General features: G+C 39.8%; 1 protein-coding gene across 2 annotated transcripts; it reads left to right on the top strand.

The window, feature by feature from the left end:
- Positions 1 to 12,025: 12,025 nt before the first annotated feature.
- On the top strand, positions 12,026 to 46,722 carry LOC132273535 (uncharacterized). Of its 2 annotated transcripts, none has more exons than XM_059774493.1 (9): positions 12,026 to 12,082; positions 12,277 to 12,399; positions 14,899 to 14,979; positions 15,154 to 15,242; positions 15,333 to 15,407; positions 35,059 to 35,117; positions 35,197 to 35,250; positions 45,237 to 45,446; positions 46,271 to 46,722. In XM_059774493.1, exons 2-9 carry the CDS (start codon positions 12,277 to 12,279, stop codon positions 46,330 to 46,332), a joined length of 753 nt encoding a protein of 250 aa, XP_059630476.1. In that variant the 5' UTR covers positions 12,026 to 12,082; the 3' UTR covers positions 46,333 to 46,722. The 2 variants fall into 2 exon arrangements, with proteins under 2 accessions (XP_059630476.1, XP_059630475.1); XM_059774492.1 differs by having other exon boundaries at positions 12,034 to 12,077.
- The last annotated feature ends 25,367 nt before the right edge of the window (positions 46,723 to 72,089 follow it).

Consider the following 72,089-nt stretch of genomic DNA (forward strand, 5'->3'; position numbering starts at 1 on the left):
TGATTGGAAGAATTTCCCGCAACTTGTCAACATTCTCCTTACCTTTGTCCGGTGGTTCACCCTCAAAATGTTGAGGTAACTCCGGTGAAGAAATGGAAGGAGATAGACATTCCCAAGATAGAGATGGGTTTGGTGCTACCCATAAAGGAGAGGAAAATGGTGATGGAATATCAAGTAAGGAGTTAACTTTCCGAATGGATTTTTCCTCATCAAAATCCTTAAATCAGAGTGGACCAAGCAAGCTTGTAGGGGATCCTCCGTTGAAGGAGGTGGAATTGGATTTTCAATGAGTTCATCAGCAATAGTGATTGCAAAACACTCACTCTCATCCAGAGAAAGATGCACAGCATTGAAAATATTGAGCTTAACATTCATATTCCCAAAAGAGATATCCATCAATCCAGTTCTACAGTTAATAGAAGCATTAGCTGTAGCTAGAAAAGGACGTCCGAGAATTATGGGAATGTGTTTTCTTGGGTCATGGACTGGTTCCGTATCAAGAACCACGAAGTCTACCGGGAAGTAGAACCTATCCACCTTTATGATAACATCTTCAATGATTCCCCGTGGTTGCTTAATAGATCTATCAGCAAATTGCAATACTATCAGAGTTGGTTTAAGATCTCCCAAACCAAGTTGTAGGTAAACCGAATATGGAATCAAATTCACACTAGCTCTTAAGTCAAGGAGGGCCCTCTCGATTTTGTTGTCACCAATGACACAAGAGATTGTGGGGGCACCCGGATCCTTATACTTCAGAGGAGTGCTGTGCTGAATGATCGCACTAACATTTTCGGTTAACCTCACTTTCTTTGGTAAATGACTTCTGGAAGTGCGCTTTTGAGTGCACAAATCCTTAAGGAATTTTGCATAGGGAGGAATTTGCTTGATAGCATCCAAGAGAGGAAGATTGATCTTTACTTGCCTAAAGACCTCCCACATGTCTTGAATTTTGCAATTCTTATTCCCAAAATGTGTCGACTCTTGAAGACGTTGAGGGAACAGAGCTTTTGGCTCATAAGTAGTTTCCACATTTGGGGTGACATGCATGGGATTTTCGTGAATGGTATTTGGACTAGAAGAACTTGGATTTGGATTGGAAGAGCTTGAATTTGGATTTTTAAAAGGAGGATTTTGTTCACTTTTGTCTCCATCGACCTTGTTGTCAACCACTTTACCACTCCGAAGGGTGGTGATAGCTTGAACATGCTCGAGACTCAGCCCACTCGGAAGAGGGGTTTCATCAATTGCATGTATCTCTCTAGGATTTTCAAATGGTTGAGCGGGAAGCTTACCCTTGTCTTTTTGAAAAAGTTGGTTCACTTGGTTAGCTATTTGTCCCATTTGATTTTCGAGCCTAGCTATGGATTGAGTATGGGAGTGAACCATTTGGAGAGTAGGTTGCAAGGATGTCAATAGATGCTTGTTGGAATCCATGATTTGCTTGTTTAATGATTCCATCATTTGCACATTTAATGATTCCATCATTTGCTTGTTTGCAGCCACTATCTCATCAATTGGATTCACAGGAGGTTGAGTGGAGACATTTGGATTGTATGGAGGTTGGTAGCTTGAAGAGGCTTGGAAAGGCCTACCTTGATATTGAGAAGAGGGCTGATTTTGAGGCCCTTGATTTTGAAATTGGGAATTTTGTGGGGCTTGTTGCCTCCACGAAAAATTCAGATGGTCCCTCCAACCTGGATTATATGTATTGGAATACGGGTTATGCACGAGCCTTGAGAACATGGCATTAGCTTGCTCTTGGTTGGGATTGGGAAATTGCTCCGGTGTGGGGCAATCTTCTGAGAGATGGAATGGACTAGTACATGAAGCACAAACCGAACTTGCCGAATTTTGAGACAATTAAGGGGGAAGATGTGGTGCCATCAATTGGTAGAATTTATGAGCAATGGCATCCACTTGAGATGATTCCTCCCTTATTGATTTTTGTTGACAAGGATTGGTGTTCTTTGGAGTGGTTGAGGTCGGAGCCCTACGAGAATTGTGTTGAAGTGAATTTTCACTCAAATTCTCAAGTAAGGTCCAAGCCTCATCGGCATTCTTGGACATGAACATCCCACCACAAGAAGAGTCAACCATGAATCTATGGGTGTCGGTCAAGCCGGCATAGAAAGCTTGCACTAATTGCCATTTTGGGATCAAATGATAAGGACACTTCCGAAAAAGATCTCTCGTGGAGTTGTTCTCCATCAACTTAAGAAAAGCTTAGAATGGAACGCCTCATTTGGTTGGTTTTACTCACCGGATAATACTTCTTAAGAAATTCTTGTTGCAATTGAGCCCAAGAAGTAATAGAGTTGGGAGCGAGGGAGTTCAACCAATATTTTGCCCTATCCTTTAGGGAGAATGGGAAAAGATTTAAGTGGAGTGCATTTTCAGGAAATCCTTTCAACCGGATGGTCGAATAGATTTCAAGGAACTCATCGAGATGCTTATATGGATCTTCATTATCAAAACCATGAAAAAATGGAAGCATTTGGATGGTACTAGATTTGATCTCATATTGAGCTGCATCGATGTTTAGCATCACTATGCAAGATGGAAAAGGATAGGTGGTAGGGATGAAATGATCTCTAAGAGTCATTGGCTCGATATTAGGAATTTCAGCCCTTTCATTCCCCGGATTTCCTATATTATCCCCCAATGTATTAAATTCAGTTTCAAGATCCCGTGTAAGAGTAGGTTCCCTAGGGTTCCGTCTAAGAGTTCTTTCAAGAGAGTTAATATCAATGGGAGAATCGATTGTGGGTAAGGAAAGTGACCTACGACCGAACATCAACAACAAAGCATATACTCAACAAAGCAATTCATCAACCACAACTCCACATACGATGTTCCCTTTCTCCTCAATTATCAAGACAGAGAATAAATGGCCACGACAAGGACCGATACTTGAACACGAAATTAAAACAATAATATAGCCTCAACAAGGGCTTGCAAATAAATTAACTACTTCTAAGCTTAACACATGCACAAAATATAACAATGCGAAACTAAAAGGTCAAGAAGCTTACCTAGGGTCCTCTAGACTTACACTTTGCTAGCGTTCCCACAGCGAGAGTTGAGTCCCTAGAATCTTACAACATAAAAATGGTTAAACCACACGAGAAATATGCACAAAACACAATATTAACAATCACACTAAGTTTAACCCTAAAACTTTGGTTGCTAAACCGTATGCAAGTCCCCGGCAACGGCGCCAAAAATTGATCGGTTGATCAACTATACATCAACCTTAGCAATAGCACGAATCATTGTAAAATAGGGCTATTGGTCGGGTAAGTCGAACCACTGGGACTGCGCTAGTCTATGGCAACCTAAGTGTCTAGAGTCATTTTAGAGTGATAAGGAGTGTTCATAAAGGGTTTGTTTTGTTTGTCACTAAACTACAAATTCAGAATGCATAAAACAATAAATTGAAGGAGATTAAAAGAGAAGATTTAGAAAATGAAGTCTAGGGAAGTGAATCCACTCCAAACCTCTACACAAGCTAATTATATGATTGATTTGGGGAATTAATGTAGAAATGACCTTGATGAATAGCAATTCATGACTACTATAACATCTTCAAGAAATTCAATTAATTAAAATGTAAGAACGACCTATCAAAGCTCCACATGCTTAAATTACCTAAACTATGGTGCAATCCTCAACATGCTCACTAAGCTAGAGATTGTCAAATAAGTAATCAATTGATGAGAGCACATGAGAACAAGTCACAAGGTTAATCCATCAAAAGAAATTCTTAAGCAATGAATTAACAAGCTACTCAAAATCATGCCATTAAAACCATTCCATAGTCTTAGCTCCATTGTCACTATGAAACTACAAGCCATACAACCATGAGATTAAATCATCTAAGACAAGAGTATTTAATGCAACATGATCTTTAGAACATTAAAACATCAATTACATTATGTAACATGCTCTAGATTATGGAACTAGTCAAATACACATTTCATTCCCCAAAATAAATCAAAAACTAGACATGCTTACAAGGAGGAGTTTCATCACCTCCCTAGAAGAGGGTTTAGTTACCCATGGTGGCCCTACATGAAGGAAGAAGCTTGCCCTTTTCCTCCATTTTCGAGCTCCCTTCCTTTTGCTCCAAGAACTCTCTTCTTGCTCCTCTTTCTCTCTCCAAAAATCTGATCCAAAAGTGAGATATGAGATTGTGTGGCTTTCCTCCCCTTATCTACCTCCAAACAAGGCTCTCTCTCCCCTCCAAAAACATCCCCAACCACTCCATAAAGAGGGAGATAAAAAATGAGGAAAATAAGGTGCAAGTGGCTGAATTCCGAAGGGCATTCTGCCCAAATTTCGAGTGCTCGAAATAGGGCCTCGAGCACTCGAAAATGGAGCAGATTGCTCCATGCTTGCCTTGCTTCGCCCTAACCTACTTTGGTAAAACAGCCATAACTTTGCGCTCCAAACTCCAAATGATGAACTGTTTGAAGATTTGGAAATCTAATTCAGAGTTCTAAAAACTTTATGTTTGGTGGAGATCCAATTCTCAAGTTTGGTTGGTCGAAATTGAAGAGAAAGACAGAAATTCATTGCTGCCAGGCAGTTCTGAGCACCTCTGATAAGAAGGTCATAACTCTCTGCTCTAAACTCCGAATGATGAACCGCTTGAAGATTTGGAAAGCTGATTCAGAGCTCTAAATATGTCATGTTATGAGGGAAGTCCAGTTCTTGAGTTTTCAAGGTCAAAATGGCAAGCAAAGTCCAGGTTCCACTGCTGCCAGAAATTCAGCATTGTGACCTTTGATTGCTCAAGATTCCACAAGGCCTTATTCTTGTTCCATTTTGGCCAATGAACCTGAAAATATACAAAAACGTGCAAATGAAGATAAACTACATACAATAATCAAGTAAAGGACTTAATTAATGCAATTTAGGGCGCTTGAATATACAATATTCGGCGCTTATCATGAACATAGACGTTAGGTGGCATGACCCACACTTGTTGTTTTCGTATTTTGGATTTCAAGTTGAAGACTTTAAGAATCTATATCATGTTGCCTTGTATAACATGTTTCCATGTTGTTTGAATTGTATGAACAATGTGATTATGATATAAATGATCTAGGTAGCTTAGGATGCTCTTTGGGTCTCATCTTGACATAGACGTTAGGTGGCATGAGCCCCTTTAACATGTTTCACCATAAGGTGATAAAATTGTAAAATGTTAGGTCGATGCATGCTCATCTCCTACGAGTAGCTTTATGTTACTCACCCCTACGATACTGGGGCATATTTCAGGTACAAGACTCAGGATTTGAAGATTCTATTGCTCCTTGGATGGCTTACAGTTTCTAAGTTTCTATTTTATGCAAGTGTTAGCATAAGATGCCTCTTTGTAGCCCTATTTGTTTAAACTTGTATTCGTTGATTCGTATATGTAAAGTGTACGTAAGTACACTCTTTTCAATGTATTTAACATGTATGAGATGAGGCCGGAGGCCAATGACATGTATCTCGTTTTCTATGCACTTTTGTTTTTAAAGTTTATTATGAAAATATTGGAAAATGTTAAGTCATTGCTTCATAACTTTCGCATCGAGTGTTGGAATTTCATATCTTTTCTGCCCGGACTCAGAATCAGACGATTCTTGAGTCTAATTTTGTTCATTTTTCGTTGTCCTTCCAATGGTGTGCATGGTGGCACCCTTTTCAGTGAGAAATGACCATTTTGCCCTTAGTTCATCTCTTTTCGGGTTAGGCATTCTTGCTTCATTTGCTTGGCTCATTTGAGTTCCATGGCTTCATGGAGAGTCATTTTGGGGCCTTAGGGATGACGTACATCTCTTGAGGTCATTTGGCTTCTTTCACTTTTGCATTTCGAGTCTGTTATCGGGTCAACTTCCGGTTCATCACTAACGCACTGGGTTTCGAAATCCGGGTCGTTACATTATTTGACATTCTTCATGCCATTATAGTTGTGAACTTAGGGCATGTATTGTGTTTCCAAAATTAGTTTGTGCATAGTAAATGGCTTTACATTGTATATATATATTATGTTGATACATATATGTTGTTGCATAACTTGTTGATTTTGGAAACTTGGGGATGTCGTTATTTAGCTACGGCTAGGACTTGGTTCTAGTATAGGGGATTGTCCCTCTACAGTCTAGTGCGCACATAGGGATGTTACTCATGGGCTAGTAACCCTAAAGTAACCATGGTGTCTGCCTGATCCGGCGTGATGTCCAAGTGTCCACTTTGTTTGATTTCGCTTTTCATTTCGAGTTGATAACTAAATGATATCGTAACTTGTTGTTCCTTAATTGATTTCCCATTTTAAGTTTCATGATGTTAACCTTGAGAAATCATGCTTTATGCGTTGTATTGGAAGTTCCAATGTTGGTTAAATTACATTGATATTGTGACTTGTATTTTATTGTCTAATGTAGCTTAGGATGATTCTTTAGACTCATTTGGCACATAGACGCTAGGTGGCATGACCCACTTTAATTATTTTCATATCTTAGATTGCAAATTAATACTGTTGAGAACCTATATCTTGTTGCGTTGTATAGTATGCTTCTATATGGTTTAATTGCATGAACGATGTGATTTATGCTAGAAATGATCTAAGGTAGCTTAGGATGCTCCCTGAGTCTTACCTTGACATATATGTTAGGTGGCATGATCCACTTAAGTTGTTTTCGTGCTTTAGATTTCAAATTGAGGACTTTGAGAATCTATATCTTGTTGCCTTATTTAACATGTTTCTATATTGTTCAAATTGCATGAATGATGCGATTTATGTTAGAAATATTCTAAGGTAGCTTAAGATGCTCCCTGAGTCTAACCTTGACATAGACGTTAGGTGGCATGATCATTTTGAATTATTTCATGTTATGTAAAAATCTGTAAGAAATCGAATCGATGCATGCTCATTCTCTACGAGTAAACTTGTTTACTCACCTTGAAGTTACTGGGGGTTTTGTTCAGGTACGAAACTTGGTTCGTGATGCTCATCATTCTTTGGACAACTTGAAGCTTGTAAGTTTCCATTTCATGCAATTGTTAGTATGAAATGTCATTTTGTAGCCTTATATGTCAAAACTTGTATTTGTTGTCTAAACTATGTAATGTGTACTTAAATGCACCTTTTGACACTCTTTGGATATATATGTAATGAGGCTAAGGGCCAAAGACACTTATATGATACGTATGCTAGTTTAACTTCATAGTTTGTTTATGGAATATATGAAATTTCAAGGATTGAACACAATTTGTAAATGACATACCATGAGGCCTTAAAGCCATCCTTTGCTTAATCTTTTTGTTGATTAAAATCACTCTTAAGTAGGTTGCACACCCTTAGAAATGATTAATTAGGTTCATCCATGTTTTCCCTTAATTAGTTTTCACATTTTGGGGTTCTAGCATCCATTTTGGTGTACAACTGGCGGGCCCCGGCGGATTTACGAGGCTACTGCTGCATTTGGCGGGCCCCCGCAGCATTTGGGCGGGCGCCTGCGGGGGATTTGTTCCTGCTCTAGTCATCTTCCTTCAAAGGGCCATATCTCACTCATTTCAACTCCGAATTGGTCCGTTCTTGAGTCTAAACGGACCGCGTCGAAATAAGCTTTCCAATGGTACCAATTAGAGATTCAGATTCCATTTGTAGCTTAAGTTATTTAAGTTTTAGTGAGGTAGTGTTAGGATTTAGTTTGAACCCGAAGGGGGTTTTCTTTCCTTGACTTGAAGACTTGATATCTTCTTCGTTCGGACTTCAAATCAAGTCATTCTTGAGTCCATCTTTGTTAATTTTTCGTTGTCTTTCCAATGGTATGCTTGGTAGTGTCTATTTCTCTATGAAATTACTATTTTGCCCCTAGGTTCATTCTTGTCCGTTTTTGAGACTATCGTTCCGCATTTGCATTCTTTGGGTTTCGTGATCTCATTGAGGATCACATTGGTGTTTTTTTAAATATGTAGTATCTCTAGGGACCATTGTTACACCTTTTACTTCCGCATTCTAGACCCACTGTTGGATTTATGTTCAGTTTATTATAGGACGCACTGGCCTGAAAACCAGGGCCGTCACAATGTTTTTGGATGTTTTTGATCTCATTTGACTTATTGGAAGTCAAATTCCTCCCTCTTAGGGTAAAATGACCATTTTACCCTTGGTCCTTCTTTCGGTAGGGTTTTGATACCCTTGTCTCCGTTTTGTTTCCGTTGAGTCTCGAAACTCTTCGAAAGTCCATTCTTGTGTCCTAGGGATAACGTACATCTCTTTGGACTTGTTTTTATTTTGCTTCCGCATTCTGGATCCGCTTCGGGTCATCACAGGACATACTGGGTTGAAAAATCCAGGGTCGTCACAAAATAACTATAATCGACGCAAATATAGACATGTGGAATCCAAATCAATTGACAATTGACACAAAACCCTAAAAAAGACCACACAAATTCGAACCATCTTCAGAACTATAATATTTGACAATAGAATACAATTTTATCGAACTATGATACAGAGGAGTGAAAATAACACTACAATACTTGACTCAATCAAACAAATGCAGAGTGTAAAGACACGAAAATAGAAAACCCTAACTTTGATCATCATGAAATTGTACCTCACGAACGTTCTCCTTGCTTTTGATGGCACAACTTCGTCTTCGATCTCAAACCCTACCTGCCATTTGTAGGATCGTACAGAAAGAGCATGGAACCACATTTGTTGCTTCATGACTCAAAACGTCATCGTTTAGAGAAGTGTCTATTTAAGTAATTTCAACTTGTAGCCATATTTTATTATTATTGTAAAAAGAATATTGGGGGGCATTTTCGTATACTTACCTATCCCTCTTACAAAAAGCCTTATTTGCTCAACTTTTTTATATTAAAAGGGTGAGATTTGAATGAAAAAAGTGTTATTTGTACACTTTTAAATTACCATTTTTTTAATTTTGTTTTTGGCACTTAACCCAATTAAATCGAGATAAAAGAGGCGGCCTCATAGGCGATTCAACCCCAACCCTAAGGGCTCGTTTGGATTAAGGGATTTAGAGGGATTTGGAGAGAAAAGAAAGGGAAGGATAAGGATATGTGTGTTTGGATGGAGGGAAAACAAGAGAAAAGAAAGGATTGGGAAGGATTTCGAGGGATAGCCTATCCCTCCAAATCCCTCCAATACAGTAAAACCCAATCCCTCCAAAATTAACAAGATTTAGAGGGATTTGGAGAGAAAGGGAGAAAATTACACCAAGGGGCAAGAGAGTTGAGAGACAGCCGGATATGGGTTTTCATTATAGTTACAGAAAGAGAGAGAGGGAGGTTGAGAACGGGAAAAGTCGCCGGAAGTTGCAGGATTATGAAAAAAAAAAAACCCTATTTTAAAAATCAAAATTTCATAAATTCAAACACCAAATCAATCAAATTCATATAAAATTGACACTTGAAAACAGTGTTGAAGAGAATCAGAAAATATATATATACGAATGCAGGTGGTACCTGGTGTATCATGCTTTCAAAAAAAATACATAATTTCTGATTCTCTCGGTAACATCAACACTTCATAATTTCTTATTCTCTCGGCAACAGCATCATCATCCACAAAAAAAATACCTTCAAGCATGCATCAACATAGACCAAGCACGATTTAATAACTAATGTAGATTTTGATACTACGATTTTTGTAGATTTTGTAGATTGCAGTTGGAGAGAGAGATAGAGAGAGAAAAGTGAGAGATGAGGCGATTAGGGAGGCTGAAATGATTTTGCTGGGTTGTGATATTATGATTTTTGTAGATTTTGTAGATTACAGTTGGAGAGAGAGAGAGAAGCGTGAGATGAGGCGACTAGGGAAGGCTGAAATGATTTTGCCGACATGAGTTGATATTCTGATTTTTGTAAATTTTGTACATTGTAGTTGGAGAGAGAAAGCGAGAATAGAGAGATGAGAGGGCTGAAATGATTTTGCCTACCTAACCCTACCTAAAAAGGGTAAAATGGTAATTTTATTATTATCATTTCCCTTCTTTTCTCTCCTTTCTGTCATCCAAACAACAATATTGTCAATTCTTTTCTTTTCTCTCCAATTTATCCAACACACGAAGATAAATTATACCTATCCTTTCCTTTCCTTTCTTTTCTTTTCTTTTCTCTCATAATCCTTTCTTTTCTTTTCTCTTTTATGTATCCAAACAAAGCCTAAAATCTACTCTCTTTTTAAATTTTCGTTTTTTACTCTTATAAAACGGAGCAGAACAGATGGCCCACGTGAGCCTCTTAGGGCCTGTTTGGGGGATGCTCCATCTTGTTCTATGCCCTTCCCTACAGTGCAAATGGACACTATTGAGGACACCAACTTGTTTGGTATGGGCTGCATTGTGTCCAACAGTGCTAGAACAATTTCTGTTTTTGGACCAATTTCCAGAACAAAAAAATCATGTTCCAAAGTGTTCCTAAATTATGGTCGGCCCACTATTTACTGTAAAAAGGAGAACAACAGCCAAAAAACAAGGAATTCTGAGAACACAATTTAAAGAATCAGTGGAACATTTCTAGGGTTCTCTCTAGACGACTGAGGCGATTCACAGTGTACCCTTTTGTGTCTGAAGCTTTTCGAGATTTAGGGTTGAAATCGACACCATTAAATGAAATACGAAGCTTCTCGGCAACGTCTTCTTCTCACCGGTGAGTTCCAAACATGCATCTTCTTCATAAATGGAGTCATTGTGTTCTATCTAAATTTCTGTTTTGTATAATGAAGATCGGGCTTCTCGGTGTTCCACTGTGTATGCAGATCTGAAGATAAACTTCCCCTTTGTGACCTCTGCGTTTTCCGGCGAACCCAAGCTTCACCGCTGCTCTCTGCACTCTCGGATTCATGGGTGAACCCTCTGGATATTGAGCTTTGATTCTTGTAGTGATCTATATATATCTGTATTGTAGTGAGTCGTAACTGTATTGTAGTGATCTGGAAATTTATTTATTTATTGGATATTTTTCTGAAACACCTTTTGGATATGTATCTGTATCTATGTATATTATATACATATCTTAAAGTTGGAACATAATTGATTTTCAATACCCATTACCAAAATGAATTAAAAGCTAGCCAAATTAGTTGAAATTTTTAACAGTGTTATATAAGTTTGTTTATGTATTCATTTTATTATTATGTCTGTTTATAGAAATGTAGAGGGAATTAAAAAAAAGAAAAGAAAAAAGTAGTGAAGAAAGGAAATAGTTTTTAACTTCTGTTTGGTAAATTGGTAGAGAATATGGATAACAATGAGAAAAGCAAGAAAAACTTTTTAATTTTACATATTAGTTTATCTTTATTTTTTTGGAAATCTTCAAGAAGAGTAGGATGAGTAAGATAATTAACTACATGATTTATTTTATTTTTACATATTTTAAAAAGATTTTTACTACTGATTATAATTAATAAGTTTTACAATTTATAATTTAAACTGTCAAGAAAAGTTATACAGTATTAATAAGTTTATTATGCAGCATTAATAAGTTTTACAATTTATAATTTATTTTATTAGTTTTTATAATAAACTAAGATAAATTTATAACTATATATATATATATATATAAAGTTATATCAATTGTATATTAAAATTATACAATAATTAATTTTAACTTTATACTTAATAAAGTTAGAAAAAATGTATTCAAGAAAACTTTATTTTAAAACATTCTTAATCCAACATATTTATTTTTTTTTTTTTTCATTTTGGTTACACTTTCAGTTTTCCAAACATGTTTTCCAAACATGTTTTGTTCTCATATTTCTCATAACAATATACATTACCAAACATGTTCTATCATGTTTTTGTTCCAAAATTCTGTGAGTAAATTTGGAACACCAAATATATTTTGTTCTCATTTTAAAACATCACACTACCAAACACTGTTCTGTTCTAGATTAGAACATACATTACATCACACTATACTTCCCAAACGGGCCTTGGTGTGGGAACTAGAAGAAGAGGTAAAACAAAAGCCCAAAAGGGCAAAAGCGAGAGCCGGTTTTCAGATATAATACACATTTCGCTTAGAACACGCTGGAAACAACGGTAAGGTAACATCACCACCACGAACCCTAGTTTTTGACTTTTAAATGTTTTGATGTTTTTACTTTGGTTTTGTTGCTTCAGATCTGGTTTCTGAGGGCTGAAATTCGTCACTTTCTTTTCTTTTGATTTTTGTGTTGTGCTTTTAGTGAAAGATGGTGTTTTTGATGTGTGGTGGTTTTGGGTTGTGATTGATTTTTAGATGGATCGGTATCAGAGGGTAGAGAAACCGAGGACAGAGACGCCCATTAACGAGAATGAGATTCGTATAACCACTCAGGGGAGAATGAGGAACTACATTACTTATGCTACAACTCTGCTTCAGGTTTCTTTCTCCTTCATATATTTCTTTCTCCCCCTCTCTATATACACACACTAACACACATTTATAATAAATTTTCTTTTTCTTTTTTATTATGAATAAAAAATACGTTTGTTCATTATGCTCTATCATACATATCTTCACAATATCTATAAATTTTTCAAAAATATGCTCATTTCTGGGTGGTGATTAACAAGTTGCAAAGGAACTTTCTGTGGGGTGGATTCAAGTTCCTTCTGGTTAGATGGGAGAAGTTGTGTAGCCTTATTCAGTTAGGGGGTTGGCAGTTTTTGTTTTTGATAAGTAAAGATTGGATAAAAGAAGCCTTCAAAAGAGGAATGCATCCCTCAGAAGATACACAAGGCCTAATAGGGCCTCTAAACTCTCAAAAAGTATAAAAATCAACTATCTCCTCCATGGATTTACAATCTCTCTCTACAATCCATCAAAAAAGAGTGTTAATAATAAAGAACTTCAAATCCCACATAGAAGTCTCCGTTTCTTCGAAAGATCTCTTAGTTCTTTCAAGCCATAAACACCACCAGATGCAAAGAGGCGTAACCCTGCAAAAATCATGGACTTGGGCCCCAACTATACACCCTCGCCAAGCCTCAATGCATTGTTGGGCAAGTGTCCATGGAGGTATAGGGTTGAGAGGAATAGATTATGGAGGAGTGTTATTGCTTGCAAATTTGTGGAGGACTGAGGGGATAAGGGGTCTAGGAGGTAATATCCCTGGGAGGGGTGGGAGTTCAGAAATTCATTTAGAAGGGTTGGAATGAGTTTTCGAAACATATCATGTTCAAGTTGAGAAGTTGGAGACTAGTACAAATTTGGATTGACACTTGTTGTCATGATAGGCCTTTAGCATGCATCTTCCCGAGACTATCCAAGATGGCGTGGGATCCTTAGTTGTCTTGAAAGCGGAAGGATGACATGGGACATGTGCGACTTGGGAGACATCTTCAAGATTAGGAGTTGGAGAATATTGTAGGTTTGTTGGCTTTATTATATCACCAAAATGTGGATGGGGAGGGTGTGGATGAATGGATTTGGATGGGATCCTGTTAGGGTTGCTTCTAAGTAAGAATGTAAGATCTTACTAGTTTCTACTGGAGTGTCTTGGAGGATTGTGGACCTACCTTTCCTTGGAAGGCAATTTGGAGAACCAAACCTCCGTTGAAGGTAGTATTTTTTGGGTGGACGGCGGCTTTGGAAAGGATCCTGACAATTGATAATCCGAGGAGGAGGTTATAGATTATCGTGAATTTGTGTTGCATGTGCAAAAGGGAAGAGGAGTTGGGAATAATTTCCTATTGCACTGTCTAGTGGGGAACCAAGTTCGAGATGTGTGGAGAATAGCCCCTCTTTGCTTGTGGTGGGGGTTGTGTCGAGGAAGAAATAGAAATTGTTTGAAGGAAAGGAGACTCTTCTTTGGTCTCTTAATTTCTCTATCCTTTGTTTTTTGGACACATGGATGGACTTGTAAAGCTATAGAGGATATAGTGGATTTTGTGGATAGGATGAGATTATAGCGGTCCCTTTGGGACTTTTTGTGCATTTGTATATGGGATTCACTCCCCTCTTGAGTGCATTTCAATGAAACATTACTTAAAAAAAAAAAGGTAACTTATCATATGCTTTCCTTAATTATGTAAAATGGTATCGACTATTGAAGGACTCAAGTGTGTCCTTTCACATTTTTCAATTACTTAGAGAAATAGCCTTGGTTTACGGTTTTGTTGGCATGAAGCCAAACTAAATCTTTGATGCATCTAGCCCATTCCCTTTGTACAAGCTCAAGGATTTTCTGCATGATTTCATATGAACTGCAATGAATCTGCAAAACAGTTCGTACTTAATGTAGGAAAATCCATGGCAGTTACTATGCTCTTATGTATTTTTGTGACGGTGAATTATGTAATTTGAAGCTGCATTTCTATCTTTATTCCTTCTGTCCTAATACTTTCTCTTACTGTATCAGTTCCCATCGTCATGTATTTATGTGACAGCAATTTATGCAAGACTTTAATTAGTTTGTACTTTTGTGAATGTGAAGCTGCATTTTTATCATTCTACTTCGTCATGTATTATTTTCTCGCTGTTGAGTAGTTTGGACCCAAATTTTCATTGTTGAAAAACACAAAGAAGTTACATTAGAATGGGGCATGATTATTTCTTTTTTCCCCTTAACATTGCGTTTTGTATTTATACTTGATGACCTCTTTGAACTGGGCTCCTTTAATATCTATTACTGGAATCCTGGGCATTGATAGAACTGTCGGCTTTTACTCAGTTTTTCCAATTGGTTGTACACTCAATATCCTTATTGTCTTTTAACCTCTGTTATTATCATCATCATTTTTTTGATACTTATTTCACAATTTTTAGTATTTATAATTTAATACAACTAGGTTTTCATTTTTCACATGATAGAAAGCAGTAAACATAATATTCATTTGCAATTGTTTTTAATAATAATATGTATATATTTTTTTGTAGGAGAAAGGATCTAATGATATTGCTCTCAAGGCCATGGGGAGAGCTATCAACAAAACTGTTATGATCGCTGAACTGATCAAGGTGTTGTTGCTGATTAGTGTGGCTTTCATTCTTTTATTATAATTTTATTTTCTCTCTTTCTATCACCCTTTACCTTTGTTGGGTTTGGGCAATCAACTGAAATAATTTTCTGCATAATAATGTTTACCTGCACTTTTTGATCTGTGCTCATAGAGATGTTATATTTTGTATCAGAGAAGGATTGCTGGTCTCCATCAGAACACATTAATTGGTTCTACAGATTTCACTGATATGTGGGAACCACTAGAAGAAGGCCTTCTTCCGTAAGGATATAAGCTTCCTCTTGTGCCCACGAACTAGTTATGCGTGGTATGGTTTTGATAGTTGGCTGATATATTTTCTTACTAATGCAGCCTAGAAACTACTCGCCATGTGTCAGTTATAACAATTACTCTGTCCAACAAAGAGCTTGATACATCATCTGCAGGGTAAACTTGATCTAGTTGTTTCCGCAAAGTTGATTGCTTCTACTTATCCAAAAAAAAAAAAAATTTGTTGGTTGCTTTTTTTTTTTTTTTTTTTTTTTCAGTTGTGGATTAGTGACGTAATGTTGTGATTGCATAGCATTGGGATATGTTAACCTGAATTTGAACAAGTAGGTCTCAGTAGATATTGTGCTTCTTCATTCATCTCCAATTACTGAAACTCTATATGCAGAGTTAGCTTATCCATAAATACTCTCTTTATTTTAATCCATAAGTGGGGATGTTGATAGATGCTGATTTATCTATTTGTTTTCCTGTCTGGAATTGGTTTATGAGATCGGACATCCTTATAAAAAACGTAGTGGAAGATGCACAAATTTTGTTCCTTTGATTCTTTGGGATATTGCAATGGAATGCGGCAAAGACCATGTTTGACTTTTCTCTCTTCTCTCTCTACTTTTTTTGATGTCGGAGTCTTTCACTCCGGCGTCTGTCGTTTATGTGTATGCTCTTTGTTGCTGGATCTTTGGCTTTTCGGCAGGGAATTTTGTTATGCATCAATCCTTATCTCAGTGTTGTGACCCTAACTCGTCTCAACTTCCATGGAGATATCAAAAGCTGTTCAATAGGCGATGATTTGGTTTTCAGGGTTGATCATCAAAGTATCAAGAGTGTGAATCTGCTTTGCGATCATGTCTGGCAGGTCCCTTTGATAGAGATGTGGGGTGTATCGAAGGGATTGAGGCTTGGGCAACGAAAGCTTGGAAGGTTTCAAGCGGGGTGAAAGTTTCTTCCCTTCCCGACGATCTATTTTTGTGTAGGTTTCCTTCGGAGGTTGAGGCTTTAAGGGTTTTGGATGAAGGAAGAAAGAGATGGGGCGAAGCATTGTTATCTATTAACATCTGGTACTTCGCGGTTGGATGCTCTGCAGTGAAAGATCGTAATATACGAAGGGTGATGTTGTTTGGCTTGCCCCTTCATCTTTGGTGCCATAAGTTATTTGTTGCAATCGGAAATTTATGTGGTGGATTTAGAGGTGTTGAGGCGGACGTCTCAGCGAGTGGAGAGAGAATTCTTCTCTATGTTTCCGCCGGAAAATTGATGCTGGAGTATGTTTTTTTTTTTTTTTTTTTTTTTTGATAAGTAAAATGTATTAGAAAGCGTTCAAAAGGGGAATGCATCCCGAGATATACACAAAAAGAATCTATGAACTCAAAGAACCCAAAAAGTCCACAATGTCCTCTAAAGAAGAATAATCCCTCCCCCAACCCAAACAAAAAAGGGTACAAATAATAGAAAATTTCAGCTCTCCAATAGAGGACTCCTTCCCATCAAAAGATCTTCTGTTCCGCTCTTTCCAAAGATTCCATCAAACGCAAAGAGGGGTCACCCTCTAGAAGTCTCTAGCCTGAGCCCCCACCCATTGGCCCCTCCAGATATCTAGCAATCCTCGAGAAGTCTGAGGCATGACCCAATGGATGCCAAACAAACCAAGCGAAATACTCCAACATTCATAAGCAACAGGACAATGCAGCAGAAGGTGATCCACGGACTCTCCAACACACTTGCAAAGACAACACCGGTTAACAATGATATGTCTTCTCTTGCGTAAATTGTCCAAAGTCAGAATCTTACTCCAAGCTGCAGTCCACACAAAAAAGGCCACCCTAAGTGGCGCCTTAGAGAGCCACACCGTCTTCCACGGGAAGGGCAACCCATGAAACCCAGAGAGGCGCACAAAAAATGACCGGACTTGGAACATCCCATTAGAAGAAGGCACCCAAAACAAGGAATCCACACCAGTGCCATCCAGTTCCTGTCTATACAAAAGGGCCAACAAGCCAGTGACATCATCCAACTCCCAATCCTGAAAAGGTCGCCTGAATCGCACATCCTAAGACAACGTCCCGCTATCAAGACGATAGCTGTCAGCAACCATAGCATGTTTGTCAACAGCAATCCTAAACAATCTTGGAAACAACAGAGCCAAAGGCCTATCTTCGCACCAGGAATCCTCCCAAAACCTGACAAATCTTCCATCCCAAACTCTGAATCTAATGTGTTTGGAGAATTCATCCCACCCCTTCCCAATGGACCTCCACACCCCCACACCATAAGCAGCCCTAACAGGCCTAGTTGACCACCCCCCTCTCTTTTCCCCAAAACGACAAGAAATGACCTTTCTCCATAATCTATGTCTTTTACTGCCGAACTTCCAAAGCCACTTGCCTAGAAGAGCATTATTAAAAGGGGCCAGTCTTCTAATTCCGAGACCACCAAGCTGAAAAGGCTTGCAAACCTGATCCCATTTGACATGATGATATTTAAACTCTTCCCCACGACCCCCCCAAAGGAAATTCCGTTGGAGCATCTCCAGTTTTCCCACAATAGAGGCTGGAATCCTAAAAAGCGAGAGAAAGTATGTTGGAAGGCTTGACAAAACACTCTTCACTAACGTGACTTTTCCACCCTTGGAGAGATATTGCTTTTTCCAACCAGCCAATCTTCTCTCGACCCGCTCAATCACCGGGTCCCAACTTCCCACCCTCCTTGCCGAGTCCCCCAGCGGTAGACCCAAATAAGAAATAGGGAAGCGTTGCGTCCCACAGCCTAAAGCAGCAGCCAGAGAATCCACATCCTGCACCTCCCCCACAGGGACAAGCACACTTTTTCCCACATTGACTTTCAGACCAGAGACAGCCTGAAAACAAACCAAAACACATCTCAAATACTGCAACTGGGACACCTCAACCTCACAGAAAACAATAGTATCATCCGCAAAAAAGAAGGTGAGAAATCTCCATCTGCTGAACCGATTCAGGGCCGAGCTTGAAACCCCTAATAAACCCCAAATCCACAGCCCTTCTCATCAGCCTACTAAGGGCCTCCACAATAATAATAAACAAAAATGGGGAAAGAGGGTCCCCTTGCCTCAGACCTCGAGAACTACCAAAGAATCCCGTAGTAATCCATTTCCTCCATTTCGCACCAAAACCCATCCTCTTCAACAGATACAACAGGAAATTCCAACTGACATGATCGTAGGCTTTTTTGATATCCAGCTTACAAAGAACACCAGGAACACCACTACTAAGTCTAGAATCCACGCATTCACTGGCAATGAGAGCCGAGTCCAAAATCTGTCTACCCCCAATAAAGGCATTCTGAGACTCAGAAACAACTCCATCAAGCACCTCCCTCAGCCTAAGCGCAAGGACTTTTGCAATGATCTTATAGATACACCCAATCAGACTAATTGGTCTAAAGTCCTTGACTTTAGAAGCACCACCCTTCTTAGGAATAAGGGCAATAAAGGATGCGTTCCGTGATTTCTCAAATCTCCCCGTGGAATGAAACTCATGAAAAGTGCTCATAATCTCGAGCCTAACCACCTCCCAACTTTCCAGCAAAAATCTCATAGTAAAACCATCTGGGCCTGGAGCCTTATTGCCATTACAACTCTTGAGAGCCTTCAGCACCTCCTCCTCCGAAAAAGGAACCTCCAGCGCATCCTTTTCCAAAACAGAAATAGAGTCAAAATGAAGGTCATCAAGCCTTGGCCTCCATCGAAGAGGCTCAGAATAAAGCCTTTGGTAGAAAGAGACAATACCATTTTGCACCTCCTCCTCTGTAGACAGGACCGTACCATCCACACACAAACGCCCAATATGATTGCCCCTCCTATGAGCATTAGCAGTTCTATGAAAAAACTTGGTATTACGATCCCCATCTTTGAGCCATAAGGCTCGAGATTTCTGGCGCCACGAGATTTCCTCCAATAGAGCAATTTCCGCACATTCTGCCTGACAAGCTGCTCTCTTAGTGCGATGAGACTCAGAAAGAACACCCTCCCCTTCCATTCCATCGATCTCGGCAATATCAGTCAAAGCCCCATTCTTCCTCCACTCCAAATTCCCAAACTCCTCCTTATTCCACTTTTTGAGCTTATTCTTCAGGAGTCGAAGCTTGCTTGCAAGAATGAAATTGGACGTACCCACCACCGGGTTCTCCTCCCACTAAGAAAGCAAAGAAACCTGGAAATTATCCGCTCGAAGCCATATGTTCTCAAATCTAAAAGGAGTGCAACGAGATCTCAAACCTCCACAATCCAAAACCAAGGGGATATGGTCCAACGTAACCCTAGCCAGCACAGTTTGAACAACATCCGGGAACTTCTCCTCCCAGTCGCCGGAAATCAGAAATCTATCAAGCCGAGAAAAAGATGGCGGTTCCCTCCCGCTGGACCAAGTAAAAGAAGCTCCCTCAAGAGGGAGATCAATAAGCTGATGGCCATCAATAAAATCAGAAAAATGCATCATAGCTTGAGTCCACGATCCACCTGTAGATCTCTCTGCCAGTGACCTAACCACATTAAAATCACCAGCCACACACCAAGGAAGAGACCACCTCCCCTTCACCCCACTCAACTCCTCCCACAACCCATCCCTCACACCATCATCAACCGGCCCATACACCCCAGAAAAACCCCAAGAGAACCCATCCTCCTCCAAAACAAAAGCACAAGACAAAGAAAATCTCCCCCTGCAAACCTCCATCTTAGCCATCCATCGCCTATCCCACATAATGAGAATACCACCAGAAGCCCCAATAGAATCCAGCGCCTCCCACTCAACACAACGATTCCCCCACAAACTCCTAACCACTTTCTCCGTCATAGAGTCCATCTTTGTTTCTTGGAGGCACACCAAATGCACCCCCCATTTTCTAACTGCCATCTTCACCACCTTCCGCTTGCCCGGATCATTAAGACCACGGACATTCCAGGATAGAAATCGTAGCTTCATAAGGAAACAGACGCCCCCATCACCCCCTTACCACTTCCCCTCTCCTTCTCCCCTGCAGACTTTCTGTCATAGTTCACATCAAAACACAAGTTCCTTAACTCCCTTTCCCCTCTTCCTGGAGTAAGGTTCTTCTTCTTCCTGCTTCTCCTTCTAGAAAACTGAATCATCTCCCCCTCTCTCCCCCTCAACAGTAGCTTGAAGAATGGCCAAGGCTTGTTCACTATTCCCCTTGCAAGAGACCCCCAGCTTCTCACTAGTAGCCCCAATGTTAGCCATAACCCAATCCTTACCAGTATCCTCACCTCTCTGACTACAGACCATGCTGTCCAAACCCTCTGGATGAACGTCAGCCAAGGGATCCACCACCCCAAAACTAGCATGACCTTCCTTTTCCCACAAAATCAGATCAAGAGAGTTACCCTGTTCCACCCTGCATCCATCATTCTCACCTCCCATGGCCTCCATTTCCTCCTCAGCATGCGACATCCAATCATCCCCATAATCTAACATGCCTTCCTGAATGGAAAAATTCGGGTTGCAATCAGCAGTTTGGTCTTCATGAGAGGCTCTATGCTTTTGCAGCTCCTTCACCAAAAGATTGGCAGATTCATCACTGAGAGAGATTCTGATGTCTTTGCCCACACAAACAGTCACCAACTCAGGCACAGAACCCTTCACGCAATGCACTGGACCACCTTTCAAAGAAGAACACAGCCCATCCATACCACCCAGCAGGGGCTCAGCCAGCCTACCCATCTCCTCCCCTGAAGTCCTAGAGGAGAAGGAAGCCTCCGAACATGTTTCAGCAATCCCACCACAAAAATGGTCAACTTCCCTGTCGTTGGACAAACAAACCGGCCCATCCCTCTCTGACGGCCGAACAGATCCAGAGTCAGAACCAAACGCAGAGCTCACCACATCCACCGAGCCCATCTCAATGATAGGCGATAACATTTGCTGTCTCCCACCGACAACCTTCCCCCTTTTGCTTCTCAACATTAAGCTAGAAGGAGTAGGAGTAGAGAGAGGAACAACCAAAGAGTTCTGAGCATTAGATGAATCGGACATACTTGGACACGAATGGGGAACCTTGTTGGCAACCCATTTCTGTTTTTCATTTCTGGATCATTTCCTCCTGGATTTCTTCGAAGAAAAGCCGTCTTCTTTCATAAGAGCGTAAACAACATTCTCATCATCCCCTAAGGATTCGGACTGAAGAAGCTCGAACCTATTGCCCGAGATCAGGTTCTGACAGCACGTTCCATGTCGGAAAGTCTTCTGACAAGATCCGGTCCCCTTCGTCTTGCTCAAACTTGTCTTTGCCCAATTCATCTTTTCCTTCTTCGACCAAACACGCACCTCTGATTTTCTCTGTGATGTGTCCGAATGGTGATTCGTAACCACCGAGCTTTGGACCTCTTCTGAAACTGATTTGGGTTGCCCACCATGCAAAGAAATTGATAGGCGGTGGTTTGGGCCCCATTGAACCACCCTATCCTTAGCCTTTCTTAACTTGTTCTGAACAGGCCCAGTAGAAATAGGCCCAGATAATTTAAGGCGTCCATCTCTCTTGACTGGTTTGGGGTATTGAGGATCAAAGAGTGGCCTTTGAGGTCAATTTGATTGAGGAAGTCACTCCCCGCATCCTCCCGAAGTCTTACCATGATGGCATTGGGGAGAGTCCCCACATCCCGCATGGTGCAATGATCATCAAAGGAGGTTACCGGAATTTATAGTTCTGTTAGGATCTCAAAGGAAAGAGCCTATTGCATGCCCACGCGCCTGAAGCGAGTAGAAAAGGCAGATCTAGGAGTCGTGTCAATCACGCCCTTAATCAGTGCCCATTTCCTCGTGTTGAACACTTCAAAGATCACCAACCACGTGGACGAGATCGTGGCATTAATGGAGCCACTAATGCAATAGCCAAAGCTGGGCCTAAGTATGGGCTTGCAGCACGTTCTGGGCTTTCTTTGTCTAATGGGCTAACTCATCACGGCCTTCAGAAGATTAAAAGGGCTGTTAATTGGGCCAGCAACCAATTATCAATCTCTTTTCTGAATGAGAAGTCCAGTTCACATTATTTGGCAAAGCCCAACCATGAAGCTGAAAGGTTGTACGCGGGGGCCCATTTCTTTTCTTAATTCAAAGCCCAACCCACCTTTCTCTCATGTTATTAGCACTTCACAGAGTCCACGTTTAAACGACGTCCCTGGAGTTGCTTGGAACTCGCCGGAGAAGAGGAGATGGATGAATCTCTCTACTGCCGCGGCTGGTGAAAGACTTGTCGAGAAGGGTTCGTCATTCTCAGTGCTGTGCCCATAATTCACAGTTGAAGGGAAGCTCTAGATTTCCGTCTCGGGACTCTCACGGTAACCATCATGGAGTTCGATGGTCAAGAAAAGAAAAGTAGAAGTGGGTTCCTACTAACGGTTTAGGTATGTCTTCAGATCTTTGGAGCCCCTTTACTGTTCCACCCTCTTCTTCTACCCCTTCTTGTGAGGTGCCACGGGGTGATGCAGATATTTTGGAGAAGAGGGGTGGGTTACCAGTTCTGAATTATGAACATAATGTTAGGTTGAATGGAAAAGAAGTTTGCGAGTTTGCTTTTCCTGGGCAGTTGGATATCGTTGACAGTGCAGTCAAGGATTTGTCTGAAGAAGTTACGATCTGTGTGGGAAGAGATTTGTAGTTTCAACTGTCCAATGATGAGGCTCTGGCTCTGTTCAAAGAGCTTCGATTAAATGTTGTGTTGAAAGGTCTTAAATGCATGCCTTTTGCAACGGATGAGGAGAATGAGGTTGGTAGTTTTGTCGGATTGGGAGACTTTGTTACAGATTCAGATGTTTATGAGTATGACAAAAAGTCTAAAGAGGAGATGGCTGATGATTTGGGGGCTATCCAACAGGCCTGCTCTAATGAGCTTGCACCTTGGCTGGAGAATGACTTTAACATCTTAGTGGAGGAACCCCTGGCAGTGGTGTGACCTGATGATGAGGTTATTGATTTGGGGAGAGATTGCGTGGTTGACAACATTGGAGCTACTAGTGAGCTGTTGGGAGTATCTTAAGAGGGTAATAATGATCAGACTTTATCTATTCTTCAAGTAATTGTGAAAGGAAGACAGATAGCAGTCACTAATGAAGTCACTAACACAAAGCCCATATCGTCTTGGAAAGGGATTCAGGAGATCAATAATCTCATCTCTGACGTCAATTAAGATAAGAAGAAAGGTGTGGTGATGGATAGGGGCAGGACTAGGAGTAGGAGTTTAAAGTAGGGGGGAGGGGAGTTAATCTTATCTGGTTTTTAATGAAGTTATGAATCATTATTTGGAATGTTCATGGTCTCAATGACCCGAATAAAAGGAGGGTGGTGAAGGTAGCTTTAAGGAAATGGGGGGCCCAAGTTGTTTGCTTGCAAGAAACCAAGATGGCATCCATTACTGACGGGGTGGTTAGAAGTTTGTGGGGAGGAAGGTTTGTGGAATGGAGGCTTTGGATGCTATAGGTTTTTCGGGTGGTATTTTAGTTATGTGGGATAGCAAATGGTTGTCTAGAATGAATGTGTGGAAGGGGAGATTTTCTGTTTCCTGTGAGTTCAAGATGGAAGAGGATAATTTCAGATGGGTCTTTTCTAGGGTCTATGGACCGGTTGTTGATAATGAGAGACCTATTTTATGGGAGGAGCTAAGCCATGTTCAAGAACTGTGTCCTCTACCCTGGTGCTTGGGTGGGGATTTCAATTCAGTCAGGTTCCCGTCAGAGAGGTCTACTGGGGGGAGAAGGTCCATAGAAATGGATCAGTTTTCCGACTTCATTGATGAGCACCTTCTTATTGATCTACCAATGGAAGGTGCAACCTATACTTGGTCTAATGGTAGGAACCCAATTACTCTCTCAAGACTGGACAGATTCTTGATTTCTGGGGAGTGGGAATAAAAATTCCCGGACGTTGTTCAGGCAGTTTTAGAAAGGGTTACCTCTGATCATGTTCCTTTAGTTTTGGATTGTGGGGGTTTGTGTTCACGAAGAACCCCATTCTGTTTTGAGAATATGTGGCTGAGAGCAGAGGACTTCCAAGGGAAAGTCTGATCTTGGTGGGAGGGAGGATTCGTTATAGGTGCGCCCAACTTCATATTAACACAGAAATTAAGAGCTCTCAAACTCTCTCCTAAGTAGTGGAATAAGGATGTTTTTGGGAGCCTTGAATGGAGGAAGAATAGAGTCTTTGCTGAATTTTTTTGAGATTGATCAACTTGAGGAGGAGGGCGGGAATGTGGAGTCTCTTTGTACTAGGAGAGCTTCTTGTCAGACAGTTCTTGCCGAGATTGTTAGTATGGAGGAGATTTCGTGGCGACAAAAATCCCGGGCTCTTTGGTTGAAAGAGGGAGACCGTAATACAAAATTCTTCCACAGACTTGCTAATGCTCATAGAAGGAGTAATCACATAGGGCGTATACGGGTGGAAGGTGTGGAGTTGTGGAGGGAGGAAGAGGTGCGTAGTGGGATCGTTTCTTTTTACCAAAAGCTTTACACAGAACCTTTAGGTTGGAGACCCAAGCTTGATGGACTCCCTTTTGAGGCTATTTCTGAATTGGAGGGAGTTGGGCTAGAGCTTCCTTTTACAGAAGAAGTTTTAAAGGCCTTATCTAGTTGTAATGGGGATAAAGCTCCAGGGCCTGACGGGTTTACTATGCGTTTTCTGATGGAAAGTTGGGCTGTTGTGAGAAATGAAGTGATGAGTACCTTTAAGGAGTTTCATTCTACTGGTGTCTTTGAGATGTCGCTCAATGCATCATTTATTGCCCTCATTCCCAAGAAGGGAAGCGCTTCTGATATTAAGGATTTCCGTCCTATTAGCTTAGTGGGTTGTATTTACAAACTCATAGCTAAGGTGCTTGCTCAAAGAATGAGAGAAGTTATGGATGGGATTGTTTCAAACTCTCAGAATGCCTTTGTTGGAGGACGGCAAAATCTTGATTCAGTTCTTTTTGCCGGTGAATGTGTGGAATCAAGGTTGCGCAGTGGTGTTCCTGGAGTTCTATGCAAACTTGATATAGAGAAAGCTTACGATCATGTAAAGTGGAATTTTCTACTCTATTTGCTTTAAAGAATGGGGTTTGGAAGTGGATGGAGGTTATGGATTGAGACATGTCTTTCGTCTGTCAAATTCTCAATTCTTGTGAATGGTTCTCCCGTTGGCTTCTTCGGGTCCACTCGGGGTATAAGACAAGGTGATCCATTGTCATCTTTTCTTTTTCTTATTGTTATGGAGGGCTTAAGCAGACTTATGCGTAGGGTAGATGATCTTGGTCTCATTAAGGGATTCCGGGTGGGAAGAGATATTGACCATTAGGTTGAGATTTCTCATTTGGTTTTTGCTGATGACACTCTGGTTTTCTGTGATGTTGATGTGTCTCAACTTAGATATTTGAGGTGCATCCTAGCTTGCTTTCAGGCAGTTTCTGGGCTAAAGGTAAACGTGGCTAAGAGTGTGCTTGTCCCGGTTGGGAATGTTCAGGACATCTCTTCTTTAGCTGCAGTTCTTGGGTGTAGGATGAGATCCTTTCTTATTCCTTATTTGGGTCTGCCCCTAGGGGCCTCTTCCAGGATAGTGGGGAGTTGGGATTCTGTGATTGACAGGTATGCAAAGAGGTTGGCAGGATGGAAGAAGCAATATTTGTCTAAGGGGGGCAAAGTAACTCTTATCAAGAGCACTTTATCAAGCCTTCCCACATATTTTCTTTCTATGTTCCAAATTCCATGCTCCGTTGCTGATAGAATTGAAAAAATTCAAAGGAATTTCCTTTGGGGCGGAAGGGGAGAATAAGTATCACCTTGTTAGATGGGAGCAAGTATGCAAGCCTATAAAGTTGGGTGGTCTTAGTATTAGATGATTGATTCCTTTTAATCAATCTCTTCTGGGCAAATGGTTGTGGAGATACGGGAAGGAATGACATCGCCCTTGGCGTAGATTAGTCTCTTGTCGGTATGGGGAAGATGTTGGTGGATGGACTACACGTTCGGTTTCTATTGCGGGAGGAGTTGGGGCTTGGAAATCCATTCGGAAGGGATGGGATGCCTTTTCCTCTCATATCAGATTCAGAGTTTGTGATGGAAGTTGCGTTCGCTTTTGGGAAGATCTTTGGTGTGGGGATCAGCATTTATGTCGTACTTTTCCCAGATTATATAGTATTGCAGTTGATAAACATGCTATCGTAGTTGACTGTTATTGGCTTGATAATAGTGGAATTACATCGAATGTTCATTTTCGGCGTTCATTTCAGGACTGGGAGTTGGAAGAGGTGAGCATTTTCTTGGATTGTATCGGTATGAAGGAATTGGTAGGGGTTATGATAGTTTGACATGGATTCCCTCTTCTCTCGGTCGCTTTGAAGTAAGATCTGTGTTCTTATGTTTGTCTAATTTTGTATCCTATGATTTCCCATGGAAGACCATATGGTGCTCTAAGGCTCCTACTAGGGTGGCATTCTTTGTATGGACTGCTGTTTGAGGGAAGATTCTGACAATCGATAATTTGAGGAAAAGGGGAAATTGTTTTGTTAATCGGTGTTGTCTATGTAAGCAGGATAGGGAGTCAGTTGATCATCTCCTAATACATTGCTCTGTAGCGCACGATTGCTGGAATCTTATTCTTGGCCTGTTTGGCATGTGTTGGGTAATGCCACGTTCTACTAAGGCGTTGATTCATGCCTGGAGAGGTTGTCGTGTGAGTAGGAGTGTTCGTGATTATTGGAAATCTGTCCCACATTGTGTTTGATGGTGCATTTGGAAGGAGAGAAATAGTAGAATGTTTGAAGGAAAGGAGTCGTCTACAACGACATTGAAACTTTTTATTTTTCGTTCTCTTTTTAGTTATGTGAAGAGTTCTTGTTCCTCTTCTGATGATTTAATTACTTTTTTAGATTCTTTGGGGCCTTAGACCCCGGTTTCTCTAATGTTTATGGGACGCGTTCCCCTATTGAACGCCTTTGTTAATTTATTATTACTTATAAAAAAAAAACACATAAGTGGGGATGTTGATGCCCTTTAAATCGTCCCGAGTTATCTATGCCAATTTGAACTTGATTGTTAATGCTCATGGCGGTTTGCCAATAAGTGGGTTCACATGAATCAGTTTTTTACTTATATTGTCTATTACAGCGAGTAGAACCTTCCTTCCCTTCCTTTCTCTATGTGTGTGTATGCGTGCGTGTGCCTGTGTATGTTTTTGTCTGGGGTACTTAATTCTGGTCTGATAGTACCTTGTATTGTTTTAGATGGGTGGTCTCTTCCAATGTGAATTTTGTATTTTAAACTAATTGACTCTGGTTACTTCATTTCTGTTTGTTGGATAGCTCTCTTTTTAACTTGTTCTATCAATGCATTATCAGTTTACACACGTTACTTGGAGAATTACCAGTTGATTATGTTTTCATTTTACTTGCTTTTCACTGGTTAGGAATGACTAATTAGTGGCAGATTCAGCAACAGGAATACATGATATGTTACATCGGGGAGAATAAATCATATAATCTATATGATTTATTAAGAGTTATTGAAGTGTGAAGCCACCAGGGTTATTAACTAGGTTCTCATAGGATTTTTTGAAGATACAAATTTTTGGTGACTGCAAAAGGATTATGACGTGGATGTACTGCAGTAAATTTTAGCTACTGTTTGTTTTTTTTCCCTTTTCATACCGTTTGTTTTGTGGTCCTGTGTCAGCAGGGTCATTGACTAGGCTCATGGGATCTCTTAACAACAAAAATTGTTGGTGATTGCAAAAGGATTATGACATGAAAAGAAAAAGTTTTGGGTTTTGGCGTACTCAAACCGAGAGCTAAGAGCTATTATTATATACAAGAATATGGTACAAAGAAAGGAAACTAAATCAAAGAAAAATAAGAAATATGCCAAAATCTATGTGATCCCATGATTATGGGGATCTTATCTATGTGATCCCATGATAATAGGGATCTTACATAAAACACTTAAAAAAAGGCTGAAAACAGTTAGTAAAAATAATAAAAATAATAATACAAATATTTCAACACTCCCCCTCAAGCTGGAGTGAAGATATCAATCAAGTCCAGCTTGGTAATCGAGGAATGAAGCAAAGATGTACCAACGGATTTGGTGAACGCATCTGCCGACTAATTAGAGGATCGAACAAAGCACGGCTTGATAATCCCTGAACGAACCTTCTCTCTGATAAAATGAATGTCCACCTCTATATGTTTAGTCTTCTCATGAAGAATAGAATCTAAAGCAAGTATAATGGCTGACTTTGTTATCACAAAACAAGTCTGAGGATTGTTTTTCACTTAGCCCTAGTTTCTCCAAGAAAGATCGAAGCCAGAGAATCTCACAAGTACCCTGGGCCATGGCACAATACTCAACCTCTGCTGAAGATCTCGAAACTAAAGGTTGCTTCTTACTTTTCCAGGATATAAGATGATCTTCATAGAAAGTACAGAAGCCAGATGTGGAACGTCTGTCAGTCTTGGACCTAACATAGTCTGCATCACTGAAACAGGATAACCCAACCTACCTGCTAGAAGAATAGAATAATCCAAGTCTAGGACAGGACTTAAGATATGATATACCGCATCCATATGAGCTGTACGAGGAGTATGCATAAACTGACTCACCAAATCAGGACGGGTGTTGGTAAGTGACAAACCCCTTTCTATGTGTTTAGAAAACCGACTTTTTAATGCGAGAGGTCGCTTCGCAAGGTCAAAATATGATTGTGGTTTAGGAAGCCTTTAAAAGTCAAATTTACATTTATAAAACCACTACTACAACTAATGAAGTATAGCGAGTAGGGATCGTCCACAAAGATTATACGTGTTGGAATTTAACTTCGACTCTAGCGTATCAAAAGATTGCAAAGGAGGGTTGGGTTGGTTGATTACTCTAGAAAACAATTAAATTAAAATGCAATTAAAGTAAACTAGTGAGAGATAGGGATTTAAGAGATATGAAGAGAGGTCTTAGGGTGTTGGAATCACCACTAAGTTCATGTAATTAACCAATTACTTTCCATTAGTGGGGAATGCGTTGTTGCAATCTAGATGTGACCACAAACATAAACACAATTTATATATAAAAGTGTGAACTATCTAATGCAAGAGTGAATTGTCTACCTAACCAACAAGTAAACTAAGTGTAGAACAACCCACCAAGACAAAGGCATAATCCATCAATTAATTAACAAATGTATCTAATGAGAGCACACATCATTCTAGAGAATTATGGAATTTGCAATAATAAGTGTGGAGTATCAAACCAAGGAAAGTTTGTCCACCTACCTATAAACATGAATTCATTTGTAGAACAACCCATCAAGTGTAAGTATAATCCATCAAATTAATTGACAAACCCATTCAATGAAAACCATGCTTAGTCATCACTAAATTCTTGATTAATCACACATAGACATGCAACCAACATAGAGAATCTAGTGTAGAGATCAATTCCCAAATAATCACACATAAGACAACATGTCATTAAAATAGAGAATCGCAAGGAAGAATTAAATTAACAAGCACAAGGCTAACCACTAATCACAACAATATATATATAAATCCCCAAAAATAGAAATACAAGGGTTTAGATTACACAAGACTTAGGGCTCATCCAAGCCCTAAGTGAAGAGCCTAGCCAATCATGGAGGGGGTGGATATGGTCATGAAGCCCTCAAGGGCAAGCTCCAAACATGGTTCCATCTTCTTCTTCCTCTTCTTCTTCTTCTTCTTCTTTGAAGCTTTAGAGAGAGAGAGTGTGTGGATCTAGAGATGTGTTCTTGAGATGTGCCTCCACTTCCCTCTTTTCTTCTAACTCTAATATCTAACTTTCTAGAGAGAGAAACTACAATAATATAGAAATTACAATGCAAAAATATGAATCTCCTTACAAAAATGGTTCAATCCCTCTTATATACAAGGCTTTTAGAGCCCAAAAAATGTGAGAACTCGGCCCTAGGATCTCCCCTTTCAAGCACAGCCCGAGTTGGTTCCAAATGAGCTTTAGATCTGCTTTTTTATAACTTCTGCGAACGGTTCGATTGATTCAACCAACAGTGTGATCGTTTAGAGGTATGGTTCGATCGTTCAGAGGTATGGTTTGATCGTTCAGAGTTGGTTTGATCGTTCAGAGATATGATCGTCCAGGGTTCGATCGTTCACACGATCGTTCCAACTAGGCAGTTTTCAGCATCAGCCTCCTTTTGCTCCAGCTTCTCACCAAGACTTAGTTTGACTCCAAAAAGGCCTTAATGGACAGAAATTAGCCCGTTTGAACCTTATTGACCTAAAAATAGACAAAAACATAAATTAATACTAAAACGGGGAAAATAAGATAGAATAAGGTCCTAGAACACACTTTTCAGCGCTTATCAGTAAGATAAATCAATCTTCCTACCAAGCGCTGATATTGCGAGGGATCAGAAAGGAGATCTCCAGACTCAGCCGAGATCTTCATATTAGGATCCATAGGAGTGGAAGCAGGTTTACACCCAAGCATACTCGTGTCTCGAAGAAGATCCAAGACATGCTGCCATTGCGATAAAGAGATACCCTGCTTAGATCTAACAACCTTAATTCCCAAGAAATATTTGAGCTTCCCAAGGTCTTTCACATCAAAAGCTTTAGCTAATTGAAGCTTTACTTGAGTAATCCTAGGGATGTCATTGCCAGTAATGATGGTATCATCAACATAGACAAGAAGAATGATACATCGACCAGTGAAGGAACGGTGGATAAAACATGTATGGTCAGAATGGCATCTAACAAACTCCATGAATAGAATGACATCACTGAAGCGGTTGAACCAAGCTCTGGGAGATTGTTTTAACCTATACAAAGACTTCTGTAATCGACAGACCTTTCCAGCATACTCACCCTCAGCTCGAAAACCGGGTGGAGAATCAATATAAATAGTCTCAAGATCACCGTTAAGGAAAGCATTCTTCACATCAAGCTGATGAAAAGGCCAATTGTGAGAGGCAGCCAAGAGACAAGCAAACGAACTGAGGTCAACTTAGCCACTGGAGCGAAGGTATCATTAAAGTCTTTACCAGGAATCTGAGTAAACCCTTTGGCCACCAAGCGGGCCTTATATCGATCAATAGAGCCATCGGCCAGATATTTAACACTGAATACCCATTTGCAACCAACAGTCTTTTCGCCAGGAGGGAGAGATACAAGCTCTTATGTTTCATTTTGCTGTAGAGCATCCATTTCTACCATCATAGCAGACATCTAATTGGGATTCCGGAGAGCCTCAGAGACATTTCTGGGAATGGAAATGGAATCAAATTTGCCTAGAAAGGCTCGATAAGATCCTGAAAGACCATCTTAAGAGATATACTGCGAAATAGGATGATCAATATTACAAACGAATCCAATCGAGCAAGGGGTTTGCGGTCCCGAGTGGGATACAGAGACTCATGAATAGGGTCAGGGAAATGTACTTGTACCTGTATCTGAGGAGGATGAAGGCAGTGGAGGTGGAGCACGAGGGCGGCGAGAATAGACCTGCAAAGGGGCTGAGGAAACCACAAGAGAAGACTTTTCTTGAAAACTAGGAAGAGGACGAGCAGGAGGAGAAGCCTCTTGATCAGGAGTAGAAGTTTCTTGCAAGATAGTGTTAGAACCATAAAAGGGGTGTGCTCATGAAAGGTGACACCAAGAGAGTGATATATGTGTTTGTGTACAGGATTGTAACACCGGTAACCTTTTGACATTGAAGAGTATCCTAAAAAGATACATTTAATGGCCTTGTCATCAAGTTTAGTACGAGAAGGGCTATGATTCTGAACAAAACATGTGCATCCAAACACCCGAGGCATGATGGAAAAAAGAGTAATATCAGGTTAAAGCACTTGTAAGGGGGCCTTACCATTTGATACTCTACTAGGGGTACGATTAATGAGAAAAGTAGTTGTAGGAACCGCCATGTGCCAGTATGACTTTGGCACATTCGTACCACTTAAAAGACATCGAACAATTGACATTAGTTGGCGGTTTTTACGCTCTGCCACACCATTCCGTTCAGGGGTATATGGACAAGTAAGTTGATGAAGAATACCCTGCTGGTTAAGTTGAGACCGTAACTAATTGGAAACATATTCACGACCATTGTCAGACTTAATATTCCTAACAACAATTTTATATTGAGTTTTGATCATTTGGAGGAATTGAGTGAACAAGGGAAAAACTTCAGATTTCTTTTAAAGTAAATATACACGTGTGCAGCAGGAATAATCATCAATGAATGTGGCATAATAACGATGTCCCGAAAAAGCAGTAACAGGAGAAGGACCACGCACATCAGAATGTAGAGATTAAACATACTAGGTGCACGATGCATATGAGAAATATAACTAGTTCTAGTATGTTTAGAAAGCTCACAAATCTCACATTGAAACTTATTATTCTTACAAGCCGTTATTAATGAAGGGAAAAGTATACATAAATACTGAAAGTTTACATGCCCAAGGCGAGCATGCCATAAATTTAAAGTTTAAAAAGAAAAATCAGAAGATCTAGAAATTGGAAGAACAGAGGCTTGAAGCAAATGGAGGAGGTGTCGGTGGAGGATCCCTAAAGTAGTAGAGGCCATCGTGCTCATATCCCTGCCAAAAATCCTCTCCGAACACAAGTCTTGTAAAACACAATAATGAGGAAAGAAAATCACTGCACGGTTTAGTGATTTGGCAAGTTTGCTAACAGATAGAAGATTAAATGCAAAGTTAGGAATATGAAGAACAGATGGCAAAATAATATCAGGGGATAGATGAACATCTCTTTACTATGAATAATGGTGGTTGACCCATCGGCTAGACTAACAACCTGATTAACAGGGGTAACGGGAGTACTTATATGAAAAAAAAAAAAAAAAAAAAAAAACAGGGGTAACGGAGTAGAAAATAATGATAACTCACCAATCATGTGATCATTGGCTCTGGAATCCGGGACCTAAGTAGGTTTTCCTACTTTAACGTGAAAAGCAGGAGTACCTGTAGTAGCCTTGGGAATAGAAGAGCCAGCCTTGGTAGATAAATCTCCAAACTGCTCCTGAAGCTGACCAATCTGGCACTGTAACTGATTGAAGTCTTGAAAAGATGGTCTGGGAGGAGTTGAAGCAGGGGGGACAACAATCTATGGAGTAGTATAACCACCAATAGTATCGGCTACTGTGGCAGTGCGGCCACGGCCAGAAGGACGATTGCGAGAAAATTTCTGCTTTAGCTCGGGATGAAGCTTAAAGCAATGATCCTTTACATGACCCGTGGCTCCACAATGTTGACAAATAACCTTTCCCTCTGAAAGTCTAGAATTAGCACCAAGAGCCATCTGATCAACTAGAGTATTTGGTAAAGCTACTGGCCGAGAGATTTGACTTCTACACTCCTCATGATCAGCAGTAGCGAAGGCATCATATAAATCAGGCATAGGAGAGGTGTTTATGATCTGAGTTCTAAGAGCATCATACCCAGATCGTAAACCCATAAAAAATTGGTAGGTATGTTGGCGGTCCAGTCTCTTGACCAAAAGAGTTGCAGCTTCTTTAGAGAAATCGAAGAGAGGTTCATACTGTGCTAATTCTCTCCACCTAGACTGGAGGTACTCAAAATACTTTGATATTGACAGCTTGAGTGTCTCCTGAGATGCATGAGCAATCTCCTGATAGAGTTCAAAGATACGAGCGTCATTACGGGAATGGGCATACATCTTGTTAAGGGCTTGCCACAAACGAAAAACGGAAGTGTGAAACATGAACATATTATAGATACACTCCTCCATTGAGTTGTAGATCCAACCCAGAATGGTGCACCTGTCCATGTCCCGTGCAATATATTTAGTATCCGTCTTTTCCGGTTGTTCCTTGACTAGACCCAAAACCCAACCAGTTTTCCCTTTCCCTCCAATATAGAGTTGAAGAGAACGGGACCAGGATACGAAGTTGCGGCCATTCAGGAGCACACTAGTAACCCGCTGTGCCGGAGTATGATGTGCCGAAGATAAAGTATGCTTGACCGAGGATAAATTGTCCTTTTGGCTACTAGAATCAGTCATAGTACCAAAATAAGGCTGGTCCACACGTTAAAGCAGGGGGAAAGAGAAAAAAAACAAAGCCGGAAAAATCGGCGCTTTCCTCCAAATATGCTGCCAAACAAACACCGTCAGCCCACAAAGAAAAAAAACACCAGAAGGACCCTTAGGTCATAAAAAACCTAAGGGAATTCTCATAAAATAGGAGTAAAAAACAGAGGGTTACCCGAGGGGTCCGGTGCAAGGGTTGGGAGGAGATGGAGGTGCGCCGGAGGTGAGGGAAAATGGAGAGAGGGAGAGAGAAGGTGACGGCATTGGGGAGGAAGATGGGGAGGTGAAGGTCTTTGTTTTGCTCTGATACCAAAAAGAAGAAGTTTTGGATTTTGGCATACTCAAATTGAGAGCTAAGAGCTATATTTATATACAAGAATAGGGTACAAAGAAAGGAAACCAAATCAAAGAAAAACAGGAAATATACCAAAATCTACGTGATCGCATGATTACGAGGATCTTATCTACGTGATTCCATGATAATAGGGATCTTACATAAAACACCTAATAAAAGGCTGAAAACAACTAATAAAAATAAAAATAAAAATAAAAAACAATACAATATTTCAACAACATGGATACACTGCATTGAATTTTAGCTACTATTTGTTTTGTTTCCTTTTTATACCATTTGTTGTATCACATCTCATGGTTGATGAAGTAGGATCTTTGCACTTGTAGTTGTATCCTTGGGATTACTAATGAATGGTTATAATCTACATATGGTCAAATGCAGGTACCAGCCACCTAATCTAGTTGATCAAGTAAAACCATGGACCAAAAATGATTATGGAGGTAATACAATAATCATATTTTTCTGATTATACTCTTTTTTGAATGTGTTTATAATATTTACTTGGTTCTCTAAAATCAGAGGGCTCTCCTAGCACGCGTGGGAGAGGACGTGGTAGTCGCGGAAGGGGTAGAGGTAGAGATAAAAAATTCTGTTCTGATTTATTTCTTTATCTCTATTTGAAATGGAAAAGTTTTATGGTGCCTTTTGTGAATTGTATCTTTTGTTCCCTTCTTAGTCTGTGTTAGCTTTCACATGTTCTCTGCAGTTGGTGCTTGGAAGTTTGATGAACAATGATTGCAAAAGAGTTATTAAAGTCCCTTAAAATGTTCTTGTCTTGATGAAATGAATATTGACAAGCACAGTGCAATAAGTTTTCTTGGTATGTAATGTGATAGATAATCATGATAAGTTTATAATTGAAAAAATTACTGAAAATATTATTCAGTTCAGTAGACTTTGGCACTATGATGGATATCAGGATGGGATTCTTGTGGATGGTACAATTCAGGATCTGCATCTAAGTTACGCGTACATGCAAGGATAGAGCTAAGGATTTCTTAATTTTATCTATTTGGTGCCTGAGGAAATACTGATCCTCTTCTCTCTTAATTCTCTCTCTCCCCGAACCCCAGTTTTCCTCACAATCTCTCAGATTACTAATCCATATGAAAATCGGTGCATCTTGTATCACTACAATTGTTTCTTACTCAAAGCCTGCCTTTGCAAAGCCAGTTGACTTTAGCTTCTATGTTTTCCTGCCAAACACCAACCTATGTTACAGATCCGTTTGGAGTGCGATAAAGCATCATCCTTAATGATCAATCAAGGAGTGGAGATCAGTCTGTTGTCGGTGGCCATCCTGTGACTTTATTGCTGTGACATTATCATACTCACTGCACCACCATTTCCATCACAGCTGCTGCCCTCGTTAGCCATGATACCATCATCTAGCCATCTTGCTGTCACTGTTTGCTCACCGTCACGACTGCATCCCTTAGGCACCAAAGAAATGCAACTGTAGCAGCCTTGTCTAGTGTTGCCAGGATTGTGTCACCACCCTCATCGGCTTCAACCATTATCAGCTCCTCTTCAGTTTGAAGTTGATATTGCTGGTATTTATTCACCTTGCCACCGGTGTCTTGCCATCTGTAAGGCTGCTTCACAAATGGACTGGACATTGTGGTTTTGGTTGGTAAGGGTTGAAAATGACAACTGATATGACCCATATATGATCCAGACCTAGAGTCAGTGCACTATTTCAGCCACTTTTTCTTGTTTTGTTTTTGATTAGTTATTTTAAATCAAACTAAAAGGGTGAGTTAATGAATTCTTGATAGTAAAAGTAATGTAAAACATTGCATATTTATTTGCTTAGATCTCTTATTCTTTTACTTACCCAAAAAAAAAAAAAAAAAAAAAAAGTTCATCTATATTTTCTCATTTATTAATACATGGTTTTATCAAAATACATATAATTACATAATTATTTTGATAAGTAAAATTCATTGAAAGCGCTCAAGAGGGGAGTGTGCCCAAAAGGATACAACTAAACCTTCAAGCTATCAAAAAAGTCCAAAAGAAGTATACAGTATATACTATATTTGAGAGTCCAAATAGGAGTCTCCACCCCTTCAAAGGATCTCCTACTTCTCTCACACCACAAACCCCACCATAAGCAGAGGGGTGTGGCCCTCCAAATATCCCTGGCTCAGCTCTCCACTAGACACCCTCTCCAAGCCTCAATCATATCCACTGTGTATCTTGGGAACACCCAAGTCATACCAAACACAACCAAGAATGTAGCCCAAACCTCCCTCGCCACTGGGCAGTGAAGAAGAAGGTGATCACTGCTTCCTCTGTCATCTTGCACATACAACACCGGTTGACTATGATCTTCCGTCTCTTCCTTAGATTGTCAAGAGTAAGAATGCTACCATGAGCGGTGCACCATACAAAGAAGGCCACCTTCAAGGGAGCTTTGGACATCCAAATCGCCTTCCACGGGAAAGAATGGCCCGAGATCTCCATAAGACTGCAATAGAAAGATCTAACCTCAAACACCCCTCTAGGTGTGCCCACCCAGACCATCTCATCCATCCCCACCCCCTCCACCACCTGTCTGTACAATAAAAACTAAGAACTCAGCTAACTCCGTGAGCTCCCAATCATGAAACTTTCTACGAAACTTCACATCCCAAGTCAACCTCCTGCTATCAAGCAGATAATAGTCATCAACCAAAACATGTCGGCTCGAAGAAATCTTGAACAAACGAGGGAACCTACGAGCCAGAACAAAGTCTCCACACCAACGATCCTCCCAAAACTTGACTAGACTCCCACTCCGAACTCTAAACCGGATACGTTTGGAGAACTCATCCCACCCCTTCAGGATAAGCTTCCAAATGCCCACATTTGTTGGAAATCTAACTTCCCTAGACAACCACCCACCATCACCCTCCCTATGCCGGCAAGCAATGACCCTCCTCCATAAACGGGATCTCTCACACCCGAATCTCCAATGCCATTTACCCAACAACGCCTTGTTGAACAAATCCAGTCTCCGAATGCCCAAGCCACCCTTATTGAGGGGGGAGCACACCATCTCCCAGTTTACCAAGTGGTATTTAAACTCATCACAAATACCACCCCACAAAAAATTCCTTTGAATCTCGTCTAATCTTTGAATAATAGTCTTTGGCATCGGGAAGAGAGACATAAAGTAGGTTGAAAGATTTGAAAGAGTGCTCTTCATAAGGGTAATCTTTCCCCCTTTTGAAAGATACTTCTTTTTCCACCATGTAAGTCTCCTCTCGAAATGCTCAACCACAGGTCCCAAACTGAAGTCCTCCTCAAAACTGTCCCCAAAGGAAAACCTAAGTAGGAAAATGGGAAAGCACCAACACCGCACCCAAGAAGAATATTTGCCAAGTCCTGAATTCCTTCGACAACTCTGACAAACCAACTCACTCTTCCCAATGTTGATCTTGAGCCTTGAAACGACTTGGAAGCAGGCCAGAACACATCTCAAGAACCTTAACTGATCCACCTTTGCATCACGAAAGACAATGGTGTCATCCGCAAAAAGCGAGAGACACAAGCTGATTAGGATTGTTTCCACCCTCGAATAAAACCCAACGCTTCTGCCCTCCTCATCAATATATATAGAATGCTTCTATGCCAATAATAAAAAGAAATGGAGAAAGAGGGTCGCCTTAGCGCAAACCTCGAGAGCTAGCGAAGAAACCAGTGGGGGAACCATTAACCAAGACTGAGAATCGCGCGGTTGAAATGCATTGGAAAATCCAATTCCTCTATCTAGGATCAAACCCCATCCTATCCAGCAAATACATTAAGAAATTCCAACAAACATGATCATATGTCTTCTCAATGTACACAGCTTTCAAACAGCCCCCGGAATGCCACTGCGAACTCTTGCCCTCAAACACTCACTTGCAACCATGACTGAGTCTAAAATCTGACGACCGCGAATAAAAGCATTTTGGGATTCCGAAATCACCTCATCCGAAACTCTCCTCAGACGGAAAGCTAAGACTTTAGCAAGGATCTTGTACATAACACCCATCAAACTAATCGGTCTAAAGTCCTTAGCCTCAATAGCACCCCCCTTCTTTGGAGTCAGGGTAATAAATGATGCATTGAGGCTCTTCTGAAAATGCCCATCAGAATGAAAGGAAAACAAAGCACCCATCACCTCAGGCTTCACCACTTCCCAATTCTGTTGAAAAAAAGCCAAAGAGAAACCATTAGGGCCTGGGCTTTGTCACCATCACAACTCCTCAAAGCCTCCAGCACCTCTTCCTCCCCAAACGGCCTCTCAAGCCAGTCCCTCTCCTCAATGGAAATCCTTGAGAACTCTGGCCCATCCAGCAATGGCCTCCAACTAGCAGTCTCCGTGAAATGCTTATGATAAAAGCCACAAAACCATTCCGGACATCCTAGTCCATCGTCACCAAAGTCCCCTCAAAACGAGTCCTCCCAATATGATTCCCTCTCCTATGTGCATTTGCCAGGCGATGAAAAATTTTCGTATAACCCTTTTTCAACCAAAGGGCACTAGACTTCTGTCTCCACGAGATCTCCTCCATCACAACAATTTGTTTGAACTCTGCCTTGCATTCCTCTCTCCTGCTCGCCTTCAAATCAATAAGGCATTCCTCTCCCTCCTTGTCAAGATTTGAAATTTCAAGAAGGATTCTATTTTTGCGCCATTCTAGGTTGCCAAACACCATAGTTATGAATGGCCTAAGGCGCACCAAGGCGCTAGAGGTCCTTTGGAGCCTAGGCGCGAGGCGCATGGTGAGGCGCGTGCCTGAGTGAGGCGAGGCGCACAATTGAAAATTTAAACTACCATAATAACATTCATATCGCATAAGTCATATCAATATTCTAAAAATTAATATCAAATATAAAAAAGTAAATCCATCAACTATACAAGCATCCAACAACCATAAAACAAAGTACAAATTTGTTTTCTTGAAAAGCAAAGCAAAATGTGTTTTTTGAATGGCAAAACAAAGCACAAAAAGAAATAAATATGTTAACAAAAAAAAAAAAATTTGTTAACAAGAAAAAAAAAAAGAAAAAACAAAGCAAAAAAAAAAAAAAAGATAGAGAGATGAGAGAACTAGACGAAGAGAGAGATGTAAACAAATATAAGAAGAGAGGAGAGATCTAGAGGAGAAGAGAGAAAAAAAAACGAAAAGAAAGAATTGACGTGGCTTCGTCGTTCATCTTTGCAACTAGGGCTTCATCTTCGTCTCGCAATCTCATTCTATCGTTGTTTGGTTAACACTTCGACTCTTGGGCTTTCTTATTTTTTTATTCTTTTGAACAATAGTTTGTTATATCATATGATTGAACTTTCTTTTTTGTTTATTAAGTTGCCAAAAGTACCCTTTTTGGTTTAAGAAATAGAATAATCGTATTTTTTTAAACAAATATCAGTGAGGCGCGCCTAGGCGCACCTCACAAACAGGACGAGGCGCAACCGAGGCGCGCAACTAGTAAACATCAGTGAGCCTGGGATGACAATAGGCGCTAAACCTGAGCCTCGAGCCTAGGCGCGCCTTTAACAACACTGCCAAACACCTCCTTATTCTAAGTTTTGATGCCCCCTTTCAGTAGTCTAAGCTTTGTTGCTAAAAAAAACTTCGACTGCCCATAATCTTATAGCCAGACCACCACTGTGGAACTCTTGATTTGAAATCTTCTACTCAAAGCCACATATTCTCAAATTGGAACGGGGATCTCCCTCTTCGCACTCCTCCGCAATCCAGAAGAATCGGAATATGATCTGAAACAGCTCGAGCCATCGCCACTTGAGACACATCTAGAAACTTCTCCTCAAACTCACCAAAAATAAAAAATCTATCCAAGCGAGATAAAGTAGGGGCCTCTCTACCACTCGACTATATAAAACGTCTGCCCTCCATCGGAATGTCAATGAGATGATGAGCATCAATGAAATCCGAAAACTTTGTCATTGCTGGAGTCCATCTCCCCTTGTAGATCTCTCGCTTGGCACCTACACAACATTAAAATCCCTTCCCACACACCACGGGGTAGACCACTTTTGGCTAGCAAACACCAACTCCTCCCACAGCCCCCTCCTATCCACATCACCAACTGTTTTCATAAACACCCGAAACACCCAAGGCGAACCATCTTCCTCCAAGGAGAATAAAAGGGAGATAGAAGACATATGAACTATGAGGGGAGGAGTGGAGGAGGGAGTGAGAAGAAGAGAGGGGAGAATGGAGGGGGGAGTGACAAGATGAAAGGGGGAAGGAGAGGAAGGGGGAAAGAGATTGTTTGCCTATGAAGCTCAAAATTGTGTCTTGGCACATTCAGGGCTTGAATGACAAGGACAAGAGGAAGGAGGTGAAGGCCTTGATTCGTAAATGGGAGGCGCGGGTGGTGTGCCTGCAAGAGTCCAAACTTGCATGCACAACGGATAGAGTGTTGAAGAGCCTTTGGGGGGGCAGATTTGTGGATTGGGAGGTTATTGATGCGGAGGGGTTCTCGGGGGGTATAGTGGTTCTTTGGGACAAGAGATGGGTTTAGAAGGTTGACGTGTTGAAAGGGAGGTCTGGAAATAAGATTTTTGAGCTCCCTCTCCCCCCTTCCAGTAAGAAGACTTTTGTGATTCACCACAGCCCACTCATCATCAACCTTTTGAAACATCTCATGCACAATATTATCATTCCTTTCACATGACAGGCCCGGCAAGTTACCCGCCCCTTCAATACAGTCCATAAACCACTCCCCTTATGCTCTTTCCATATGAATGGTCTTTGCGGATCCCGGACCACAGCCAGTGGGATATCAATCCCTACAATTTCATTCATCTTTCAAACTGGTGTCGGAATCTCAGTATCCCCAGCAAACTCGACAAGAGACAAAACATCACCTTTACTGGACTGCACGTCATCCATTTCCCTCACCCCAGGAAGACAGGATACTCTGTCCTCAGAGGTACCACCAACCTCCAATAAATTTGATTCTTCAATTCTGTCCCTGAACCCTTCACAGTGAAGTTGCAATTCTGCCTGAAGAGCATCCGCTGAAGCTTTACCAATTCGTACCAATTGGTACCTTGGTACTACTTCCAAAACGTAAAACCACACTCCCATAACGTAAAACCACACTCCCATTGTCTCTACCACTTGAAAGGATCTTCATCTGATCACTTTTCATTACAGCCGGATCACCACTGAAGCACGAAAGGGCCCCAGTATGCCCAGATGAAACTGACTATCTTCCAAACAGCCCTCAGAGGCCAATTCAAATACCGTTGAAAGTTTTTGACTCTCCGACACCAAACTCCCCATCAAAACTCCTCAACACCCCACGAGAAGGAGACGAAGAAGAAGGGGTAGAGGTCTGAGAAGAAAGGCCAAAAGACATAGCAGGGTGAATAGGGGACGATTTCACCCATTTCTGTTTTTGTTTGCGAGACCATCTTCTACCTTTTGATCGGGGTGGTTGAGAGAATGATTGTCGTGTCGACTCAGCACCATTCTTTGATCGAGCACTGGTCATCTCTTCGCTGCATTGATGGCACGGAATCTCTCTGTTACTTAAGCCATTAGCCTCATGTACAACGGCGACTGGGCTATGATCAAAACCAGAAAGAGGCCCAAACGAGTTACCAACAGTAGGCCCAAAAGATTATGCCTCCAAACCTCTCGACTGATGCCCACTTAACTTTGCAAATACATCGGGCTTCTTGAATAATCTTGATGAAACATTAGAACACCTGGAGTCCAACGGCGTGCATGGCTGGCCCAGATGCAAGTTACTAATCACATTGGGCTTAGACAGAGAAGGGCCATTCATATTAGGCCTAAAAGATGAGAAGGCTTCGGGCCCAGAACCATTCACCACCATATTATTACCAAAAGGCCCAGCCCAACCCTGCTGATTAAAAGAGCCATGTGCCCTCCGCGTGCGGGAGGGGTCAAGCATCGTATGTTTGAAATTCAAATCTATCCTTCCCTAGACAGCTGGCCCTCTGTGCAGAGGATAAGGCATCCTCAACCCACCACGTACTCCTCCCTGCTTTGGGCCAAACTCACTCACACGGCGTGCGTTGGAATCACGACCTCTTCTTCTTCCACCGCAAATGGGAGCCCTTTGCAAATTCCGGCCATCCCTCCCACGATGAGCTGCCTCGGCTACTTCCCTACCCTTCGCCTTCCTTTCCCACCAATCCTCCTCCTTCAACAGAAAAGACCTGTCCCCTCCTTGGTTAAATTTCTGTTCATAACATTGAACAATATACCTAGATATATATTGTCTGATATGATATTTGTTATGGCTAATGAGATATAAAACTATTAGTTTTCTATTATAATTGTACGCTCTTTAAAATATTGATTTTTCTAGTTATAAAATGATTGAAGACAATGTAAACTTTCTAAAAAAAATTTATGCAAGTGAAGTATTTTTCATGATGTATAATACATAGAACATTTAATACGTGTTTTATACCATTGAACTCAAAAATACAAGTTTGAAAATTTTATGGAAAACATAAGTATGCCAAGTATAAGCCTATCCGCATGAACGAGTCAGTTGATGACAGTCTTGCTAGCATTGTTTCTGTTGAAGGATATAAATATTAAAGTTGCACCTATCCAAAAGCTTAAGCTTTTAGAATAGATGGTTGGTGTTGAAATATATAAATATTTCTATATAATCATGTAGCAAAATCCTCCACCAATCATGGTGCCTCCTTTGACTATTGTACACCTTCCATATATCTTATCTTTACCATGCCTATATATAGGCTTTTTGTACTTGAGCAATATACTGATCTAAATAATAAAAATGTAGTCCTTAGTGGCTCTTTGTCCATGGATGTAGGCCTTAGTGCCAAGCCATGTAAATCTCCATGTTTTCTCTCATTCCTTTTCCTATTTGCATTTCTTATTTCCGCATCCAAATTTAACAGTTGTTAACATGATATCAGAGCCAAAAGTCTTGAGTTCAAACCTTACCATCACCCTAATTAAAAATTGAAAACACGTGTTGGACCAAAAAAAAGCGGCCACACGGGAGGGGGCATGTTGAAATAATCCACTGTGTGAATGGTTCACGTGGTTCAGGCAGAGGCACAACAAGTCCAAGGTGTTGAGAAGCTGGTTCATTGCAACTTTATGGGGCATTTGGCGGGAGAGGAATAGTAGAATTCATGGTTCATCCTCTCTTACTCCTGCTATACTTGCTAGAAATATCCTCTTTGAGGTGCTTGATGTCCATCATGTCTCAATTTCTGAATTTCTTGTATCAGATTGTTCTTCCACCTCCTGATTTTACTGGAAGTGGGCTTCTCAGAGGGATTAGTCTCTTTTTTCTGAGGGTATGCCCTCTGTGCACCTGTAATTTTTTCTTTCTTCTATAATACAACACCAATTATGAAAAAGGGGGTGTGTTGAAGGATATAAACATAAAAGTTGCACCCTCTTCAAAAGCTTAAGCTTTTAAAGTAGATGGTTGTTAACAGTTTCCTTAAGCTTCATAAGCTTGCAGCTTTCCAATCTTCCCAATATAATCTGTAGTAGCTCCTATCAGTTTCTTTTATCAGCCCGAGTGGTGGGGAATTGAGACACTCTCAGCCCGTCAGCATGTGAATTTCACGTTAGTTCTGGGATAACCGTGACTGCATGCACTGGTGGCTATCTGGGCTTGATAATGGGTGGATGACTGGGGATGTTCTGTTTTGTAGAGAGGTTCATGATTGGGAACTGTCAGGTTTATGAGCTCTTTGAGCTGCTCTACAGTCAGTTAATGGAGGGTGAGGGTATGGATGGGGGCACCCCTAGAGGTTTTTTTGGGGTTAAGTCCCTACCATAGCTTGACGGAGACCTTAGGCTAAACCTTCCCCTTGGAAGGAAATTTGGAGGACGAAAGCCCCGTTGAAGGTGGACAGATAGTCGTGAACTGGTGTTGCATGTGCAAGAAGATGGAGTCGTCAGTAAATCACCTCCTTCATTGCCCTTTGGCAAAGGATGTGTGGTCTATGTTCTTGGTTATGTTTGGCATGGTTTGGGTGTTTCCCGTGTCTATGGTTGACATGTTAGAGGCTTGGAGAGGGTGTATAGTGGAGAACCGAGCCGGGGATGCGTGGAGGGCCACTCCCCTTTGTTTATGGTGGGGTTTGTGGCGTGAGAGGAATAGGAGATCCTTTGATGGAGAGGAGTCCCCTGTTTGGTCTCTCAAATAGAATATTCTTTCTACTTTATTTTTTCAGGCCAATGGGACAATCTGTTAATTAATGGGGCATCTTTTGGACTTTGTGGATAGCTTGAAATTAGTGTCTCCTTGTGTGTCTTTTGTTTTCCTTTGGGAGGGCTCCCCCACCTTGAGCGCCTTTAATGTAATCTTACTTGTCAAAAAAAGAAAAAAAAGAAAAAAAAGGGATCATATTAGGTCTTATAAGCAATATCTGTTATAGGATCTACAGCCAATTTTTAAAATCCTTGGCCCCTTAGCTGTAGTTTTTTTGCTTGATCTGCAGCTATTTTGTTCTATATACTTGCATCATCTATTCAGTGTGAAGAACAGTGGTTGTAATCAATCATCTTCTCTTGTAGGTACGGGGAGCAATATCAATGGAGTTATGGAGTACAATGGAGATGGTGGCTGGGAAGGTGGGCGTGGATATGGTTTAAGAGGTCGAGGTCGTGGAAGAGGCCGTGGTTTTCGTGGACGTGGAAGAGGCTATAATGGTGGGAATATGCAGTCACAATGGGGTGATTACAATGACTACGTTGGAGTAGGGGCAATGCCTGCTCAAGGACGCGGTAAGCTCATTTTTTCATGCTAGATAAATTTATCTTCTTGTCATCTGAGTAATAAAATGATCTTTTTATTTTTATCGCGTAGTCAGAAATAGTAACTAAGAAGCTTAAACACACTAAGTAATTACTTCGACATGGAAAAACATTTTATGTCCTTTCATGCTTACCTTGTGATCGGGCTTCTCCAAGGTGGTTTAGATTTCAAATACATAAAGTGCGTACATGCCAATGCCCATAATTATGATGAAAAAGTACTTCTTTGAAATCTTGGCAGAAATTGGTCTTTATTTCTTTGTACCATATACTTTGTCCGAGTTGCAACTTAACCTGTGTTCTCTCTCTCTGTCTCTTTATTTATTTATTATTATTATTTTATTAACTTTGCTTAAAATTTTGTTTACTATTAATGATTAATAAGAAAATATCTTCTACAACCATTATGTCATGATTTTTTCAAAGTACCTAAGAGCTTGTCTCCTTGTTTAACATTGCTCTTAATTTCTTCTCTATAAATTTCCATTCTCCTTGCCTTCCCAAGGTAAAACTATGTGTTGCCTTGCTTTCTGGAATAATTGATCAAGGTCCGCACCTTTTAAGGATTGTGTGAGGCTGAAGTTTATGACGCCTAGAAATTCATCTTATGCTGGATGGTTTTGATATCTGATATTGGGCATAGTGGCACCAGAGTTGCTGAATCTGCAAATACATGCTGTTTTAGCCTGCAAAATTTTGCTCGGTTTATCTGTTTTGACAAATTGTCAAAATTCATCTTTTTTTTTTTTTTTGTCTATTCCTTTTCCTAACGTAAACTGTTTGGAAAGTTACAGGGCGAGGGCGTGGCCGTGGTCAGGATTTCAGGTCAGATGATCCAGTACAGACAGCAGCCTGAGCCTCAAGTGTGAGGTACATAGTCTAGTTTAGATGGATAGTTTTGGACGCCTGCTCTACTGATTTTGTCCAAATCTGAAGGGGAAGTGGATTTGACCTAGTTTTGATTGATAGTTTTGGATGCCTGCTCTGCTGCCGTTTTGTGGTGGCCACATTTTTGTAGCTTGATGGTAGGATCAGTTACGTTCAATTCCAACAGAAACTGAACTTGTACTCTTTTTAGGAAATAACAGAGCAGTAGATTAATTCCAATATTCCACTCACTCTTGATGTGATCAGAAGTGGGATATTGTTTTTGTGGAAAAGTTGATTCTGCTTCCGTTATCTTACCAAAAGTATAACATATTGCTAGTATCATGATCAATGAAGTTTTTATCATGTTGTACTCGTCTCTCCTTTTGGGTGTATTATAGTTCTTTGTTCAAGGAATTGTTTTGAACTGTTTATATAGTTTGAAAAGTCTAAACATTGTGGATAAACAATGGTATGAATCTTCAGATTTTGGACATCTCGTCTAATAATAAAGTATATGGAAATTGAGCTTATTAGGAGATATTGGTTATCTTCACCAATTTATAAGGTTTCTGTCACTGGATTCAATTGTGTTGTGTAATCCGTCTACCTTAAGAGGTCTGTTCTCCCATTTAAATAAATATTTAATAAAAAAAATCAAGGAAGTGATCTTTAATTTATAGGGTTAATTTTATTCACAAGTCATCCCCCCCCCTCCCCCCATCATTGACATTACGATTTTTTTTTTGAACAGTTTTGACACGATGTTAAATGACTTAAATACTTTTTGCTTTTGTTAAAATAACTCTTTAATCTAAACTATTAGATTAGAAGACTAAAATATCCTTCAAAATTTTATAAATTTCCAAATTATATATATATCTACACACACACAGAGAAAGACATATATATATATACACACAAGCACAACACCACCACAAACATTGGCCAAGATCTCGGCGCTGGAGACGGCGGCGAAGCAAGCGCAGGAGGCGACGGCGGGGCAGGCGAGCCATCATGGTGATGAGCTCCCGGGCAGCGACGACGATGATGTCGGCATAGGAGATGACGGCAGGGCTGGCGAGCTTGAGGGTAATCTTGGCGCGGACAGCAACAGCAAAGGCATCGCCGGGGAAGGAAAGGCTGATCTTGGTGTCACGTTCGGTTTTGTTGTGGGAGTGGAGGAAATGAGGACGGAGGTGTCGCAGCCCTCTGGTTCGTCGTCTTCTTTCTGACCAATGGTGCCGCCGTGATTCTCTCGCTGTCTTTCAATCAAGTCTGTTTATCGAGTTCATCACCGCCGGCATATCCGATCTTCTGTGTTCGTCCTTTTTGGGTTTAATACATCGATGTGGGTTTGATTTGGGGTTACGATTTGGGGTTCGAATTGGGGGTCGTGGTGGTAGCTGTCAGCAGTGGCGACTCCAGCCGTGGTGGCAATAGCATGTGTGTGTTAGTGGTTGAGGGATGAGTATGGCGATGACTGTCACTGTTGTGGTGGTGGCGGCGGCGGCGCTGGCTGTCACCGGTCATGGTGATGGTGGCGCCGGTTGTGTAGATGGTGGTGGTGGTGGTGGTAGGTGGTTGTAGGGGTATTATAGTCATTTAAACATAGGATTAAAGATTTGGGGGCAAAGTTGTCTTTTCCCTTGTATTTGACGGACTCTCTAACAGAAAAATAGAAATGGACTTAAGTGATAGTTATTTTGAAAGAAGTTTGAGGGTGAAAAATGGCCAAATCTGAGGAGGTGTGACTGAAATTAACCCTAATGTATAAGAAAGGCCTTAAAGATCAAAATTTGTATTGACAAACTGGTGATGTGTCGGCATATTCGTGCATAGATATTAAGTTTGACCGTATGATTAACCCTTTTCGGGAGGAAGGAAAAAAAAAAAAAAAATTTACATTGACACCCCTGTAATATACAAGTTAGACTTTTTCTACATGATGACACCCCTTAATAAATTTGACAAGGACACCCCATCACCTGTTACCTCTTAACACATGTCTAATTGATTTTATTACACTTTCACTTGTGAATCACCAATATATTCATTCTAACTAATTTTAAATACCCTTGAACACCTATGTCGCCACCACTTACAATCACCACCTCTTCATTATCTCATTGTTATATATATATATATATATATATACACACACACACACACACACACACACACATAGATGTACGTATAATGTTCCGGATTTATTTGAATTTTTTTTAAAATTTTCTTTTATTTATTTATTGCGCCTCATTTTGCGTGCCACGCGGACCTCGAGGGCCATTTAGGTCATTTCTCGATTCGGGAGTTTTAGAAATGAATTCTTATTTATTTTAAGTCAATTAGAGGCGACGGGATCATTTTTAGAAATTTTCGGAAGTCAGGACGATTATCGAACTCAGTAACTCATACCGATTTTCTCATTTTAAATGAGGGGCATTGTGGTCATTTCATACACATATACATATGCACATATGCAAATATTGTGGTAGATATTTCGGGGATAAGCTTGGCATTGGAATGGAAGAGTAATGGCAAATGAGTAAGTTTACCAAAAGTTAGTATCCATCAATTTGTTAACACTTGTCTCAAGGGGAGCCATTCATGCATTTGCAAGACTAGGCCGACCTTTGTCTTCCTCTTCATTTCGGCACTTCTCCTTCTCTCTCTACCTTTTCTCTTTTCCTCTCTCTATATTTCTACATCTATACACATATATGATTGCATGATTTAAAGCTTGGATTTGGAGGGTTTAGAGTAGGATTTGATGAAACCATAGAAGGAGAAGTTGGAGAGCTTGGAGGGGGCTTCCATTTGACGCCACTCTTGCATGGGTTTAGAGGAATTCGAAATTAGGGATAGGCTAAGGGCTTGTTTGGTTGCATTAATTTGAGGTAAGGATTTCTTATGCCTTAAACTTTGCCTTTTATTTATTGAATAATCTTCATTGATTCTTCATTTGCTTCATAGAGAATGCACGTTTTGTGAATAAGATGATAGTTGAAGATGATGTGATGAAAGCATGCTAAATGTTGTAATTGAATGTGCCTTAAGTGCTAAGTGTGAAGCATGGTGTTCCAAGTTGCAAGAATGTTAATTTCCAAATGCTAACATGATTGTAATGATATAAAATTCTATGATGAGCATGCTTGTGGTGTAATGACCTGGTCATTTTCCTCATTTTTTTTTTTTTTTTTTTTTTTTTTTTTTTTTTTTTTTGGCATTTTTCTTTTTTTGTGTAATCTTAGGGTTTTGGAGACCTAAGGTAGGGTTTTGAGTTTGATTTTCTGCTCGGATTTGATTTTCGACTTCATGTGCATCCACTTAGGTTGATTTCCATGAAATGCATAATCTTACTTTTGTAGAAAAATATGCTACTTGTTTACTTTTCCCAGAGGGATGTGGATGCATAGTTTCTTAAGAAACATTTTCATTTCTTGGGGTGTTTTGCATAATTATCTTTTTGGATATTTTTGGTCTTAGGGACCTTTTTGTAATTTATTTTGTGAGATATTTTGGGGAGGGACCTATTTGGCACTTTCCAAAAAGTGTGACAAGTGTCACACTCTCATTGGTCCACTTGTAGGCATTCTAGTGGTGACACTTGGGAGCCTTGGATGATGGTATATGGAGGGTGAGGATTCACCCACTTGGTGGCCTATGATTGGTGCACTTGTTGGCTTAGGATGAGGACAAGTGTAGGGCTTGGATTAGGCCTTGTGAGGAGGCCTAAGATGGTGACAAGTGTTGGTGGTGGATTTAATCTTATGAGGAGGCCTAGCTTGATGACAAGTGGAAGGCCTAGATTAAGTCTTGTGTTTGTGTGTGAGAGAGGTAGTGTAGGTGTGTGTGTGTTTGGCTATCAAAGCCTTTAGTTAGTGGAGAAATACAACTTTCTCCACTAACTCTTTTCTCTTCCTCACATTTTTTCTTTTGCCACCATTGTTATCTTAGGAACCCTAGCTTTCATTCCTTTGTTTTAGCCTTCTTCCTCACACCATTTGGCTTGGTGCTTGGAAGACAAAACATTCCTCTTTTGATTCCCTACAACATATTTGTTTTGTTTCACCATTTGAGTTCATTTGCCTTGGATTCTAGAGCTTGTTACTTTAGTGAGGTAGGGGGTGATTGTATGTTTATATTCATTTGTGTTTAGTGTTTTTGAGATTCTTTATATATTGTATACATGCTTATTGAATTGTAGGATTGCATTTAGATGTAAATTTTATGTCATTGACTTAGGATTTAATGATTCAAAGCATGTGATGCATATTTAGCTTGTTATAAGTAAATTGTTTCATTTACTAGATTACCAAATTCTAGAGATTTATCTTGTTGTGATAATGGACTCTTGTAGAATATTACTATATTTACCTTGCAAACTTATTACTATGTTGTTGTCAATGTAATATTTGTGACTTGCTTTGATGGTGAATTGATTTAGCATGATATATAAGATCATTGTATTGTGTAGCGAATCACACATTGAAGATTCGACATTGTCTATGCCATTGTTGTGTGTAACGAATCACACATTGAAGATTCGACATTTTATATGCCATTGTAGACGTGAAACCCTAGGACATGTGGTGTGTGGTTGCAACTCTATTTATGCATGGAAGGTGGTTTCATGCATTATTTATTTGAGTATAAGTTTTGTACTTATTGTTGATTTTGGAAAGACTTGGGGCATTGTTCATTTAACGGCTAAAGTAAGGCTTTAGTGTAGGAGATACAAGTTCTCCCCATATAGTGCGTACTAGGTTGCTCCTTGTGGGCTAGTAACCCAAAATCACTAACGTCTTGGTTAAATTATGGGATTCCATGTCTAAGATATTCCACTACTTGATTTCACATTCAATTCCAAGTTGTTAATCGTTGATTACTTGTAGCTTGTGATTTGGTGCATGAGGTTTCAATGTTGTATAGTATACTTGTGCATTGTATACTTGTATATTGTCGTTTTCATTTCAATCACTCGAAGTAGCTTGAGATGATCCCTTAATTCACCTTGCAATTTAGACGTTAGGTGGAATGATCCCTTGTATTGATCTATTTTGAACTTACATGACACTTGAAACCATAGGGTATACGCATGTACTTCTTCTTACGAGTAACTTGTTTACTCACCCTAATTGTTTGGGATATTTTTTAGGTAAGAAGACCTTGATTTGGGATGCACAACATCCCTAGGTTGGCTTGGTAGCTTTGGATACCCTTTTGTGTAATTTCACATGTATGCCAGTGTTAGCTTGCTTTGTTTTGCTTTTGAAGTTGTAAGGCATAGCTTGGTTTTTCTATGCCATTTTCATTTTGGGATATGTAAAGTTTGCCTAGGTACACTATTTGGAACTTTTTTTATATGTTTGACTTGATGCCAAGGGCTAAACATCTTAATTTTACGTAATGAGTACTTTTAGTTTCAAGTATATTTTCATTTTTGAAAAGTATGCACATAAGGGCATTTTGGGTATTGCATGAGAAAAATAAGACTTGGCTTGATCATAGTTGTTTAGAAAATCACATTTTAAGGGGGGTTACTTCACAACTTTTTTTTTCCAGAAAAATCCATTTTTGCTTCGAAAAATACACGTTTTCGTAAAATTTTTGGTGCAGCCTTCTGGTTTGCTATCAATCGTGGATTCGGTGATCAATCGCCGGATCTCACGATCCATTGCAGGTGCACTTTTTCATCCATTGATGCCTTTTTGCAATCCTTCGCAGACTTCGGCGATCGATCGCCGAGGTAGCGATTGATCGCACTGGCACTTCACATTTTAAAATTTTGGTTTGGGCTATAGGCAATCTTTTGTGGATTCGGTGATCAATCGCCGAATCCAGCGATCGATCGCTGATGCCCCTGGGAGTACTTTATTTTCTGTTTTTGTTTCAAAACTTCGAGGTTCTATATCTACTTCATCCGGACTCTGAATCAGGCGATTCTTGAGTGTAACTTTATTAATTTTTCGTTGTCTTTTTAATGGTGTGCATGGCAGCCATTTCTGTGTAAAAAGACCATTTTACCCCTAGGGTTGTACTTACCTGTTTTCAAAACTTCGCTTTCACATTTGGTTCATTTGAGTTCTGTGGCTTTACGAGAAGTCACTTTGGCATCTTAGGGATGATGTACATCTATAGAGACCTTGTTTTCTTCTTTCGTTTCTGCATTTTGGATCCGTTATCAGGTCAACTTTCGGGTCATCATTGACGCACCGGGTTTGTAAAACTAGGGCTGTCACAGGTGATATCAGAGCTCCTAGGTTTGAATACCTTATGATGATGGGTTTTGGGTACATATCATGCTTTTGTTGACATGCTCTATCTGTTCATATGTTTCTTGTTAACATGTTTGCATGCTTATGTAGCAATATGTTTAGAAGCTTTATTTTAACTGTCTTAGCATGACTCGTATGTTGCATACATTGACATGCTTTGTGTTTTGTGAATTCATGGTGTGAGTTACATTCGGTCATAATGACTTACGTTGTTGTTGATCTTGTTTTTTGTGCATATAGCATTATGGTCTTGACTCGTGAAGAGACTTATCGTCACGCTCAAGTGGATGAGCAAGTTGATGACACAGAGCTTATCAGAAATCTTCCTAGGAGGGTTAGGGCTCAAGCTGGGGGTGTGGATGCTAATCCACCCCGAGTACGTGTTATTGAGGAGCAGGTTGCTGACTTTGGGCTCACACGGGGTCCAAGGAGGCCTAGGGTTCGACCTTGTGGTGTGGATGCTAATCCACCACGAGTACCCACATTTGAGGAGTAGATGGCTCAGGGGATCAATCAGGGCATTGTAGAGTCCCTTCAGGAGTTGATACGGCGATAGGTAGCGGGGATATAGATTCCTGTACTGGCACCAGCACCGGCTCTTGTAGTCAATGAGGCACTAGAGTACTTTATGCTGTTACAGCGGGTGAAGATAGATTCATTCGCAAGGAGTTCGGATCCAATAGTTTTATAGGCTTGGTTGGACCTGATGGTTTGTAAGCTAAACAGCATGGCGATACCTACGGACCGGTTGAGGATCTTCTTGACCGCTTCGATGTTCATGGGGGATGCACACATTTGGTGTAGGTCTATGACCAACACTCACAACGTGGAATGACTTGGAATGAGTTCGGAGATTTGTTCTTCGAGCGCTTCTTTCCTAGGGCAACGAGATGGGAGATGAGGATCCAGTTTATAGGTTTCTATCAGGGCACGATGAGTGTCATTGAGTATGAGACACGGTTCTCTTCTCTCTTTCGATATACAGAAGGCATGGTAGCGATAGACGAGATTAGGGCACTGAACTTTTAGGATAGGTTGCATCTTGAGATCAGGCCATGGGTTTCACTGCTTGATTTACGGACCTACAGGGAGGTCATACAGAGAGCTATGTTGGTTGAGGCGGAGGACCGAGATCAGTTGATGATCAAGGGTTCACGCAAGCAGTTTCACGGAGAGGCTTCTTTTTCTAGGAGTCAGTCAAAGAGGTCTAGAGGAGAAGATAGTTTGTATACTCAGGGACCACAGCAGCAGACTCGTTCTGCACCCATGGTTCCAGTATCTTCGGGGGCAGCCCGGGGAGTGATCTGTCATCATTTCCAGTAGCCGGGGCATATCAAGCGTTGCTGCTCGCAGCTTCAGCCTCAGGGCAATCGTTCTTAGGCTAGTCAGCATTTAGCTTCTTTGAAGGGAGCTCATAGGAGTTATCATTACTGCAAGCAGCCAGGTCACTTCAGGAAAGAGTGTCCAAAGTTGCAGGGTAAGGCACCGAGTGGTACCGGTTCACAGACAGCACCGGTACAGTCAGCAGTTGTTTAGTCAGGTTTCAGGGTGCCTCAGGCACCGCAACCAGTGGCACCAGTTGGTTTGTATCCGGCTAGAGGCTCCACGCCTACTGCTTCTGGACATTAGTCGGGCTAGCAGGGTAGTTCTCAGTAGTTAAGGGCTCAATGACTAGTCTATACTCTTTCGTAGGCAGATACCTCCGCAGGGACTTCTACAATTTGAGGTATCTTTCTAGTTTTCAGTTCTTGGGCTAGAGTTCTTGTTGACACAGGTGCATCGCATTCTTTCATCTCTGTATCATTTGCACATTCTTTGGGTCTGGAGGTCACACTGCGGGATAGTTTCTCTGTGTTGACACGCTAGTTGGGGGTTCAGTGTCTTTGGACCAGGTTTGTCAGGGTTGTGCTATTGAGATAGCTGGTTGGAATTTGGAGTTTGATTTCGTCCTTCTCGACATAACGGGTTTTAACGTCATTCTCGGGATGGACTAGTTGTCATCTTTCTGTGCTACGATCGATTGCTTCCTCGGGAGGGTGTCTATTTGCACTCTTAAGGGAGATTGTTTTCATTTCGTGGGAGATGAGAGCAATTCCCACCCGGCATTGGTTTTCAGCATTGGTGACTGAAGTTGCCACAGATCTTACTTGGCTAGTTTGCTAGTCGAGGAAGATAGGGGTTTGGGCTGTGTTTTTCTGGCAGTTATGGACGAGTTTCTGGATGTCTTTCCGGAGGAGTTGATGAAGTTGCCTCATATTCGGGAAGTTATTTTTGCCATTGATGTCATTCCCGGTACAACGCCCATCTCTATGGCACTGGCAGAGTTGGATGAGTTGAAATGTCAGTTGGATGACTTGAAAGCCAAGGGCGTTATTCTTCGTAGTGCTTCACCATGGGGAACACCGGTTCTTTTTGCGAAGAAAAAGGATGGGTCTTTGAGACTTTTCATCGATTATGGCAAGTTGAATCACGCTACGATCAAGAATATGTATCCTTTACCTAGGATTGATGACCTGTTTGATTAGTTGAAGGGGGCTACTTGTTTCTTGAAGATTGATTTGAGATTGGGTTACTATCAATTGAAGGTTAAGGATGAGGATATATCTAAAACCTCTTTTCGTACACGGTATGTCCATTATAAGTTCCTAGTGATGCAATTTGGTTTGACCAATGCTCTAGCAGCTTTCATGGACTTGATGAACCATATATTCAGTGACCACCTCGACTAGTTCGTTGTGGTATTCGTTGATGACATTCTCATGTACTCAGCTTTGAGGGAGGACCATGAGTATCATTTGAGGACAGTTTTGTAGATCCTTAGGGATAACTAGTTGTATGCCAAGTTCGAGAAATGCGAATTTTGGCTATCGGAGGTGAAGTTCCTTGGAAATATTGTGTCAGGGGGCGGTGTTATAGTTAATCCATCAAGATTGAGTCTGTGATGGATTGGGAGCGTCTGAAGACAGTGTTCGAGATTCAGAGTTTCCTTGGCCTATTCAGCTATTATCGGAGATTTGTTCGGGATTTCTCTCGTCTAGCGACACCTATGACTCGACTCACCCACAAGGGGCTCAAATTCATATGGAACGAGGCTTGTGAGTTGGCTTTTCAGGAGTTAAAGATCAGGTTGACATCAGCTCCAGTTTTGATCGTACCTGAACGTGGTTTGGGTTATGTGATCTTTTGTGATACTCCGCGAGAAGGTTTGGGTTGTGTTCTAATGCAGACAGAGCAGGTGGTAGCTTATGGGTCTAGACAGTTGAAGAATCACGAGTTAAACTACCTGACACATGATTTGGAGTTGGCAGTAGTTATCTGTGCCCTAAAGGGCTGGAGACACTATTTGTATAGGGAGAAGTTTGAGGTTTTCTCCGATTATAAGAGTCTTAGGTATCTCTTCTCTTAGATAGATTTGAACTTGAGACAACACAGATGGGTCGAGTTCATAGAGGACTACGACTTTGAGTTGTAGTACTATCCGGGTAAGGCTAATGTGGTGGCCGATGCATTAAGTTAGAAGTCACGAGGGACTCTTACTAGCATTTCCGTTCATAGATGGAAGATGCTAGAAGAGCTTACAGATCTTCATTTACAGTTATGGGAGGATAATTTATCAACTATTTTGTATAGCCTTGTGGCTCAACCAGCTCTAGTTAGCAGGGTTAATGAGGCACAGCAGATGGATGGGGAGATGAAGTCCATCCACGCTCGGATTTCAGGCGGCGAGAATGTAGAGGGTTAGACCTTGCATTCAGACGGTGGTCTCAGATATAGGGGGATGATGTTCGTTCCTCTGTCTTATCATGATGATGTTCTTCGGGATTTCCATCATTCTCGACTTGCCAATCATCCAGGTGGTACGAAGATGTATCATAATTTATGGCGACAGTGTTGGTGGAAGGGTATGAAGTGGGATGTTTCACAGTTTATGGCTAAATGCCTTACTTGTCAGCAAGTGAAGGCAGACCATCAGAGACCGACAGGATTGTTGCAACCACTACCAGTGGCAGAGTGGAAGTGGGAGCTTATCACTATGGGTTTTGTGACGGGACTTCTGAGATCCCAGGCAGGGAATGATGTTGTTTGGGTTATAGTTGACAGGTTGACTAAGACGGCTCACTTTTTGCCCATGGCAGTGACAGATGGTGGTGTGGTCAATACCAAATTACAAAAGTGGTGTGATATAATGTGGCCAAGTTTGAATTTATAGAATGCCATTACCACTACTAAATATTAATGTAGTTAGCGTGAGTAGGGATCATCCCAAGGGAAATGAATGGTATTCTTGGAATTAATGATGGATTAGTAGGTCGAATGATCAAAAGATGCTTTGATTGATTAATTAAACTAAGATTCAATTAAAACAATGTAAGTAAGTAACAATCTAGAAATTAGGGAAAGATAAATGAGAGAGAGGTCTTGAGGCTTAGAGTTCACCACTAAACTTCACTTCACCAAACACTAGCAATTGTAAATTAATGGGGAAATTTAAGTTGTAAAATGTGTGTGTGTGCCACTACTTAAAAACAAAGCATGATGGATGACAAATAAGTATAGATTGTCTAGTCAATCTAGTGAATAGCACAACCTTTCAAATGAGACCAATAACCATTCAATTAAACACAATTAGTGCAAGACAAAAATCTAAAGAAATGTACTCTTTGCACTCATAAGCATGGAATATCAAACAACAAGAGTGGATTGTCCACCTACCTAAGAAATTAAAGCAATTACACTACAACTAAGCTAGTGACATGAAAATTAAACTAATTAAACTAAGGGTGTGGCACAATCCATCAAGAAATGAGTATGAACCATCAAATAAACCATAAGAGTGTTCAATTAAGTACCATGCTTTGACCATCACTAGATTTATAACATTAACACACATAGACACGCATCAATTTCATTAAATCTAGAGATAAAAACATGAACATCAATTCTAGCATATATAGACATATGGATATAACTAAATGATCAATTGAAAGCATTAATCTAAATAAATCAAGTAAAAATTACAAGATTTATATTTATTCATGGTCAAAACATCTATTACAACAAAAATCCCCAAAAAGACATAAAAGCTAGGTTTAGGAAGCAAGCCTAGGGGCTATCTCTAGCCCTAAGAGAAGGATTTAGCCACTCATTGTAGTGGTCATAGAACCCTCAAGGGCTAGCTTGGAGGTTGGCATCATCATCTTCATCCTTGCTTTCTTCCCAAAACCCTAGTTCTAGAGAGAAAATATTTCTATCTTTTTTTTTTAAAGAGAACTGTATGATATTTTTTTTTTTCTTTTCAATCTATATTTAATGAATCAATTACAAGCCTCTTTGAGTTGTCACCAAGTCAGAAATACAACCTATGATTGGAGGAAATTCGCAGCTACGCAAATTCAGTAAAGATCGGCGTGCTCGGGAATTAGACAACACACTGCCAGTAGTATTCTCGATTGATCAAAGATTCTCAATCGATCAAACACTTAGCTTTGATTGATCAAAACTGACGTAGTATAAAAAATATCTTCTGGGCCTTATCCACTTTGCTGAGTTGGCGCCGCCTCATTTCGATCGATTGAAAACATCTTCGATCGATCGGGATTCCCTTCGATCGATCGAAGTTCTTCTAGTGCATTTTCTTAGCTTTTTCCAACTTTGCTCCTTAGCTCCAAAATTGAGCTAAATGGCTCTTATTAGCCTATTTGAACTTTATTGACCTGAAATAGGCAAAAACAAAAATAAGTACTTAAATCATGAAAGTAAGATAGTTGAATGGACTAAAATACCCTAGCTTAGGTGCTAAAATGCGTCATATGTGAGCACTTATCACACCCCCAAACTTAGATATTGCTAGTCCCTAGCAATGAACTATAAGGAGAAGAAAGAAATAAACATCTAAGTAACTATGAACTAGAAAACAATAAAAGGATAGTGCCACTTTCATAGGGAACACGATTGCATTTAACATATGCAATAAGCCTTTTAAACCCCTAGGTTACCCCTAGTGGACGAGTGAAGTCTTGTGAGGGTTTCTAGAAATGATACCCATAAACATTGAGCTCTTTCTCACTAAAGAGGCACCAATATACAAAACAAGCATTTGGAGAAAACTACCTCAAGTATGTAATTTTTCAACCATTTCTAAGTAATCTCCCAAAATCTCAACATTAAGCAAGCAAATATGGCCTTCCACACATCAAGACAATGATCATGCAAATCAAAACAACTCTAGAATCCTTTTTAAGTGAACCAACATCAAATATGTTACTATCTAAGCCAACCAAAGAAATAATCACATCCGGCCTCAAACTAGCACAAAAAATCTAGTCCTGATCATTAAGACAAAGAATGGACCTTTTATTAAAGCTTTATTCATCTAGGTGCACTTATTCTTTTCACTCGATTTTTTTTATTTTTTTACTAACCTAGAGGATCAAAGATGAAAGCATAGTGCAATGTAGTGATCTATTAAGCTTTCTAACGATCCATGAGGTTGAGCATTAGGTCAATGACTCCCAAACTAAACGACTTTAGGTATTAGGCATTTAAACACCCCTAAGGACTTACAAGCTCAAATCAACTAGGCTACAAATCAAAACTACCTTCATCTAATCATTTGTCACTTCTCACCTTTCGGGAGAAGTCCTCACTTTTCTTTTTTTTTTTTTTTTTTTTTTTTTTAACCTAGAGTTTGGGCCTTCCACCTTTCAGTGCGAGAAATTTAGTGCTTGATAAGGCTAGAATCCCAGCTACTTAGTGAAAAGGGTTTATTATCCACCTGTGTCAAGAATATAAGCTTTCAATACACTACTAGCTCAATTGGGATATAATCAAATCAATAGTCAACAAAGCATGTACCCTACAAATGAAACTAGTGTGCGCCTGTGCTAGTGTAGAATCCTAGAGTGAATCTCAAAATAATCACAAGATTAGGATGATGTGGACCATAAATGCAAGCAAGATGTTAATCTTTCAAAAAATTTACTCTTAAATGGCATCCACAAAGCATACAAGGAGTATTAGACTCTCTAGTTAAATAATTTTTAAATTCTGAGTATCATGGTCCTCAAAAGATCAAAATCATAGCCTAAGACTCTCAAATCATACTATATGGATAGAAAGTAAGTGCGACATGTAAAATATGCTATACACCCCCAAACTTAATCTGTGCATTGTCCTCAATATGCAAAGAAGCAATAGATAATGGAAAGAGTATGCCAATTGGGTGAAGCAAAAGGGACCCGGCAACGGAAGCTTAGCATTAGAAGGTGCACCCCCAAACTTAGATTCCGAAAACCTGTCTGAATATGATCACACTGACAACTGTCAAAGCATATGCATCAATGATATAAATGAGAGGGAAAAACTGAGAACTGGGCAAAAGTCATGGCATCTATGAATGTACAGCTCAAAATATCTAAAACTAATAACAAAATCCAAAAACCATATATTGCAAATATATCCAAAATTATATATCCAAAAAGCAATGTATAGAAATGCACTGTAAGAAATAATATCCAAAATAACCAAAATATCAAAAATAAGTGCAAGTGTAAAGATAGGGCAAAAATATCTCATCAATAACAGTGCAAGTATTAATGACAGATAATGAGTAGGAGAGAGAATGGTAGAATCATGTAGTAGGATCTGGAGTCATCATGTCAATAATGTGCTGCAGCATATCGGGCATCTGATTGCTATGGCGAGTGAGAGATGTGGTAAGGTCTGTCCTCAATCTCAATGCTCCGAGCTCATGCCTCACCTAAGCTACATCTACCCGCAGGTCATCAGCTCGCCTGACTAAATCATCGTGTCTCCCTACCAGATCGTCATGTCTCTTTACCAAGTCGTCATGCTACCTCGTGACATCCTTGGGCCGCCTGGTCATATCAGCTCTGAAAGAAATGAAGTCTGGGCGCAGCTGAGCTACCTCAGATTTGTAGCTATAGTCAGTACTGGTATGGCGGGATCGAGTGTCAGTTTGTGCTATCGACTCGGTGGGAGGGACATGAGATGGGTCAGCATGCTGAGATGCAGTAGGCACATCTGGCTGTGAGGTAGAGCTTGAAGTGGTAATGCGACGCCTCTGTCTGGGGGGATATCTGTCTACATCATCATCCTCTGGAGTTGCCTCTGCTGCTACTTTCTTTCTGTCAAGCTGTCTCTTTATGTCTTTGTTCTTCTTGTCTTAAGCAGGAATTGTAAGTCTTCATTCACCTGGCCTGATCGTATGCTCTCCTCTCTCTCTCTACACCAGCCTTAGAAACCTCATCTGGGTTAAACTGGTAACCCTGATCTAGGAGAAGCTGTGTAATCAGATGGCTATAAGGTAAAGGCCAAGTCGTAGCTCTAGAATTCTACATATGATGCAGATTCTTCCAGAACTTGTGGATAAGCTCCTAAATGAGTGCAGGTATAGAAATCCAGTAACCCTGGCTCAAACATTAAAGAGTCTGAAAGATCCCTTCCCGCCTTTGAGTACCGTGGCCTGATGGAAAGGCATTGAGGTGCAACACAGAATCAAAGAACCAATACCGGTGATCAATCTCAACCCTGTTTGCAAAGATGTGGCCCTCAAAGGCAGGATGTGGATATAATGTGGCTACCATGGTCTGCTCAGTGGGAAAAGGTGGAGCAGTAGGATATAAAGGATCCTGAGAATCAGTAGCTAATGGGGATGAGTGGGGGCATCGGCAAGCAGTAGCTATGGCCGGGAGAGAAATATCAATCTCCTGACTGTCAATGGTGGTATGTAGAAGAAGTCTGCCATCCTCATCCATCAGGAGGTGCTAGTAGAATAGTGCAACCAACCAGGGATAGACAATTGTATTTGCTGGTGTCATAATAGCGTCAATGCCCCACCGAACAAGCTCATCATAGGACTACTTGGTCTAGTTTAACGCAGAGAAAAGATCACGGTCAAATCTGTACTCGGGCTTCTGCTTCTTATGGGAGTAAGACTCAGCAGGAACCTCTTGAATAATAGTGTGCTCGGCATCCATAGAAGATGGCTTAGAATGGACTAATGCAGAAGATGAAGACAATGAAGAAGACTCTACCACTGTGATGGAGGCTGTGGCACTCTCTGTACTCGCTTTCTAGTAAGAGTTTTTCGTCTACATTGTATTTGTAAAAAGTAAGAAGAATAAGTCAATGCACAGGTATAGAACAAGGTAAACAACTGCTAAGAAAACACAAAGCATGCCTAAATCAGATAGAAATAGTAAATAGACAAATAGGATCATGCTTGTGCAAGAAATGATTAAGAAAGCTTCAAGATGATCATTCTACATGCCTCAACTAGACAGAACAAATCAAAGCACAATAAGCAATCTCAGATTTGCAATGATGGCATAGAGGGAAGAAAAGTCACATTTGGAACATTTTGAGCAGAAATATGATCAACAGGGCAAGCATAGGCTGTGGTGTGCATAAATGATGCAACGTGCATTCACGAACCTAAAACTTAAGTAGATGCTACAATAACATGACAAGTAGACCCTAGGATGACATCGTATCAATTCCTAAGCAAGAATGTCTACAAGTGCAACAGTTAAGATCAAATGGAGCAAACAGGATAACATGGGGCATATAATCATGGTAAATGTCAACCTAGGAATCAAGAAGCAGGTGTGTCATGTAATAAAGATGAAGGGAATTCACGACTGCAAAACACTACAATCCAAAACATGTTATGATGGGTAAGTTCAAGAAAGAATCCTGGACATGGTATGCAACTAGATGGCATATATCAGAACGATGCACATATATCAACAAAAACTCCAAATAAAGAAATATTCTGTACTGCAATACAACAAAATCAAAGTCCTATGATCACTCTTGTCTCGTGACCCCCTCTAGGCAATAAATGAAATAGAGAATGGTCAAAAACTTAAGAATATAAGAAGCTTACCATCTTAGAGTTAAAAAGTGGACCGGAAAGAACCTCGGTCATAAGCCCTTACTTGGCTCTTAGAAATGGATCAGAAGGTCATGATATCAAACAAATGGCATTTAAACAGACAAAGATCTAGAGAAAGCAGTTATATTCCTAAGCTTGGTTCAAATTTCATTTCAAAATTCAATTGAAGCTCAAAAAGTGGTACTTAAGCAAAAGAATAGAAACCACATTAAAATCATGCATTTTAAACTCAATTAACCATTACACACCCTCAAACTTAGTTAGAAGTCAATTCCAAGAAGATAGGCTCAAAGAATGCACAGAAACTCTTAAAAAGTGTCAATGTGACTTAAGTGTGTGCATAATGGTGTATATACAAGCAACAAGTTGCAATTATTCCAAAGTGCACACAATTATTCAAAAGAAATGACATTTGATAAGTTTCGAGGTCAATAAGCAACAATGGAGTCATATGACTTCAAGAAGTTGGGTTGGAATGGCAATTCCTTTCATTTTGCAAGAGAAGAGCAAAATCATGACAAGGAAGGTCAGAAAACAACAAACTTGTGCCCTAGCATGGCAAAAATCAAGAATTTATCACCAACAAGTTCAAAGGCAGTTATCACATACAAATGGATGGGAATGAATCAAATGGAACAAGTTTCAACTCAAACAAGGGCATTTTGGTCAACCTTGGAATTACTTAACACTTTTGGGGCAAAATTGGAATTTTTGAAAACTTTGGAGTCAAAACATTCGATTGCATTGTATAAAAGCTTTATGACAAGAATCATGCAATGAATGAACATTAAAAGAAGGAATCATACAACTCTACTTCTCATTTTCAAAACAAGGTTAAAAATTTCCTTTTTTAATCATTTGAAACCCAACAAGTGTGATCACAAAACATGTCATCATTTAAAGATCATTTTACCAAAACAATGTATTTGAATCAATCAAAACTTTTCAAAGAGGTCCATTTAAAGCACTTGAAACATTTAAGACAAGACTTTGCAATTTCAAGTTCAAAAGCACAAATTCAAGTCAAGTCATGCTTGCAATCAATTAAGACAACTTAAAACATATCCATGCTTTTCATATTCAAGACAAACAAATGAAACAAGACGGGACTATGCTTACATCATTTCAACTTTTCAATGCCATTACAAGTTCAAAATTTCACAAGTTCAAAGAAATCTTTCCTTTCATTTAAAATCTCAAGGCAACAAGTTCATTTTGACATTCAAATTTGCAATTCAAATCAGCAAACATTTTTCCAAATTCATGAAATTTTCAAAGTATAAATTCAATCAAGAATCGCACATTTCATTTTTAACTTGATATTTCAAAATTATTTGTCAAAGACTTGAAAATTTTCCTTTTAAAATTCAATTCACCCTTTTAACTTGTAAATACTCTTTTCAAATTCCATCTCAATTCACAAAACAAGACCATGTCTTTTAATAAACATCAAAGTTCAACTCTAAATTTTTGAAAATCCGACATTGTTTCCCCTTAAAAATGGGCATCCAAAAATTTCAAAACAGAACAATAGTCCTTTAAATCACAATCAACAGTCAAAAGTATATAGAATTCAAATCAATCTCATTCAATCAATTCAATAAGGGACACCGCCCATAATCAATCACAAAACTAAGAAAATTTACCTGTTCTCCTTCTAAACTATTCAACAAACCATAATCCACTCTCCATTTTTATTTTGTTCCCATCAAAATGCAACCAAAATCAAAAGCAAATCCAAAGGTGAGTGTTCCAATTTTTTTTTTTTTTTTTTTTCATAAGCAATTTTCAATATATTCATATATATATATATATATATAAGCTTTCATTTCCATTTTTTTTTTATTTGTTTATGATTTTGATTTTCTATTTTTTTTATTTGCTTTCCATTTTTATTTTATTTACAAGAATATGAACAAGTGACAATAAAAATGGAAACTATAAAATAAAATTAAAACTAAAACAAAACAAAATAAAACAAGGAAAATAAGCAATAAATAAAAAGAAAATTAATTTTGACATACCCGATCCAAAGGAGTGAAGAGGGGACTGAAATAGAAAGATTTGGGTGAAAAAGGATGTTTTCCGGCCTCACCGTGGCCGGAGAAGACGCTGGAGACTCGCTGGAATCTTTAAAAGCTCGCTGAAGCTTGGGATGATCTTTCCTTGGCCTAAATCGGCCAGAGAAGATGAATATGAGGTCATGGAGAGTGAATAGAGAGGTAGAAATGATGGATTTGGCCTTTGGGGCCAAAAAACTTTACCAGAAAGAATGGGAGCAAGCGGCGGCAATGATGGGTTCTTCCTTGTGTTCGCTGGCGATGGAAGAAGAAGGGGAGGTGGGGTGGTGCTCGGTTGGAGATAGTTTGAGATTGAGAGAGAGATTGATATTAAGAGATGGGAGAGCTCTAGAAATCGGGGAGAGAGAGGGAAAGGGTTTGCCGAGAGAGAGGAAGATGAAGAGAGATGGAGGAAGAGAGAGAAAAGAAAGAAAGAAAAAGAAAAAGAAAAATAAGGGAGGAAGAGGAAAAAGAAAGAAAAAAAAAAGAGTAGGGTGTAAGAGTTGAACGGCAAAAAGGTTTTCCGAAAATTTAAATGACGCATTTTCGATCGATCGAAGGACTTCGATCGATTGAACTTTTGGCATTGATCAATCGAAATGGATTTCGATCGATTAAAGAGGATTTTGATCGATCAAAATGGGAGGTAAAAAGTTCTCAATTCAGTGGGTTTGATCGATCGAAGTGGGATTTCGATCGATCGAACTGAAGTTCGATCGATCAAAACTTCACTAGAAGTGCAAAAAATGCTGGAAATTGCCCTGAAGCTGGATTTTTCAACTCAACACATATCTAGACGACGCAAGAAAATATGAAAACAAGAAATGAGGGAGGAATAGGGTTGTGAACCCTACGAAACACACTAGTCTTTAACGTCTCTAGCAAGACATTGGGCTTTTTTTTAACTCGGATAAAAAATCTTGTTATGCGTCCCCTCCTTGATGGGGTGAATGGAATTTTGAATCCCACCTAACAAACCATTCCCTAAGGAACTTGTTGGATTTGATTTAAATGAGATTGATGGTCCTTTGTCAATGAAACTCTTGGGCTTCCATGCCCTTTCAACACTAGACTTTAAAACAATATCTTTTGAAACTTTTTTGAAAGCTAAACCTTTGAAAGTTCCAACATCAAGCAAAAATTCATTTTTTTTTTTTTTAAATTCACTTTCAAGACATTTTTCAACAACACATACTTCTTCATGCTTGTCCATGGAATTCGGGTTTGGATTAAAAATTTTCAACTTCACTTTCATGTGACCAAATGAAATCTTCATTATCCCTATCCTATAATTAATGTTGGCATTAGCAATAGCCAAGAAAGGACGGCCAAGAATAATGGAAATTTAGCTCTTAGGATTTGGGACCGGTTCTGTGTTAATGACAACAAAATCAACCATGAAGAAGAATTTGTCAATTTTAATTAAAACATCCTCAATGATACCCTGGGGTTTCTTAATTGATCGATCGGCTAATTGCAAAACTACCGACATTGGTTTCAAATCACCTAAGCCCAATTTAACATAAACCGAATAAGGAAGAAGATTCACAATCGCTCCTAAATCCAAAAGAGCCTGATTAATAACACGGTCACCAATAGTGCAAGAAGTAGTTGTGAACCGGGGTCTTTGAATTTTGGGAAGGTGTTGTGTTGCAAGATTGAGCTTACTTGCTCGATTAAAACAATTTTCTTTGGTGCTTGACTTTTGTTCTTCCTCTTAAGGGTACAAAGATCTTTAAAAAATTTGGTATAGGCCAGAATTTGTCGAATTGCATCCAAGAGAGGAAGATTAATTTTCACTTGCCTAAACACTTCAATAGTCTCATTAGCCTTATTTTGTTGCTTTTCAAGAGAGGTGGATGCTTTCAAAGCAACCGAAAATGGGGCCTTGGGCTCAAAGACTTTTTCAAAATCATTTTTTTTTAACATTTTCAACATTAGAATTTTTCAAATGCAAAGAAGGAAGAATGGGATGTGAGACGGGACGAGTGTCAACTTTTGGTTGCACCGGTTCGCTCTCTTCATTGGAAACACCAACTTGATTGTCAACAATTCTTCCACTTCTCAAAGTGGTCACCGCATTCAATGTTTAAGTGTTTAACCTTCTGAAGAGGAATTGGTCTCCACAATAAATTGTTGCTTGGGTGGTGGATTCAAAGGCATTTTTCCTTTTTCTCTAGCATTCAATGTACTAGCTATTTGCCCGACTTGGGTTTCTAGCTTTGCAATCGATTGAGAATGAGAATGAAATAATTGGGTATTTGCTTCCAAAGTACCCAAAGCGGTTAGAACTTTTTCTTCAAATACGGGACTCCTTGAATTTCCTTGAGAATATGAAGATTGGTTTGAAAAATGAGAGTTTGAGAATTGGTTACCATGTGATGCTTGATAAGATGAACAATAACCTTGGGAACCTTGGCTTTGTATTGGGGGCGGAACATACTTGCCTTGAAAAGGGTTTGAGTGTTCCCCTTGGCTTTTCCAAGAAAAGTTTGGATGGTTTCTCCGCCCGGAATTATAGTGAGTGCTATAGGGATTATTCCCTTGGTTAACAAAAGTTGCATTCACTTTTTCATGGTGCTCACTTTGCACATGTCCATGGGGACAATTGGAAGTAGAATGTAAAATACTAGAAAAAGTCATGCATGATTCATTGGAAGGATGATGAGTATGATTAGGGGAGGAAGACACTTAGTTCACCGAATTTTGGTTGATTAAAAATTGATTGAACCTTTGGGATAAAGACTTCATTTAAGCGGTAATATCATTGGAATTGTCAACTTGATATAAGCCGACACTCTTCCTTCCAACTATATTTCTACCATTTTTAGATGACAAAGATCGATGCATTGAATTCTCACTCATGCTCTCATGTAAGCGCTATACATCATCTTCATGCCTATCAAGATAAGAACCACCCATGGAAGTATCAACCATACCTTTAAAATTATCTGACAAACTTTCAAAGAAAAATTGAACCAATTGCCATTTAGGAATGTCATGGTGTGGACACTTCCAAAGCAAATTGATAAGTGCTCAAATGTGACACATTATAGCACCTAAGCTAGGGTATTTTAGTCCATTCATCTATCTTACTTTCATGATTTAAGTACTTCTTTGTATTTTTGCCTATTTCAGGTGAATAAAGTTCAAACAGGCTAATAAGAGTCATTTAGATCAATTTTGGAGCTAAGGAGCAAAGTTGGAAAGAAGCCAAGAAAATGCACCAGAGGAGTTTTGATCGATCGAAGAGTTCTACAATCGATTGAAATGAGGCGGTGCCAGCTCAACAAAGTGTATAAGGCCTAGAAGATATTTTTTATGCCACGTCAGCTTTGATCAATCGAAGCTAAGTGTTTGATCGATCGAGAATGCTGCTGGCAGTGAGCTGTCTAATTCCCGAGCGCGTCAATCTTTACCTAACTTGTGTAGCTGCGAATTTCCTCCAATCATAGGCTATATTTTTGACTTGGTCCCTACTAAAAGAGGCTTGTAATTGATTCATTGACCCGGATATTGTAAAATATCTTGATAGAGTTCTCTTAGAAAAAAAAAAGTAAAAATATATTTTCACTCTAGAACTAGGATTTTGGGAAGAAAGTAAAGATGAAGATAATGATGCCAACCTCCAAGCTAGCCCTTTAGGGTTCCATGACCACTACAATGAGTGGCTAAATCCTTCTCTTGGGGTTAGAGATATCCCCTAGGCTTGCTTCCTAAACCTAGCTTTTGTGTATTTTTGGGGATTTTAGTTGTAATAGATGTTTTGACCATGAATAAATATAGATCTTGTAATTTTTACTTGATTTGTATGGATTAATGCTTTTAATTGATCATTTAGTTCTATCCATATGTCTATGTATGCTAGAATTGATGTTCATATTTTTGTCTCTAGATTTAATAAAATTGATGCATGTCTATGTGTGTTGATGTTGTAAATCTAGTGATGGTCAAGACATGGTGCTTAATTGAACACTTTTGTGGTTTATTTGATGGTTCATACTCATTTCTTGATGGATTGTACCACACCTTTAGTTTAATTAGTTTAATTTTCATGTCACTAGTTAAGTTGTAGTGTAATTGCTTTAATTTCTTAGGTAGGTGAACAATCCATTCTTGTTGTTTAATGTTCCATACTTATGAGTTCAAAGAGTGCATTTCTCTAGACTTTTGTGTGTGCACTAATTATGTTTTAATTGAATGGTTATTGGTCTGATTTGATAGGTTGTGCTATTCACTAGATTAACTAGACAATCTATGCTTATTTGTCATCCATCATGCTTTGTTTTCAATTAGTGACACACACACACATTTTACAACTTAAATTTCCTCATTAATTTACAATTTGTAGTGTTTGGTGAAGTGAAGTTTAGTGGTGAACTCTAAGCCCTAAGACCTCTCTCTCATATATCTTTCCTTAATTTCTAGATTGTTAATTACTTTCATTGTTTAAATTGAACCTTAGTTTAATTAATTAATTAAACCATATTTTGATCATTTGACCTACTAGTCCATCATTGATTCCAAGAATACTGTTCATTTTCCTTGGGACGATCCCTACTCACTCTAGCTACTTTAATAGTTAGTAGTGGTAGTGGCATTATATAAATTTAAACTTGGCCACATTTCATTTCACACACCACACTCTTATTGCAACAAGGTATTGACCATACCAAGTTTTGGAGCCGTTGCCGGGGATTCGCAACTCCGTATTTTGGGAATCAAATAGGAATTAGTACTCTTTTGATCTTGTCTTTATTTTTATTTTCTTTTGGTTACTTATTGTGTTTGTTATTGATTGGCTAGGTGCATTTAGCCAAGGGAAGTGAAGCAAAAGGATTCTAAAGCAAAAGAAGCAAGCTAAAAAAATTAAAAAAATTGCAAAGCAAAGCAAGGCAAAGAAAAGAATTGAAAAATAATTTGAAGTTGCTTAAGGACTCTTTGTGAGCTTTTTGTTTAACTCTATCTCTAGTTAAATCGTCGGCCCGCGTGGTGGCAAGTCTTTATTTTCTTAGACAAATCATGAGCCCACATGGAGGCAATTTATTTTTCTTGTATATTGTTGAAAAGCATGGGAGTATGGGATCAATGTATGTGGATGTTTGTTGATTGATTTTTTGTGGAGAAGTGCTTGCTACGTGCTTGTTGTTGAATTGTTGCTTGTTTTGATTGTGCATGCATGGTCGTAGGTTGTTAAATCCTACTCTTGTCCCACTTAATTTGAATCTTGAATCCATTATTCATAATCCTAGGAGAAGGGGGAATTCCAGTGACTCCATTTCATCAGTGGAGGAACATAGTGAGGACCATGTGGAGGACCTTGGTCACATCGACCAATAAGGTATTCTTCATCCTAATGTGCATCATGACAACATTCAAGTACCATTAGGCATGCTAAGACCTTTCATTCCACAATAACAAGGCCAAATTTCATTGGGAATGCCTCAGCCATTTTTTGTTCCACCCCAACCTCCCGTTGTTCAAATAAATCATGGTGCTCGTGTCGAGCCACCGGTTTTGAATCCTCCTCTTGCTTTAAGAGATCATTATGTGCCAAATGAGTATAATGCACCAACATGCATTCAATTACATCCATTTAGAGCACACTATTATGAGATTAAACCACAAACAATTCAAATGCTTCCTAATTATCATGGGCTACCAAGTGAAGAACCTTACAATCATTTGGATGAGTTTCTTGAAGTGTGTTCCACCGTGAAATACATGGACATGCCAGAAGAAGTTTAAGGCTTAAACTCTTTCCTTTCACCTTTAAAGATAAAGCAAAAAATTGGTTCAATAATTTGAGGCCATTTTCAATAACTTCTTGGGCAGAGATGCAACAAGAGTTCTTGAAAAAGTACTATCCGATATCAAAGACCAATTCAATGAGAACTTTAATTTGAGAATTCTCACAAGGGGATGGGGAATTGTTTTATAAGGCATGGGAGTGATTGAACAATTTGCTTAAGAAATGTCCACATCACGACGTACCTAAATGGCAATTGGCTTAATTTTTCTTTGAAAGTTTGCCGGATAATTTTAAAGGTATGGTTGATACTTCCATGGTAGTTCTTATCTTGATAGGCATGAAGATGATGTATGGCGCTTATATGAGAGCATAAGTGAGAATTCAATGCATCGATCTTTATCATCTAAAAATGGAAGAATGTCGGCTTATATCAAGTTAATAATTCTAATGCTATAATCGCCGAAGTGAAGTCTTTTTCCCAAAGGTTCGATCAATTTTTGATCAACCAAAATTCGGTGAACCAAGTGTCTTCCTCCCCTAATCATACTCATCATCCTTCCAATGAATCATATATGACTTGTTCTAGTGTTTTACATTCTGTGATACCCCTCGGATTCGAGACACGGGTTGATCAGGCCCAGGCCCAAACCCGAGGAAAATATCAAACAATTAAAGTATTTTAAAACGAACACAGATGACAAAATGAAATATTAAAGATGAAATAAAACTGAAAGAAACATTAATTATAAAACCCTTCATGCATAACTGAAAAATAAAACTCTAATCCTCCAAAACTTCAAGGTTACAACTTGGGAATCCACTAGTGGACCCCTAACCAAAAGGTCAATTGAAACTGAAACTGAAAATAGATAATGCTAGAAACATCGAGAGAAATCCTACGTAATTAGATGAAGGTGAAACTGTCCTTGACAAGCATGATCAAGCTCTAAGGCTGGAACCGTCCTGTACCTGAAAAGAATAATGAAGGAGTGGGTCAGACCCACGAGCAAGTTCTAATCTAACTGCAATCCATACAGTGACTTGATACGCAGATACACCGTAGACACCTCACAATATCCATCTAGTCCATACGTATAAATATATCCACACTAAGGGACATTCACTAGACTATAATAGGGGTTTCAACCTGAATAGAAGGCAACATGCGAATACGCACCCAAAGGTGGGCATGAGTACCTAGACCTAACAGGGTACACCTCAACCTATTATAACCAGCTACGCATCCACTGCATATACGCACCCCAACCAACGAGTCTAAGACTCAAGCTCAACTCGTGGTACCATAAACATATATATAAAGTCCGTCCAAATCCAGGGTATGCAATTCAACTATTTATTAAACTGACATACAATAAACCAACTAGTTAGTCACTCAACTTATTCAGTTGATATGACTTAACTACCATCCGTTAATCCAGGAAGTCATCCAACTTGGTTACAGCTGATCTGACTTAGTCACAATTAGGATTCGATATCTTTCAATCCATTCCATTAATCCGTTAGGTTAGGTTTATGCATTTTGAGCTAAACCGTCCCTAGTATGTCACCGTCCCATACCAGTACATACAATCCTCCATATCCATGTAAATTACAACACATATATAACAATGTAGCAATTTATAAACCAAAACTAATATCCAAATAATTGTAGACAGAAGATTACAATCTAGCAATTAAAATACAGTATTAATCCATGTAATTGCAATAAAGAAT

Source organism: Cornus florida, unplaced genomic scaffold (assembly GCF_030987335.1).
Source record: "Cornus florida cultivar Cherokee Brave unplaced genomic scaffold, ASM3098733v1 CherokeeBrave_3.0.0_Hap2_Chr09, whole genome shotgun sequence".
NCBI classification, from domain to species: Eukaryota; Viridiplantae; Streptophyta; class Magnoliopsida; order Cornales; family Cornaceae; genus Cornus; species Cornus florida.

Bases quoted from the DNA above. Each gene is read 5' to 3' on its own strand.
- LOC132273535 (XM_059774493.1), top strand. From the start codon at position 12,277: ATGGATCGGTATCAGAGGGTAGAGAAACCGAGGACAGAGACGCCCATT. The intron at 15,408-35,058 runs GTAAACTTGATC...GGTCAAATGCAG, and splicing joins CTTGATACATCATCTGCAGG to GTACCAGCCACCTAATCTAG. The intron at 35,118-35,196 runs GTAATACAATAA...CTCTAAAATCAG, and splicing joins GACCAAAAATGATTATGGAG to AGGGCTCTCCTAGCACGCGT.